Raw genomic sequence first — 72,089 nt, 5'->3', positions numbered from 1 at the left:
GGATCCAGGGGAGCTAGCCAATTGAACACAAAGTTAGCTTGAAAGTAACAGACAGAGGGTGGGGGTAGAGGGTTACATTTCAGGCTGGAGGCCTGTGACCAGTGGTGTACCACAAGGGTCAGTGCTAGGGCCACTGCTTTTCATCTTTTATATCAGTGATTTGGATATGAATAGAGGGGGCAGTGTTAGCAAATTTGCAGATAACATCAAATAGGTAGTGTCATGGACAGTGAAGAAGATTATCTCAGAGTACATTGGGAGCTTGATCAGATCAGCGTATAGGCCAAAGATTAGCAGATAGAATTTAGTTTAGGTGAATGTGAGGTGTTGCATTTTCATAAGGTAAACCAGGGAAGGGCTTATACAGTTAATGGTAGGGCCTTGAGAATTGTTGCCAAATGAAGAAATCTTGGGGTGCAGGTGCAAAATACCTTGAAAGTGGAGTTGTAGATAGACAGGACGGTGAAGAAGGAGGTTGAATGCCTTCATTGGTCAGTGCATTGAGTATAGGAGTTGAAACATCATGTTGCAGCTGTACAGGACATTGGTGAGGCCACTTTTAGAATACTATGTACAATTCTAGTTGCCCTTCTAAAGCAAGGATGATGTTAAACTTGAAAGGGTGCAGAAAAGATTTACAAGTACGTTGCTGGGACTGGAGTGGCTAAATAGGCTGGAGCTTTCTTCACTGGAGTGTTGGAAGCTGAGGGGTGACATTATGGAGGTTTATAAGGAGCATGGATAGAATGAATAGCTAAGGGTGGAGGTGTCCAAAATTAGGGGACATAGGTTTAAGGTGAAAGGAGCAAGATTTAAAAGGCACCTGAGGGGTGACTTTCTCACACAGAGGGTGGTGTATGTATGGAATGAGCTGTCAGAGGAAGTAATGGAGGCAGATGCAATTACAACATTTAGAAGGCATTTGGATAAGTATACGAATAGAAAGGGTTTAGAGGGATATGGGCCAAATGCTGGCAAATGGGACGAGGTCAGATTGGGATGTCTGATCGGCGGGTTGGATCGAAGTGTCTGTTCTGTGCTGTGTGACACCGTGACATTATCTTCTAGGATACGTACATGAAGATCTGTCACTTCATCTACCCTCCTTAATATTCTCCTGTTTGGTGTGCGTTTCCTTAGTTTGTTTGCCCTCCTGAAATGTATTACCTCGCATTGCTGTGAATTGAATCACAGTTACCTTTTTTTTTCTGCCATTTCAACCAAAATCATTCAAATCAAAAGTTATCTTATTCAGTATCAAGTACCCGGCCAATTTTTGCATCATCTGCAAATTTTGGAACTATGTGTCCCACATTTATATCTAAATTATTAATATACTAAAGCAAGAGACCAAACACTGACCCATGTGGAATGCCACCAGAAACTTCCTCATTAGCAAAATTGATCATTACCCTTTATTTCTGTCATTGAGCCAATTTTAGGTCCAACTCACCATATTCCCCCATATCTCATCGGCTTTTACTTTTCTGACCAGTCTACAATGTGGAACCTTGTGGAGGCCTTACTGAAATACATATAAATACTATCCACTTCATTGCTGTTATCAATCCTCATTGTTACTTCCTCAAAAAACTCAGTTGTTAGTAAGACACAACCTTCTCATAGCAAAATCATGCTGACTACCCCGTTAATAATTTCCAAATGACAGTTTATCCTGTCTCAGAATTAATACTACTACTGTAATTTTACCACAACTGAAGTCAGATTGATCAGCCTATTTGACCTTGTAATCTTTTTAAACAATTGTGTAACATTTGCAAACTTTCAATTCCCTGGAATCTCACTTGCATCTAGTGATGATTACAAAATAAATCTCAGACCATCTATTTTTCAGCTCAGGCTTCTTCGAAAAGCCTGTATCCATGCAGCCCAGATGATTTATCCATTTTCAAAGATGTCATTCCCTCCAGTACTTTTTCTTGCATTGTGCTTATTATAGCTCATATTTCACAGTCCACCTGTTTAACTAGAATGTTCGCATAATTGCTCTCCTTTGCGAAGATAGAGACAAAATACTTTTTAAGAACCTGTCCACATCTTCTATATCCATGCATAAGATGCCCTGGATACCTCTGATAGATCGTACCTTTTTTTTCGTTACCCTCTTGCTGCAATGTACTGATAAAACAGCTTTGGGTTTAATTTGATTTTACATGCTAATTTTTTTTCATATATTCTCTTTTCTTTTCAAATTTCCACTTTTATTTAACCCCAGTACTTTCTATAGTCCTTTAGGCTTTCACAGTATTAAGATTTTGTGACAATCATAAAGTTTTATTTTCTGTTTTGTGACATCTTGTATGCTTCTGGATCACCAGGGTGTTCTATATTTGAAAGCACCACCCTATTCCTTTGACGAATGCCTACACTGTATCCAAAGAATCTCCCTTTTGCATACATTTCAGTACTTTGACACTGATTTTCCTTGAAGTAGTTTTATCAAGTCCATTTTTGCCAGATCACCTCTAAACTTCATAAAATTTGTCTTCTCTCAATTTAGAAACTTTTACTCAAATTTCCTCTTTATCTTTTTCCATAAGATCATATCTCCAAATGATCACCTGCAGCCAATTCACCCACTTCATCCAGTTATCCCTCTACAAGGAATAATTCAGGAATATGATGGAATCCCCACTTTCCTGGATGAAAGCATTCAAGAAACTTGATGCTATCCAGGACAAAACTGCCTGCTTGATTTGCACTATATCCATAAACATTTACTCCCTCCACTACCAGCACTCAGTAGCAGCAGTGTGTATCATCTATAAAATGCACTCTAGTAATTCACCTTGGCTCATTAGACAGCTATTGCCAAACTCACAAACACTGCATCTAGAACTGTAATCTCTAAAATATGCATAGTGATCAAATGGTTAATCAAGAGTCTCTACCATTCAATCTCACTGCCTGTTCATTTTCCCTCACTATCAGTGTGTCTCTGGCAGTTGATCCCACTGCTCACTAATGTTGCCTCGGCACGTGAACACCAAGTCATGTCATTGCATGACTTTCACTTCTAGAAGCTGCATGGCAAGAGAAAAGTGTATGCTCTTAATGGACTTTACCAGCTTGTAACATCATGTTTCAGTTTGGTCCAGGTGTACTAACATTGCAGGGTAAAGCAAATTTTATGGTGACAGCGCAAACAATAGAATAAGATATATGCTAGGAACAAATGTGTGACCCTAGTATAGTCCTAGAAACATAGGAGACTTTACACCTCATCAAGTCCATGTGAACTCTGTGCAAGTGCAGTTCAGCTTGTGCCTCTGCCTTTTCACAGGATACCTGCAGTTGTATTTTTATTTCAGCTTCTTATCTTAAGGTCTATCCATAACAAAGTAAAACTAGGGAAATGCTGCTGCACTCCACATCTGATCAACTCAAGCTAACAGGGCCCCAGAAACAAATTGCAACCACAGAAGTGACCTGTGGTGCCGCCATCTTTGAAAGCAGCCATCAACATTCTGGTTGTTCCAGAGGCATAGATCCAAAGCGTACCTGCAACCTGACCAGTGGCTCATCATGAACTACAAGGTGAAGCAATAATAATGAGTGAGGAAACTGGACCATCTAAAAATAAACCAAAAATGTGGAATGGGAAAATTAATTTCTTTCATAATTGTAAAACATAACGGCACTTGCTCTATGTCTTACAAAAATATGCAGGTATATAAAAAGTGGAATTTGATCAACCATATATAAATGCATAGTAAATTGTATAGCAAAGAAAATTCATGAGCTGAATGCTGTTTTGAAAGCTCAAACATTGTTTCTTTTCTAAACCAGCAGCAAAAGGTAAGACCTACATTGAAGCATTTTGTTCTCGCAATATGAAGAGATCATTCAAAGCTGGTGAAGCAATTAAAGAAGCAATGATGATAGTCAATGTCTCTTTATTCAAGGACATTAAGAACAAAGAAGAAATAATAACTGCAATCCAAAGCATGTGATTTGGTGCTTCCACAACAGCAAGACGATTGAAGTCTCTGTTCACAGATATCTTTCAGCAACTAGAGCAGGACCTAAAGGATGAATGCTTTTCACTGCAGTCCTGAATGCATCAATAGGACTGACACAGCCCAACTGATTGTCTTTGTCCATGTGATTTTTAAGGACATAATGACTATAGTCAATCTTGTCATATCCTTGAACAGAGAACATAAGGTGAGGATATCGACAACAAATTTTAAAGTGTCAGAAAATAACATTCTAATCAAGCAATTGGTTTCTATCATAACTGAAGGGGCAACACCATGTTTTGCCTAAATGCAAGCTTTGTTCTATTTCATAGAAATGATCTTGATTTCCTATCTTTTGTCAATTATCATTGCACAATCCAACAGCAAGCATCAATGAGTAAAAGTACAGGTGTTTCTCATGCAATGAAAGTTCTTGCTGAGACTGCAAAGTTGATTCAAATTACTTGTTTAAATCCTTACTTGATTAACTTAATACTACCAATGGTGAACTAATTCTTCATGTTAAGGTGAGGTGGTTAAGTCAAGGAAAGGTCCTGCAAAGATCTTTTGAACTGAAGCGTGAAACTCTCCCTTTCTTAAATCAAGGAAAGAAGTGTACAGTGAACTGTCAGACAACACATAGTTGCTCAACTTGGGGCTCTTTACAATCATAATGTTAAAACTGAATGAGGATGTAATAGCAGCACATTTAGAAAAATCATCAGTTAATCATGCAGAGTCAGCATTGCTTCATGAAAGGGAAATCATATCTGACTAATTTATTAGAGATTTGAGGAAATCTTAACCACACTGGATAATGCGGCACTGGGCAATGCATTGCATTTGGACTTCCAGAAGACGTTCAACATGATATCTCAGAAAAAGTTAAGTCATAAGATCAGAGCCCATGCTGTTGGAGTTGGTATATTACCATAGATAGAGAATTGGTGAATGGGCAGGGAACAGCGAGTGGCTTAATGGATTGTTTTTCAGATTGGCAACCCATGACCAGTGGGGTTCCACAGGGATCAATGCTGGGACAACAACAGTTTACAATATATTGGAGGAAGGAAGTGAATGTCATAGAGTCATAGAGATGTACAGCATGGAAACAGACCCTTCGGTCCAACCCGTCCATGCCGACCAGATATCCCAACCCAATCTAGTCCCACCTGCTAGCACCCCAGCCCATATCCCTCCAAACCCTTCCTATTCATATACCCATCCAAATGCCTCTTAAATGTTGCAATTGTACCAACCTCCACCACTTCCTCTGGCAGCTCATTCCATACACATGCCACCCTCTGCGTGAAAAAGTTGCCCCTTAGGTCTCTTTTACATCTTTCCCCTCTCACCCTAAACCTATGCCTTCTAGTTTTGGACTCCCCGATCCCAGGGAAAAAACTTTGCCTATTTACCCTATCCATGCCCCTCATAATTTTGTAAACCTCTATAAGGTCACCCCTCAGCCTCCAACGCTCCAGGGGAAACAGCCCTAGTCTGTTCAGCCTCTCCCTGTAGCTCAGATCCTCCAACCCTGGCAACATCCTTGTAAATCTTTTTTGAATCCTTTCAAGTTTCACAACATCTTTCCGATAGGAGGGAGACCAGAATTGCATGCAATATTCCAACAGTGGCCTAACCAATGTCCTGTAGAGCTATAACATGATCTCCCAACTCCTGTACTGAAAATGTGTTGCTGGAAAAGCGCAGCAGGTCAGGCAGCATCCAAGGAACAGGAGAATCGACATTTCAGGCATAAGCCCTTCTTCAGGATTCCTGACATAGCTTTAAGTTGAGGGGTGATAGATATAGGACAGATGTCAGGGAACAAACTGTATGCAACACTAGTTGACTCGTCAACTTTAAGGGCATTTAAATGATCATTGGATAGACATTTGGATAGAAATGCAATAGTGTAGGTTAGATATGCTTCAGATTGGTTCCACAGGGTGGCGCAACATCGAGGGCCGAAGGGCCAGTACTGCGCTGTAACATTCTATGTTCTATGTGCTATGTAATCAGGAGCTTGTACAAGGTACTGGTGGGACCATATCTGGATGTACTGTGAGCAGTTTTGGTCCCCTTATTTAAGAGAATGTATTATGTCATTGGAGAATATTATTATTCATTATTATTTCAGAGAAGGTTCATTAGGGTGATCATTGGTGTGGAGGGATTGTCTTTTAAACAAAAGTGAAACAGGTGGGACTTTACTCACTGGAGTATACAAAAATAGAGGTAACGTCATTGAAATATATAGGATTCTTAATAAGCTTGACTGGGTAAATGATGAGAGGATGTTTCCCCTCATAGGAGAGTCTAGGTCCAGAGGACATAGTCTCAGAATTAAGGGCTGCCAATTTAAGACTGTGATGGATTGTGGATGTGTGGAACTTCTTGCCACAGAGAGATATGGGGACAGAGTCCTTGTGTAATCTTAAGGCTGTGATAGATAATTTCTTGATCAGTCGGGGAAGCTGCAGGGAAATTGACGTGAGGAATGTTGGATTGAAAGATCCTGTTGAATGGTGGAGCAGGTTTGAGCAGCTGAAAGGCCTAATCCTGTTCCTATTTCTTATGATTCTATGGTCTTCGGAACTATGAATTGTTGGCAAAAAAACAGCGACTTAGAACATATCAATCAGTGCTGTGAAGCATTCACATTAAAACTGTGTCTGTGGTCCTCCCAAATAAAAATAAAAATCTACAACTCTTCCCAAGTCTGGAGAAATACATAAAAAAGAATCAAAGAGACAAGTAAATGGTTCTACCCAAAAAACATCCGTGACACCTGAGGAATTTATCAGAAACATTTGACAAGCAATTTCACAAATTAAATGTGATGGAACAAATCAAATTTTATCTCAAATGTATTCCTTTAAGTAGATATTGGTAGGTTGGTTACCAAATTCTGTGAAACTTTTGAGTTACAAAGCAGTGGAGTTGGTATGGAGTTAATTATCATGCAAATAATACTGTTATGAGGTTGGAAGAGTGTGTGTTCATTTTAAGATAGAAAGTGTTTTCTGAATTTTTGAAGTGAATTTAAATACAACCACAGCTGCTGAACAGAACAGCTAAGAGATGGGCTGTTCCAAAATAGATACTTGTAACAACTGGCTGTTAAATGGGTACCTGTTTTGACAACAATTCCAATTTTAACAGATTAATGTAACTTATGCCTAGGATACTAAAGCCTGATTGAGTTTGAATTTATTGTATTGATAACATTGGACCAATGACAGGGTGCAATGTTGGGGGATAGAAAACTAGGGCATTTTGAAAATTGGTCAGATCAATTGCCACCGAACAGCGGACCAACTGCAGTAGAAATGGACACTAACTACCCATCTAACTTCTTACTGTCAAAGAAATAAGAAGGCACTCTCTGTCAAAAAGTACCGTATCCTGTAAAAGCAGTGAAAACTGAGAAGATCATCCAGGGAGATCAGCAGATGGAAGACTGAAGACAGTGGAGAAGACAGAGACTGTGTGGACTTAAGATTAAGTTAGTGTACTGTTTAATAATTGTGCTATTGGACCTGCAAGTTAATATAATTATGTTCAGTTAAAGTAAGGAGTATTTGGTTTGTTAATTGTTTTGTTTAATGTTCACTATTAGAGTTGGGAAAATAAATTGTTGTTTTTTTCTTTCAATAGTGAAAATTAGGAGTTCTCTGTCATTCACGTACATTTTAGCATATTACAAGTCAAGGCGATCTTTTCTGGGCATTTGATTTTAATTAGCAGAGGGGTTTGACCTCTGCGTCATAATAATACTGAGCTGAAGGTCACATCAGAAGACAGTGAATTTTGGGGACTTGGAAAATTACCGTCCCCTATCATTCTGTGCTTAAGTAAAAACTTACTTTGACTCCACACACCTCCATGAGACAGTCAAATGAAGATAATCAAGTCCAAATATTGCACCCGCCTCATAGATAACCATTTTAAAAATAGAATCTCTACAGTTTGGAAACAGGCCATTTGGCCCAACAAGTTCACACCGACCCTCCAAAAGCAACCCACCCAGACCCATTCCCCCACCTGTCGCTCTTCACTTACTCCTAACCAATGCATGTAACCTATAATTTAGTATGGCCAATTCACCTAACCTGCACCTCTTTGAAGACTTTGATTGATTATATATGGCCCAGACTCTAAATACAGCCCAGAGTTCAAGGCACTAGCAGATTATTTGGAGTCATAGGTATTGCACTAAAACTTGATGAGTACAAGATAAAATGATTATGTTAGGTTTTAGATTTATAAATCTAATCTGTTCATTCTTTATTTTCTTTGCATAACCAGGCAGGAGTGTTCCCTCCCAGTCAGGGAACACTTCAGCAGTCCGGGCCATTCGGCCTCAGGCTTTCGGGTGACTGTCCTCCAAGGCGGACTTTGGGACAAGCAACACACAGAGTGGCCGAGCAGAGGCTGATAGCCAAGTTCGGTACTCATGGGGATGGCTTCAACCGGGACCTTGGGTTCATGTCACTCTACAGGTGACCCCACTGCACTATACACTCTTTTACACACACACTCCTACATACTCACACACCCATGCAGACCCTGTCTCATACACAAGCTCCCTCTCATACGCACACACATACACCCCCACACTCACACCCATGCACACACCTTCTCACAGATGTATACCCCATCACACTCACACACACTCTTAACCTAGCTTATACACACACATATGCATGCACACTCTATCACATGCACTCACACCCATATGCACACACTCACATTCACACACTCAGTCTGTCTCTCCTACACGTGCACACATATAAGCTTATGGGGTGAATTTGTTTTCGCAGAATTGCATTTTATATTGATCAAACATTTTATAAATTAATGTAAAACTCTGTAAATCTCACTTTTGAAATAGAACCAGTCTAACTCAAATTGAGATACAGACAGACCTCACACCTTATGCATTGTCTGAGCTGAGATGTCACCTATTGTTAGCAAAGCTAGACCTATTTTGAGAATGTAATTTAAAAGAAGTTCTGGGATTTATATATCAAAGAACAGAAACCAGCACATCCCATTGTAAAAGATGAAAGACATGATATAAAATTGGTTATTGTATCATCACATCTCCATGACACTGTACTCATTTGGCCAATAATTCTGAGTTTATGATCTTATGCTCCACAACCACCTGATGAAGAAGCAGCACTTCAAAAATTAATGCTTTCAACTAAACCTGTTGGACTATAACCTGGGGTATTGTGTGATTTTAACATTGTTGACCAGGTAATCATTGGTAAGCACTGAACAGAGTTTAACATGATGCAAAAGGATGGGACCAGATTTTAGTTTTGTTTTTGCATATCATTTATTAATCATAGAATGGCAATTAGCCAGGGCTTGGGAGTTGATAATCTATTATCTTTACTGGCCAGGACAATCATTCATTACAAGGAATTAATACGAAAAAGTTAAAACAGAGGGAAGAGCTGAATTTCTCTGGGGGCTGTCCCAATTTGCTACTGTAATTTTAGCATGTCTAATTAAGTTAAGTCTTGGGACAAAGAGCTAAGCGTGTGGTGCGTATTTTTTCTAATTAAGTTACATAGGCCAATGTATAAATTTGAAGTAATCTTCTAGCCAAAAAGAATTTTTATCAGATAAGCAATGATAAATGATGCATCTCAGCAAAGGATGTTAATGCTTACAGATGGAAAATGCATGAAAATGTTAGCACAGTGCTTATTTTCAGTGGAAAGCATGAAGTCAAGGGTTGTAGTGCACTGTTATCAAAAAGAGATTAGTTTTATTTATGATTTTAGCTACTAGAGATGTTATGTTTAATGACTTATGTAAGAGGAAAGAGATTCAGAGATTTGGATTTTCATCAGCCGATTCGACTTATTTTCTGTTGAATTATTACCTTTGAACCAAAATGTACCACTTCAAACTCATTAAAATGGTATCTCAGCTTCCACTACTTAAACCACTCTATCATTTTATCAATACTTCCTTTAATTTCCCTTTAGCCATTAGACTTGCTTATTTATGCTTGTAATTCTAATATTGTCTGCAAATTTAGGCACCACATGCCTAGCTCTCTATCCCAAGATTTAATTTAATTAGTCATGCTTGGAGAGCATAAAGATGGAAAAAATTGCTGCAATAACTCGATAGCATATTCAAATGTGGAGATGGGAACTGAAAGCGTCAGCTAACCAAATGACAAAGCAGAGTTTAAGCAGCATTCCTGCTTGATAGCTAGTCATTTTGAATAGTGAGCTCAAGAAAATCAACATTTTCAAAATGGAGTTGGAAGCACATTTGAAATACACATCCCTTAAGTAACACTAATTGTTCCTAATGTACAGGTGAACACTAATTGATCACAATGTAAGGTGAGGAGTAGCAAATGATTATGACAGAGTAAGAATTGCAATTTGTTGCAGGTATCTTTGGGAATTGCATACACAAGTCTTGTTGTCATTGTCTGGTCAATATGAAGGAAGGTGGAAGTACTAACATACTGAAGAATACATCGATTCTCCTGCTCCTCGGATGCTGCCTAACCTGCTGTGCCACAGCAGCACCTCCAGCACCACACATTTTGACTCTGATCTCCAGCATCTGCAATCCTCACTTTCTCCATACATCAAATTATTGTTTGACTCAAATGCATGCAGCACACTGACAAAACTGGCGTTGATCTTTATGCCAGTACAAGGGGCAGACAATAACTTTGAGTGAGGAGATTGGCTGGCAGTGCTGCCTAAAGATTTTCTTGCAAGCAAATGACATAGCCTGCAACTGTCTCCCATCCATTGATTTCAGAAATTTGTTCAGCTTGGGAAGTTTGCTATGGTTTGCAGCTAATAGAAAATTGGATTGGTTTAATTGTGCAGCACTGGTGCCTAATTGATTTCCAGAAGACCTTGTTCACTTCCTGTACCACCAGAACTATGTAGTTAAGGAATTTTAAAATTAAGTAGTGTCATTAAATTTAAGTAGACTTTTCAACTACAATGAGATTCTGTACTTTTTACTTAAATGCCTGCTACTTCCTAAGCTCCAATGAACGTTTTATTTCAGAACCTCTTTTTATGTCTGCTTATTTATGATTCTTCCAGATTAACTGAAATTATTTAACTGAGCAGCAGATAAATAATACAATTAAAGAAATACTTGCATTAATATATATATATATATATTTAAATAGAGTATTTGCAGCCAATTGCTTTACTTTAGATCAATGAATACTCTGGAAATGCAGCCAGTAAATTAGAGTACCCAAATATGGGGCTGGGAACTGTAAAAAAGCAATTCACTTACGCTTTTCGTTTTCAATGCAGGCATTATAATAGTGATAAAAAGGAACTATGTACTGAAGGTTTATACCACATTATTGTTATTTGGGAACTTGTGTTCTAACGTGGAGAATAATCTGATTTTGGGTTTCAGTTTTGTGCAGGCTTGGTTTGATTATGTTAAAGATTAGAAAGCCATTTTGAATAGTGAGCTCAAGAAAATCAACATTTTCAAGAAATTCTGACTTCAGATACGTGAACAGCTAGTTAGCTGGGAAATAATTGCTAAGTTTCTGACTTGCATTTTACAATCCATGTAGAGACAGTGTGAAAGTGGTCCAGAAGCAGGTTCATTCAGACAGAAGCAGGATGTTTCAGAGGAAATAGGTTCCTAACAGCAAAGTCCTTTTACTAACAGAGCAAGCCGGGCAACAAATCCTGAGTTGCTGAGAGGAATGCTAGAAACAAGATCATGGAGGTGTCAGAGAGGAAGACATTCTACAAAGCTATTGAAGACATGAGGTTAAGAAATCGATGTTAAGTAGAAATGAGGTGATTAGCAACTTGTTTAAAAGTCTCATTAACAAAAGAAATCAGCACTGAGTCAATACAAAAACCTACCCCTCAAAAAACTTGAGTACAATCATGTTAGCTGAGTAAGGAGCTTCAGCCTGGAGACAGAGAGACATTTCATTAATAGAACAGGACAGCATAGGAACAGGCCCTTCAGCCAACAATGTTGTGTTGAACATGGTGCCAAATGAAACTAATCGCTTTGCCTGCCCTTGGTCCATATCCCTCCATTCCTTACATATTTATCTGCTATCTAAGAGTCCTTTAAATTCCCCTATTGTATCTGCCTCCACCTCTAGCAGTGGGTTCCAGACCCCTGCCACTCTGTAAAAGAACTTGCCCATCACATCTCATTGAACATTCCCCCCTCACCTTAAACACATGCCCTCGAGTACTAGAAATCTCAAAACTGGGAAAAAGATTCTGACCGTCAACTCTATCTATGTATCTCATAATTTTATAGACTTCTATCATGTCTCCAATCATCTTCTGCCACTCAACAGAAAACAATCTGAGTTTTTCTAGCCTCTCCTTATAGCTCATACCCTGTCATCCAGGCAACATCCTGGTAAACCTCCGCTGCACCCTCTCTAAAGCCTCCACATCCTTCCTTAATGTGGCAACCAGAACTGAACACAATACTTTAATGTGGCCTTCTAATCAAAGTCATTTAAAGCTGCAACATGACATCCAGACTCTTGTGCTTAATTCCCTAACCAATAAAGGCAAGCAAGCCATATGCCATCTTTACCACCCTATCTACTTGTGTGGCCATTTTCAGGGAGCTACATACCTGATTTTCAACTACTATAATCAAAGACATTTTGTTATCACAACAATTTTTATTTGAATTCCAGATACCTATTTGAAAGTTAGACTATTAGATAAATTAATACCCATTCCACACCCAAGTTAAATTCATTTTATTTTCCTTTCAATCAGGAACTATTAAGGACCTTAAAGAACACAGGTGGACAAAAAGGCATAACTCAACCAATTTAGACTGCTCTGTTGGCTATTTCAGATCTAGGCCAACCAATCATTTTAATTGTTTCTCAGTCTAAAATTTTATTCTGCTTCCCTAACTAAAACAGGAGCCTATCCTGGCCCCCTGAATATTTACTCAAGTTGGCATATGTTAGACTTTGTTATAGATAATTCCCCAGATTAACAATTCTGAATGTGAAATGGCTGTTAATTTGAATTCAGGTTTACTTTCCAGTTATGCACTTGCCATTTTGATCCTAATTTTCCACAGACATCTTTATCAACTCCAACGAGACCCTTCATTATTCTAAAACTTGGATCATGCAATTGTGAATATAGTATGTAATGACAATAACTTATCTACATAACTCACTGACCTAAAGCTTCAAATCATCTGAATTCTTTGCATTAGGTTCATACTTTTCAACTAATTTCACTCATGCTGTATTTGGGAAAGCAAGGACTGATTAGGGATAATCAATATTGCTTTGTGTATGGGGAATCATGTCTCACAAACTTGATTGAGTTTTTTGAAGAAGTAACAAAGAGGGCAGAGTGGTAGATGTGATCTATATTGACTTCAGTAAGGCGTTCAACAAGGTTCCCCATGGGAGACTGTTTAGCAAGGTTACATCTCATGGAAAATAGGGAGAACTAGCCATTTGGATACAGAACTGGCTCAAAGGTAGAAGACAGAGGGTGATGGTGGAGGTTTGTTTTTCAGACTGGAGGCCTGTGACCAGTGGAGTGTACCAAGGATCAGTGCTGGATCCTGTACTTTTAATCATTTATATAAATGATTTGGATGTGAGCATGAGAGGTATAGTTAGTAAGTTTGCAGATGACACCAAAATTGGAGGTTTAGTGGACAGTGAAGAGGGTTACCTCAGATTACAATAGGATCTGGACCAGATGGGCCAATGGGCTGAGAAGTGGCAGATGGAGTTTAATTCAGATAAATGCGAGATGCTGCATTTTGGGAAAGCAATTCTTAGTAGGACTTATACACTTAATGGTAAGGTCCTAGAGGATGTGTTGCTGAACAAAGAGACCTTGGAGTGCAGGTTCATAGCTCCTTGAAAGTGGAGTCGCAGGTAGATAGGATAGTGAAGAATGCGTTTGGTATGCTTTCCTTTATTGGTCAGAGAATTGAGTACAGGAGTTGGGAGGTCATATTGCGGCTGTACTGGACATTGGTTAGGCTGCCATTGGAATATTTCGTGCAATTCTGGTCTCCTTCCTATCGGAAAGATGTTGTGAAACTTGAAAGGGTTCAGAAAAGATTTATAAGGATGTTGCCAGGGCTGGAGGATTTGAGTTATAGGGAGAGGCTGAACAGGCTGGGGCTGTTTTCCCTGGAGTGTCAGAGGCTGAGGGGTGACCTTATAGAGTTTTACAAAATTATGAGGGGCATGGATAGGGTAAGTAGGCAAAGATTTTTCCCTGGGATCGGGGAGTCCAAAACTAGAAGGCATAGGTTTAGGGTGAGAGGGGAAAGATGTAAAAGAGACCTAAGGGGCAACTTTTTCACGCAGAGGGTGGCATGTGTATGGAATGAGCTGCCAGAGGAAGTGGTGGAGGCTGGTACAATTGCAACATTTAAGAGGCAAATATGAATAGGAAGGGTTTGGAGGGATATGGGCTGGGTGCTGGCAGGTGGGACTAGATTGGGTTGGGATATCTGGTCAGCATGGACAGGTTGGACTGAAGGGTCTGTTTCCATGCTGTACATCTCTATGACTCTGTGAATCTATCCTTCTGTACATCAGTGCTGTTATTAGTCCTGCCATTAATTCTATAACATTTACTTAACATTTTCCTTAACATTTGATCTCCCAATGCACTTCATATTTACCCACATTAAACTCCATTTGCCATTTCCTCGCCCATATCTGCAATTGATCTATATCATGCTATGTCCTTTGACAAGATTCTACACTATTCACAACTCTATCAGTCTTTGTAAGTTCTGCAAATGTATTAACCCACCCATCTGCACTTCCATCTAAGTCATTTTTCTATATCACAAACAGCAGAAATCCCAGTACAGATCCCTGTAGAACACTAGCAATCATGGTCCTCCATTTCATCTTCCACTATTACCCACTGTCTTCTATGGGCAAGCCAATCCTGAATACAGGCAGCAAAGTCATATTGAATCTCATGCATCTTTGTCTTCTGGCTGAGCCTACCATGAGGGACCTTGTCAAAAGCCTTACTAAGATCAATGTAAACAATATTCACATTCACCACCTCCTTGAAAAATTTAGTGAAGTTAGTAAGACATGATCCGCCCTGCACAAAGCCATGCTGACTGTCCCTAATTAGGCCATGCTTTTCCAAATGCACATAAATCCTATCCCTAATAATTCACCCCAATGGTTTCCCAACCACCAATGTGAGACTCACCCATTTATATTTTCCTAGGTAATGCCTATTTCCTTTCTTGAACAGAGGAATGATATGAGCTACTAGCTAGTCTTCCAGCACCTCTCCAGTGGCTAGCGAGAATGTAATGACCTTGCAAGGTCCCCAGCAATTTCCTCTCTTGTCTCTCTCAATAACCTGGGCGGAGATACTATTGGGCCCTGTGTAATTACCCACCTTAATGCTCCTTCAGCGATCCAGCACCACTTCTTTCTTGATCTTGAAATGCCCTAGCATATTATCATGCTCCTAACAAATCTCACTATCCTCCATAACCTTCTCCTGGGTGAATACCAATGCAAAGTACTCATTTAGGATTTCACCCACATCGTTCGCCTTCAAGCACAAGTTCCCTCTGTTATCCTCTCCATAGCTTTCTCGCTTTTAATGTACCTGTAGAACACCTTGGGATTTTCTTTAAACCTACTTGCCAAGGTTTTTCATGGCCCCTTCTTGCTGTCTTAATTCCCTGCTAGAGATCTTTGCTGCTTTTTTTATATTCCTCATTGGCTCTGTCCATGTTTAGCTTCCTAATCCTTACACTTGCTTCTTTTTCCCTTTTGTCAAAATTCACAACCTCCCTTGTTATCCAAGGATCCCTTACCTTGCCATCTCTTGTTCTTCCTCCTTACTAGAACAAGCCAGTCCTGAAGTTACATCAGCAGACCTTTAAACAATTCCCACATGACAAATATGGACTTGGCTGATAACAGCTCCCCTCAATTAACACTCCCTAACTCCTGCCTAATACTGATGTAATTTGCCTTTCCCCACTTTAGAACCTTCCTGCAAGATCCTGACTTACCCTTATTCATGCATATCTTAAAACTTAAATAGTTGTGATTGCTGTTTCCAAAATACTCTCCCAATGAAAGACCTGTCATCTAGCCTAGGAGAAAGTGAGGACTGCAGATGCTGGAGATCAGAGCTGAAAAATGTGTTGCTGAAAAAGCGCAGCAGGTCAGGCAGCATCCAAGGAATAGGAGAATTGACGTTTCGGGCATAAGCTCTTCTTCAGGAATCATCTGGCCTGGCTCATTAGCTAATACTTGGTCTATTCTGGCCCTTCTCTAGTTAGACTATTCACACACTGTTTCAAGGAACTCTCGTGCACCATCTAAGTCTCTTGCTCTAAGGGAGTCCCACTCAATATAGGGAAATTAAAGTCACCTACTATGACAACTGTTTTTGTTAAATATTTTTCCATTAATTGCCTAAGTATATGTTCCTGAATGTCTCAGTGGCTGTTGAGGGGGTTGGTAGTGGGGGCGCTGTAGTATAATTCCATCAGAGTGATTGTACCAATCTTATGTTTGACCTCTACCCATATTGCCTCACTGGATGAGTCCTCCAGCATGTCTTCTCTAAGTACAGATGTAATATTGTCCCTGATTTGTAATGCAATTCCTCCACCTCTTTTACATCAGTCTCTATCTTATCTGAAAGAACGAAACCCTAGAACTTTCAGCAGCTAGTCCTGTACCTCTCTCAACCAAGTCTCTGTAATAGCCACAACATCATAGTCCCATGTACTGATCCAACCTCTAAGCTCATCTGCTTTACCTATAATACTTCTTGCATTGAAATAAACACACATCAGCCCATGACTACCATTGTGTTCATTCGCCTGTCTCTGTCCTTTCTTTCTGATTTACTGGGCTTAATATGTACCTTTCCTTTAATCTATCATCTTGCTCACCTGCTGCTCTGGATCCCAGTACCCTGCCATGCTAGTTTAAACCCTCCAGAGTAGCACTCAAGAACTTCCCTGTGGGGATATTGGTTCCCCTCCAGTTTAGGTGCAACCTGTCTCTCTTGTACAAGTCACCCCTGCCCCAAAAGAGGTCCCAATGATCCAAGAACCTAAAGCCCTGCCCCCTACACCAGCTCCTTAGCCACATATTCACCTTCTTATCTTTGTGTTCCTTGCCTCATTAACTCATGGCACTGGTAGTAACCCAGAGATTATTAAGCTTAAGGTCCTGCTCTTCAGCCTCTTTCCTAATGCCCTGTACTCACTCCGCAGGACCTCATCCCTCTTTCTATCCATGTTGTTGGTACCAATGTGCACAATGACCTCTGGCTGCTCACCCTTCCCCTTTAGAATTTCATGTAACCTCTCAGATACGTTCTTGACCCTGGCACAAGGGAGGCAACACAATATCCTGGAGTCTCGAACTGGGCTACAGAAATGTCTGTGTTTGCCCCTAACCAACAACTCCCTGACCACTATCGCTCACTTGGATCTTGCCCAACCCTGCTCTACAGCTGAGCTAGGCCTGGCTAGCCCCCAACACTATCCAAAGCGGTATACCTGTTGGAGAGGGGCCTGGCAACAGGATACTCCTGCACTACCTACCTGCCTCTGCTAGCGGTCAGTATTGTGACTTTGGGTAGAGTAATTGTAAATGGGAAGACAGGAAGTTAGAATTTCGTGTTTGTAAAATTGTAAAATGGGGAAAGCTTTGCGTGGTCCCTTTAAGAGACACCGCATTTTCTGTGAGCTAAGCTCGAAAGTTTGCAAGTACACAGAGAGCCCAAACTGAAGCATTTGTATCAAAGGGCAGTAATGTTAATAGGCTGAGCAGCAGTTTTTACCAAGACAACAGGTTTTTAAATTTAGCCAATCAATTTGAACCAGGCACTTAGAAACCAAAAACCTACTAATTTAAATCTGGTGGTTTTGACAACATAGGACCAATCCTATTGTAAGAAATATTGATACCAAGGGTATAAAAGAAGGGGATAGTTGGACAAAGACCCCAGAGTAAGCTGTCATCCACAAGAGTTAATGATCCTCAGCTCTCTCTCAAGGATCTCTGGCTCACACAGCCTGAACTACGTATTACAGAGAGCACTATCTAAATAACCAAGGTACCAAAAATGGAGAAGGCATTCCTAACCATAGAATCAACGGAGAGGGCACAAAACTTTCCAGAAGACCCTGTTATATGAGTGGAACTTGTATTTATTGGAACTGCATACCATTAGAATCTCGTTTTATTCATGAATAGTTGTTAGTGAGAAGGGATTTATTCGGTTTGTTAATAATTTAGTTGGTTTGTTTACTGTTAGAGAAATAAATTGTTACTTGTTGATTTAAAAGTGAGCGTCAAGGACTTATTTTATCTAACTACTGGAAGTTGAGGAAAAGCAGATTACACCACTTTTCACACTGTTTTACAGATTATAAGGCAAGGTGCTCCTCTTTGGGTTTTTCAGTTTTAGTTCTCAGAGGGAGGTCAACCTCTGCTTTGTAACAGTCACCCATCTACCTGATTGAACTTGTGGTGTGACCACCTCACTGTTACTAGTGTCTATCACAATCTCTGCCCCTGCACGCTCCTCAGTATGTCCAACTCCAGTTCAAACCGAGCAATGCGATCTGTGACGAGCTGTAGTGACCACACCTCTTGCTGGCATAGTTATCAGGGACACTAGACTGCTCTCTGATCTCCAACATCTGGCAGGAAGAGCACGCCACTGTCCTAACTGCCATTTCTGCCCATTTATACTCAAATGACAAAATAATCTTACTTTGCTTGCCTTACTCACTGAAGCCCAGTAACCTAAACCCACACTTAAATTACAGTGCATCTTTACAATTAGACCAAACACTCTCTAGGCTACAACAATCTACCTAATACTCTTTCACCTCTTTTTTTTTGGTCAGAGAAGGGAAGGATGGAAACACTACAGTAATGTAATGTTTGGAGCTTACCTTTCCTTGATATGGGTTCTTCCTTGCTGCGCTGAACAGTCATGGTGACTGAGCTGACATCTCCCAGAATGTTCCTCAGTGAAGTCTGTCTGCCATTCTCTATTTGATGCTCTTCCTGATTTTCTATTGGACAACAGGCAGACTTCATTGAGGAGCATTCTGCGAAAAGTCAGCGCAGTCACCATGATCAATCAATGGAGTGAGTAGGAACTCTCCCCAGGTGGAATGCTAAGTACCTTTAATTGTTGGGGTAAAAACAATAATTTTTTTTTCTTGTTATTTGATTTGAGACTAATTCAATCATTTTTATGTAATGTAAGTTCGTCTATTTTCTTTTGTTTAATAAGCTTGTATGTTCTTTTGTTAAAAGTTAACTGTCAGCCATTGTGAATGTTTTATGACTGACCTCCACAGTAAATGAAAAAAAATAAAACTTATCGTTTATCAAGCCAGGTGTTATTCTGAGATCTGACTTTCCAATATCATCATCAGCTAAGATCATAACTATCAATATTTGACTTCATCATTTTACTTCTAAAATTTGAAACCTTTTATGGACAGGAATGGCTTTAAAAAGAAAAAAATAAATGACTGCAGGTGCCCATTGTCATCACCTGATCACAAGTTAAGCTAGCTCATGAAACCAACAATAAACAAGAATTTGTCTGAGCCAAAATTAACATCATTATAAAAAGGCCTTGATAATCATATCTTTATCTTCTGTTTTATTTATATCTGTTGTGGTTCTGTTCGCTGAGCTGGGAATTTGTGTTGCAGACGTTTCGTCCCCTGTCTAGGTGACATCCTCAGTGCTTGGGAGCCTCCTGTGAAGCGCTTCTGTGATGTCTATATCTTTTTGGATTAGTTTGACATATTGGACATGAAAATTGAGTCCAGATTCTCCAGCTGGGAAAAAAAACAATGAAGTAAGACATCGGAATAAACAAATGAACTGTATTTCAGTCAACTGCTTTAGGGCTGAGCAGAGAGAAGAATGACGTATTTGTGACACCAGAACTGGAAGGCATATTTTCTCCCTGCTTTTCTCTCAGCCTCTCTGAAAGCAATGTCTATTGGAAAACAAAACATTCATTCATATAGAACTCAAAGATACTTTAAAATTTCACCAGTGTTAAAATTACAAGTAAGCAATTAAACAACTATGGTCTTGGGATTTAAAGTAACACTTCAGGATTCTAAGGATCTTTAAACTACATATTCCTGATCATTTTCTGCTAGACAATTAGTCTTTTTAAAAATATTTATACCAGTGTTTTTGTATGTGAGATTGATGTTGCATTTTATTAGTTTTCTCAGGATTAGTAGGTAATAAAATACCTTTTGTTTACACTCAAGAGAACTTTATAATTGGTTTGGTCATTTTCAAACTAATAAACTACATTTTAATTGAAGAATGTTATCACTGTATGCTAAAAAGAATTAATAATCTTTTCGCAGCTAATCAAGGGGTTAAAAAATAGGTGAACTGATTCACCCTTCCTTACCTGGTCATGACAATAGGTAAATGTTACTTCATGCTGTCTGCTAAATTGCGTGATAACTGCATGTAGGCAATGATGAAGTGTTGTTGAGTTGCTCAGGCAAGGGGTTCAAGTTTGCAGGATAATATTATCACTTAAAGCTAGCCTACTGTACTTAAAACCAATCTGCATGTCTTAAAGAGTGTGTTCTGGCTACAGCAGTATAATTCCTAGCAGGTTAAGTCAATTATGCTACACTAGGGGAGAAAGCATGATTGAAGATTCTCTGATGCTATACGTGATGTCTTTGTGGTCAAGGCAGCAAGGAGGAGAGTTGTCCTCTACTCAAAGGGGGCTGGAGGGTCTTTAGGAGATCTTTACTTGAAGACAATTAAAATTGATTGATGTGATATTTAATGGTAGGATTCTAGCTGCACTGACTGGATGCTGTGCCACATCAAGTTCAGTGACCGTACGTAAATGGTCAAGGTCAATGAATGTGTCTGCAAATTTCATAGTTTGTCCATTGCACCAAAAGTGCCATGCACTACTCATTATGCCACATCCGTTTCATTTATTTAAACTTTGTCAATCACAGCTCACACCTCATGTTCAAAGCTTCATTTCAGCAGACACACTTAGCAAGACTGCAAGCCTCATATCTACATCTCACAATGTGTACCCTTTCACAACCATCACATGAGCAGACATCATGCTTGTTGGATAATCATTTTAGCTGCTTCCTCTGTAGCCACGGGCATGTCTATGGCCTTGATACACTTTGAAACAATCATTTGAGAGTTGGCAGTGCCAGGCTTGCAGCCTTTGAAAGAGATTTTCAAAGGAAGGCTGCAGTAATTACATGGCGTTCTGTTCCTTTGCAGTATCTGTATCCTCACAGATATCCAGTTCTTGCTGCCCCCACCAAGAGAGTTGAGGGTTGTTTCTGACATTTGTGGAATGGTGGGTAACTGATGTGAATGTGGGACTGTCTGTAGCCAAGTTGCCCAGATGACCCAGGGTTGTTGACCTCCTCTATGAACTCTATCCTGGCTTGTTTGATTAAACGGGAAAGTTAACCTCCTATCCCTGAAGAAAAGGACTTCTCATTGTCCCTGTGCAGCCTGAAGTAAAACCTGCAGGGTGTCATAAATGATGCTACAAGGATCTTCCTTCAGCCATAAGGACAAGAATCTGTTTCCTAAGGAGCTGTTCAGAATGATCACCAATTCATGGGTTAAAGGATCACAGATGCTTAATTTGGCTGACGGGTAACAAGCTGATGGAGTTGAAGTATTAATTGAATTCAATTGAATTTATTGTCATGTGTACTGAGGTACAGCGAAAAGCTTTGTCTTGCAAGCAATACAGGTAGATCACGTAGTTAAATAACATAGATAAATAAATAATAGGTAAACAGCGGCAATAACAAAAACACAGGTACAGGCAAATGCTAAGAGTTTGTGAGTCCATTCAGTATTCTAACAACAGTAGGGTAGAAACTTGTTTTGAAACTGGCTGGTGCATGTGTTCAGGCTTCTGTACCTTCTCTCCAATGATAGAGGTTGTAGAAAAGCATTGCCAGGGTGGAATAGATCATTAAGAATGCTGGTGGCCTTTCCTTGGCAGTGGGCCTGATAGATGGATTCTATTGATGGGAGTTGGCCGTTGTGATTGTCTGGGCTGAGTTCACAACTCTCTGTAACCACTTCCGATCTTGAACGCTACAGTTGCCATACCAGGTGGGGATACATCCAGACAGAATGCTCTCGATGGCGCACCTAAAAGAGTATTCGCTTTCATTCCAAATTTTCTCAGCTGCCTGAGGAAGAAGAGATGATGTTGGGTCTTTGTAAGTAGTGCATCCACATGAAGAGTCCAAGAAAGCTTGTGTTGATGACCACTCCCAGGAGCTTGACACTCTCCACTCATTCCACCTCTGTGCTGTTAATGTGTGGGGGGGCATGAATAACATCCTGCTGAAAATCAATAATGAGTCCCTTGACTTTGCCGGCATTGAAAGTTAGGTTGTTCTCAGTGCACCATTTTTCCAGGTCTTCCACCTTCCATCTATAGTCTGTTTCGTCGTCATCTGAGATTTGACCGACTATGGTGGTGTCATCAGCGAACTTGTAAATGACATTAGTCTGGTATTTGGCGACGCAGTCATGGGTATACAGTCAGTCCAGTAGGGGGTCAAGTACATACCCCCGGGGGGCTCCAGTGTTAAGTGTTAGTGAGTTTGAAATATTGTCCCCAGTCTGTAGTCATTAAGTACAGACTTATATAGCTGTTCTTGGTGTCAAGATGTTCTAGGGAGGAGTGAAAGGCAAGCGATATGGCATCTGACGTGGATCTGTTGGTCTGATAGGCAAATTGGAGTGGGTCAAGAGTAGTGGGGAGGCTGGAGTTGATTAATGCCATGTCCAGTCTTTCAAAGCACTTCATGACCACTGAAGTTAGGGCCACTGGGCAGTAGTCATTGACACATGCTGCATGAGTCTTCTTAGGTAAGGGGATGATGTTGGCCCTCTTGAAACAGGCAGTTCGGTGGCCTGCTGCAGGGAGAGGTTGAAGATGTCCGAGAAGACCTCTGCCAATTGATCTGTGCATGCTTTGAGTGCATGGCCTGGTACTCTGTCTGCTCCCATTGCTTTCCTTGGATTCACACGAAAGAAAACTGATCTGATCTCTGATGCAGTGACTGTTGAGATAGGTTTGTCAGGACTTCTCGGAATAGGTGTTACCTCTCCGCCGAAATTCTGTTCAAAGTGAGCATAGAAGGTGTTGAGATGATCTGGGAGGTCTGCTATCTTGCTCTGTCTCTTTTTAGAACCTGTGATGTCATTCAGTCCTTGCCATAGTCGCCGGGTGTCTGTCTGGGTCTCTAGTTTGGATCGGTGTTGGTCCTTGGTTGTCTTAATGGCTCTGAGAATGTCATACTTGGATTCCTTATATTTGAGTGGGTCTCCTTATCTGAAGGCCTCATACTTGGTTTTTAGCCGGTTCTGTATGTCCTGATTCATCCAGGGTTTCCTGTTGGGGAACACCCGGATTGACTTCCTCGGTATGCAGTCCTCCACACATTTGCTGATAAAGTCTGTGATGGTGGTGACATACTCATCCAAGGTACCTGCAGACTGTTTGAACACAGCCGATTCTAGACAGCACCGGAGTTGAACCTCTGCCTCCTCCAAACACCACTGGACTTATATCCGCGAAAGGGGTCTCCTGCTTGAGCCCGGAGTAAAACCTGCAGGGAGGCATTACAGGCTGGCTGTTGGGCTAAATGTTACAATATAGTTGGCTTCAGGTTTCAGGTACTTGTGCTGATGGGACTTGAAAAAAATACATCAGCACATCAACCCATGTAAGGAAATGATGTGGCTGATGCTTCATTCCTGCTTCTGTCATTGTAGTTGTCTATGAAATCCTAGTTGAAAATGTGTTGCTGGAAAAGCGCAGCAGGTCAGGCAGCATCCAAGGAACAGGAGAATCGACATTTCGGGCATCAGCCCTTCTTCCTGAAGAAGGGCTTATGCCCGAAACATCGATTCTCCTGTTCCTTGGATGCTGCCTGACCTGCTGCGCTTTTCCAGCAACACATTTTCAGCTCTGATCTCCAGCATCTGCAGACCTCACTTTCTCCTATGAAATCCTAGTCCATGGCAAGGATCTGGCTGACAAAGATTTTATCTTTACTTTAAAAATATAAGCCCTACAGATTTGAATATTTGTTATTTTTAACTTGGAAGGAGAACAATTGAAAATGAAATAAATTACATTTTAACAAAGCTGCTGAAAGATTGAGTTTATTCCTATTCAATCAAAAGGAGTTGAGGATGATTGATTCAGTGCTTCGATCTTAAGTTCCCATCCAGACATGACCAAACTGTTTTAAGATCTCTCTATAAGAAGATCATTAAAAGTTGTAATAAATGGAAAAGAAACTGCCTTGTGGTAAATAGCAATAAATGTCTATCATATGAGTTTAATTAAGGCTTCAGTAGCACATGCAAAGTCACAACAACACTTACAAGACGCTGTGTTTCAACTTAAAATAAAGCTTAATAGCATACATTTGTAGTTAAATACTATTAATAACTAGGTTTAACTGTCATATAACAAAGATAATGACGATATACTTTTTGAATATTTCTGTTGTAATGTTTTAAGTTTAAATCTATATTTGCTCTTCTCATCTTGTCCTATGTGCATTACCTTAACTTACTAACTTGGTCTTTCTTGATCTTCCCTTTACAGCTGAGAAAGAGTTCTTCTGAAAGACCTGCAAACATGTAGAAAAGTACAAAGAAAACCATTAAACACATTAATTTTTTCATTATATTGTTACTTTTAAAACATTTCACTTTTATTTATATTCTTTTTTTTAATATGTAGCCCTAGTTCTAACCTTTGCATGTGAAAAATATCATTGTGCTTTTTGAGGGAATCCTGGAACACGCAAGAAAGAATTGATAAAATTTTAAACAATGATTCAGTCTCAAATTTGGAGATGAAAGGGTGATTGTAGATGGGGCACCTGAAGTACTGGGTTTAATTTTGGACAATATGCTTTAGGAAGGATATGAAGGCATTACAGAGAGTGCTAAAGTGATTTTCATGGACTGTTTTGTGGGCTGGAGAAACTGGATATTTTCTTCGAATCGAAGACAAGATTGAGAAGAAATTTGATTGACATATTTCAAACCATAATGAGTCTACACAGAGCAAATAGATAGAAATGGCTCCCTTAGGCAGAAGTGTCAAAAATTAGAAGCCGCAGATGTATTAGCAAAAGAACCAAAGGTTACATAAGGAAAAATATTAATGCATAGTAAGTATGCAATATTTGAAATGCACTGTCTGAGAGTGTGGTGGAAGCAAATTCAAACATTGCTTTTGAAAGGAAGTTAGTAATTACCTGAAGACACAGATTTGTATGACTGTGGGGATGAAGTGGACCGAGCTGTAGTGCTCTTGTGTTGTGTCAGCACAACCATAGTAGGTTGAATGACCTCCTTCTGTTTATAACTATTTTGTGATTATATTCTATATTATGATTGTAAATGTACTTGAGGAACTGATTTACAGCAAAGTTCAACTTTTTGGGGCTTTGTCCCAAATACCCATGGCCTACAGATTTCTCTCAGGCATCTGATTGAACCCATCCAAATATTGACATTCCTCAATCTTTCAGTCCACTAAAGAATAGTTTATACATACAAACTTTATTTTGAGACATAGTCTGTTTTGGAATCAATATAAAGAGAACATAAGATATAAAGATAGGAATGACGTCCACCTGAGCTCGCAATTATTGAAACCAGATATGATTTTGGTGAAATCTATTCTTGTGAACAGTCTGGTTCTTTATAAAATGGATGGAATTAACATCCAAAGAGTAGAGATTCTAATGGGATTGAGGAAAATGCCTTCAGTTTTCCCAATATTTAACTGAGGTAAATTTCTGCTAATCTATTTCAGATCACAGAAAGGGTTTAAAAAGTGAGATGGTGAGGTGTCATTGACATATCCCTTGAAATGTTTTGTTTTGTGATATGGCCATCAAACAACAGCAGGGAGCTGAGAAATAGGTGCCATGAAAAAGAGTTTCTTGGTGTGCACTAGATGGATTTGTGCAGAAGTGAATGAGTGATCCTCTGCTGCTGATTAGATTCCATAGAACCCCTACAGTATGGAAGCAGACCATTTGGTCCATTGTGTCCACACTGACCCTCCTATGAGCATCCCACCCAGATCCACCCCATCCTTGTAATCCTGCAATTCCAATGGCTAACCCCACCCCGCCCACCCCAGCATCCCCAAACCTGCCCCACCCCAGCCTGCACACTCTTGGACACTATGGGCAATTTAGCATGGCCAGTCCATCTAGACTGCACATCTTTGGTCTTTGGGAAGAAACTGGAGCACCTGGAGGAAAGCCATGCAGACACAGGGAGAGTGTGCAAACTCCATACAGTCATCCCAGGGTGTAATCAGACCAGGAACCTAACACTGTGAGGCAGCAGTGCCAACTACTGAGCCATTGTGTAGTTACTGTTTTATTATAAAATCCTTCATTTCATACCTGTATCTTTAGAGGTTGTCCTATTCCAGATAGTTCACTGAATGTAAAAGTATTGGTGGAGGGTACTGGTATAATTAAGATATCAATTTCCTTGGATAGATTTAAGTTAAAGTGTGATTGAGTTACTAGTCCTGGTACTTTTGATGTTTTCTTTAATTTATCTCTTGATGGTGTGGACTTTGTTAGGAAATGACTTGGCCTCTCCAGAAATGTTAGGAAAGACTGCTAAAACTGAGATTTTGCAGGGTAAAAATGGGCATTTTGGAAGAACTGACTACATTTCGTGGTCCTGCGCCCCTGAAAATGAGTTACTAACTTATCTTGTTGGTTTAAAAGTGACATTGGAGCATGAAGATAAAGAAGAAAAATTAATAGGTACAGAGATTTTAAAACAGCTTGAACTAAAAATGCATGAGAAAATATCTGTTCTTAGATGCAAATTAGATTTCAAAGAGGAGAAGTGACAGACAGCTGTTGTGAAAGTTGAGTTGGAAAAAGCTTGAGCTGAGTGGGATAAGTAAAACAAGAAGAGATTGCTAACATTTGAGAACTATATAAAAAGGATTATCAAATTTTCTTTGATGAATATCAAAATAACCTCACTGAAGTACAACTCAAGAGGAGAAAGATGAAGAACTTGTGCAAATGGTGCAGAATTAAATCTGTCTCCTTAAAACAAAGTAAACTGGTCAGATCATGAAAAGAATTTGTGGCTGAAAATGTTCCTGAATTTAAACATAAATTGAATTCCATTTTTCTGAAGGTCAATTTGGGTGTGTGGATAGGCTAAAACTTTTCAAAGACTTTGACATTAAAAAGCATGTAGATGAAGAAATTAATGGAGAGCAGGAATCTGAATAGATGGCTCAAAGCATGTTTAAAAAGTTAAACTTCTGAAAATCTGAAAGAGGTAAAGAAAACCGTGATAATAGTCTGCGACCTGCCTCATGCTATGAAGGTGCTTAATTATAATGTTTTCTTCAGGACTTTTGTTTAAAGGATTGTGAAAATTGTTTCATTTGAAACAATTTTCCCGCCTCAGGCGACTGACTGTGTGGAGTTTGCACGTTCTCCCCGTGTCTGCGTGGGTTTCCTCTGGGTGCCCCGGTTTCCTCCCACAGTCCAAAGATGTGCAGGTCAGGTGAATTAGCCATGCTAAATTGCCCCTAGTGTTAGGTAAGGGGTAAATGTAGAGGTATGGGTGGGTTGTGCTTCGGCGGGTCGGTGTGGACTTGTTGGGCTGAAGGGCCTGTTTCCACACTGTAATGTAATCTAATGTAAAAAAAAATCTAAAAAAAATCTAATGAAAGACTGAGGAGATAAAGTCTCTGTTCCTTTTGTCACCTTTTGAAAGAAATTATTGCCCACTGTTTTAAAAACACTTACTCGAGTCACTTGTCTTAGACTAACAGCTTGGAATTGTTTTTGGAAGTCACGTGTCTACATTTATGATCTTCAGGGGTTGTGGCGATTTGACGTCAATTAAAATTCAGCTGAGAGAAGACATGCAGCTCATTTCTTCAACCTGTTTTGAAAAATTTGAAAATCCAATAACAGAGCTTAAAAAAAAACTGTTGCAGCAATTCACCTGAGAAACTTTTGGAAGACTTCCTCTTGATATCTCCTGAACAAACTGTTTCTGGAAAAATCCAAGGGTCAACCACATGTGTCTAGCGATATATGTCAGTATGTGTCAGGAAATAGATCAAAAGCCATCTGGAACATTTCATATTGTATCCATATTTTCGTCACACATTAATAATCATTTGGCCAAAATATTTTCTTTTGTAAAGTTGATTTCTATGGGAAAAAGTCTTTAATTTTTCTGTATGTCTCATGTGTTAGGTTATTTCGAAGGATAGATATTTATACTGACATATTTCAAACTTTACATTAATAAGCTTTGCATCCTTTTTGAATAACTTGGAGACAATAGGGACTTCAGATGCTGAAGGAAATAAGAGTTGATGAAGCATAGCATTGGAAAAGGCCCAAGAGGTCAGACAGCACCCAAGGAGCAAGACAGTTGACATTTCAGGCGGGACCTTTCTTTAGAACTCAGAATTTTTTTGAATAATTCTTGTTTTGCAATAAATCAATTTTTTTTTGCTTATTAAAGAAACCTAGTTGGTGGATTGATATTCTGAAATAGATAAAAGATAAGGAGCGGAAAGTAATCAATCCAAAGGGTAATAACCATAAGACCGGGAATTTCTCCTTAGTTCTCAGATCATCGAGCTAAAATACAGAAACTTGAAGGCTGCCAGCAATCAGAGACATTATTCTTGATCAGGTTAACATAATAGAATAAATTATACAACCTTGGGACTCCTTACAAATGCTAACCTGGGACCCAACTTCAGATCATTCTATGTGCTATTAGAAAGACAACATATGAGGAATTCAAAACTGAAATGCAATATCTAACAGAAAGATATAAAAGAATTATAATAGTTAGACTAAATAATTAAAGGGGATCTTTTGAGAAGTTTGAGGTCAATTCAACAGCAAAAAGTGCACTTTTGCTTGAAAAAGTGGAACTCTTCTGATAAGAGTTCAATCTTATTAGAAATTGGCTGAATGTTATTTTCATTGAGTTTCATGAAGGGTTTCTATCCACACGGCCGAGCAAGTGTCTCATGCTATCATCTTAAATTCTCCTTATTAAGTGCTGACCATGCTTCTTTGGCCAATGCTCGCCCAATTCTCCTACTCGCCATAGGCAAAAATACTTGTAATAGCTTGATATCCTGGGAGAGGATTTTGACCCCTACCAGTGAGGACTAGGACCAAGTCTGTAGCAGTGCTGTCATTTCCAAAACCTCAGTATGCTAGTATGAAGCATTATCATTTGCTGTCTTACTCTCCCATTAACCCCACTGCGAAAATGTTATTAACATGCCTTATGCCTTACTCCTTATGCACAATGCAATCTCAGGTGTAACTGCGTGCAAGGTCCAGTGGCATTGCTATAATCTCCACAGTCAAGAGGGTGGCACTATATCCCACTGACATTCCCTCTTCCACCTGTAAAGAAGAGTGTACCAATGTCTCAGACAATCCATTAGCAAGGCTACCTCCTGCACACTCAACTACCTCAGGTACTGACATCTCAGTGGGTATATTAGCCAGATTGGAATCTTGAGCACATTCTGTCAAGCACATCACTCTATGTCTGGCTGAGGAAGAAATCTCCTAGGAGAAAGTGAGGACTGCAGATGCTGGAGATCAGAGCTGAAAGTTTGTTGCTGGAAAAGCGCAGAAGGTCAGGCAGCATCCAAGGATCAGTAGAATCGACGTTTCGGGCATGAGCTTTTCTTCAGGAATGAGGAAAGTGTGCCAAGCAAGCTAAGATAAAAGGTAGGGAGAAGGGACTTGGGGGAGGGGCATTGGAAATGCAATAGGTGGAAGGAGGTTAAGGTGAGGGTGATAAGGTGAGGGTGATAGGGCGGAGTGGGGGTGGGGGCGGACAGGTCAGGAAGAAGATTGCAGGTTAGGAAGATGGTGCTGAGTTCGAGGGTTGGGACTGAGACAATGGGCACAAGTTTTGCATTTCTTGCAGTTGCAGGGGAAGGTGCCGGGAGCGGAGGTTGGTTTGGTGGGGGGTGTGGACCTGATGAGGGAGTCACGGAGGGAATGTTCTTTTCAGAACGCTGATAGGGGAGGGAAGGGAAATATATCCCTGGTGGTGGGGTCCGTTTGGAGGTGGTGGAAATGACGACGGATGATACGATATATATGGAGGTTGGTGGGGTGGTAGGTGAGGACCAGTGGGGTTCTGTCCTGGTGGCGATTGGAGGGGTGGGACTCAAGGGCGGAGGAGTGGAAAGTGGAGGAGATGTGGTGGAGAGCATCGTTGACCACATCTGGGGGGAAATTGCGGTCTTTGAAGAAGGAGCCCATCTGGGTTGTTCGGTATTGGAACTGGTCCTCCTGGGAACAGATGCGGCGGAGACGAAGGAATTGGAAATATGGGATGGCGTTTTTACAGGGACCAGGGTGGGAGGAGGTGTAGTCTAGGTAGCTGTGGGAGACGGTTGGTTTATAGTAAATGTCCGTGTTGATTCGGTCGTCCGAGATAGAAATGGAGAGGTCTAGGAAGGGGAGGGAGGAGTCTGAGATGGTCCAGGTAAATTTGAGGTCAGGGTGGAAGGTGTTAGTAAAGTGGATGAACTGTTCAACCTCCGATACAGTCATTGATGTAGCAGGGGAAAAGTTGGGGGATGGTGCTAGTGTAGCTGCGGAAGATGGACTGTTCCACATATCCTACGAAGAGGCAGGCATAGTTGGGGCCCATGCGGGTGCCCATGGCTACTCCTTTGGTTTGGAGGAAGTGGGAGGATTGGAAAGAGAAGTTATTCAGAGTGAAGACCAGTTGAGTCACTCAAAGGAGGGTGTCAGTGAAAGGGTACTGGTTGGTACGGTGGGAAAGGAAGGACCAGAGGGCTTTGAGTCCTTCGTGATGGGGGATGGAGGTGTACAGGGACTGGATGTCCATGGTGAAGATAAGGAGTTGGGGACCAGGGAAGCAAAAATCATGGAGGAGGTGGAGGGCGTGGGTGGTGTCCCGAACTTGGGTGGGGAGTTCTTAGACTTAGGGGGACAGGACTGTGTTGAGGTAGGCAGAGATGAGTTCGGTGGGGCAGGAGCAGGCTGAGACAATGGGTCGGCCGGGGCAGTCAGATTTGTGGATTTTTGGCAGGAGGTATAAACGGGCGGTGTGGGGTTGTGGGACTATGAGGTTGGAGGTGGTGGATGGGAGATCCCCCGAGGAGATGAGGTTATGGATGGTCTGGGAGATGATGGTTTGGTGGTGGGAGGTGGGGTCATAGTCAAGGAGGCAGTAGGAGGAGGTGTCCGCGAGCTGGCGTTTAGCCTCAGTGGTGTAAAGATTGGTGCGCCAAACTATCTCCCCAGGTTGCTGCCACTTTGAGGATTGCCAGAATTCAGGCATGTGCTCAGCTCCAGGCAGGGGAAGACATGATGGTGTTGGCAGTACATTCTTGAATAACCAATTAACAAATGCAAGTCTGTTTGAACAATTCTAGACTCTAAGATACTTTAGAAAATCATAATCAAGACAGCAGTTAGTTGTAGAATATTAAATTCCAGAAATGCGTTAGCTTTTAGTCCCTAAAGTTTCTCCACATCTTTTTCTCAGGTGCTTTGATTTACTTTGAGTTACTCACTCTTATTAAATTTTTTGGTTACGCTCTATTTTTAACATAAAGCTTTTATTTTCTATTATGAGGACTAACATAAAATATTTTTTCAATGTCTCTGCCTTTTCCTTGTGGCCCTGTCCTTGCCTCGAAGGGGGCGATGTTTAATTTTACTGTACTCTTTTTATATACTGTAAAATCCCTTACAATTTGTCTTTATATTCTTGGTTGGTTCACTACTATATTTTATCTTTCTGTTTCTTGAAACAATTTTTAGATGATTCTTTGCTGATTTCTGAAACATTCCTACCTTCCCAACATTGACACTTTTATTTTAATTCAATAGCATCCTCAAATTCCTTAGTATACTCGAGATGGATCTTTTTCACTGAAATTTTAGCTTTAGTTCAATATATTTCTGTTGAACATTTGAACTATTTCTTTAAATGTTTTCATTGTTTATTTACTGTGTGGCCTTTAATTCATTAGTGTAATCAATCTTAACCAGCTTTCCCCTCACGCCCATATAATTTTTGTTTGGAACTGGAGTATGTTACTTTCATGTTATCAATTGTTTTAGGTGTCCTGTCTCCAAGAGGATCATTCACTTTGAGATTATTAATTAATGCTGACTCATTGCACAATACACAATACTCAATCCTCAATCCAAACTATCTTTTTCACTAGATGTTTCCAAAAGGATTTGTTCAAGAAAACTATTTAGGAAAACGTTTATGAAAACTTTCCGAAAATTAATCGTTCATTCTAGCTGTGTCAATTTGATTTGTCCAGTGTGTGTATTAAAGTCTCCAACAATTATTACATTGCCTTTATTACAATTTCCAAGTATTAATTGTCTAATGGTGTGACTATTTTTATGGAGCCTATATGTATGGACATTTTCTAACTCTTTTTATTCCTAATATCCATACATGCTGAATATATTAACCGATCTTCTGAAACAAGATGCTTTATCAATATTAACAATAATTTGTCACAAGATACATCATTTCCCCTCTAGCAATGTAAGCTGATGTAAATACCATGTCTTTTTATTTTTGTGCTTTTCAAAATTGTGGGCTAAAATGAGAATTGTTTTAAAACTAATGTTGGAAGGAATTGTTGCAAACTTTGAAAAACAAGTAACCTGACCTTCATAGCACACATTTGTGAACAGTTCTTTGAACAGGTTGTAATTGAAGTTTTTGTTTCTAGATAAACTGGGGTGGAATGGTTGCAGCTGGTAGCTACCAAGAGGTTAATTGATCTATGGATCAGTGACCAGTTATCGATAACAAAGACCCTTTGCCTGTCAATACCATTGATTGGTTCTCAAGTAACTGAACAGCTCAGAAATAGGAGTAAGATAGAGAGAAATATTCTGCTGTCCAACAGCACTGAAACTATCTTTCTGTTCTCTGCAGTTAAAACCCACTTTAATTTAAAGAAAGCCAGTTGATATTACCTTCAACAGTTGTAATCTGTGACATTTAATGATAAATCACAGACCTTTTATAAGTGAACCAACCATCTTGTGCCTCTTAAAAACCAATGGAATCATCCAAAGATAGAGGACTGAAAAGGAACTTTCTGTCCAGTGGAAGAATCATAAGGATCATCTCAGCAAACCGGAACAGAAACCTTGAATTGCTTTCCCGTTTTCTCTGCCATAACCTATTTTTCCCTGTATATTTGTTTGTGCACGTATGTGTAAGGGAGCATTTATAAGGGTTCATACAATCCCTACAGTGTGGAAACAGGCCATTTGGCCCAACAAGTCTCAGAAGAGTAACCCATCCAGACCCATTCCTCTACCCTATTACTCTACGTTTACCCCTGAGTAACGCACCTAACTTACATATCCCTGAACCCTATGGGCAATTTAACATGGTGCATTCACCTAACCTGCACATTTTTGAATTGTGGGAGGAAACCGGAGCGCTCAGAGGAAACCAACGCAGACACGGGGAGAATGTACAAATGCACAGAGGCAGAGGCTGAAAATGAATCTGGGTCCCTGGTGCTATGAGGCTGCAGTGCTAACCACTGAGCCACCGTGCCGCCCTATTAAAATTGATTAAAGTTTTCATTTATAATGTTCTCTGCTAATGGTTTATAATTGCTTAACTGTAGCTATGATTTGGAGATGCCGGTGTTGGACTAGGGTGTACAAATGAAAAATCACACAACACCAGATTATTGTTCAACAGGTGTAATTGGAAGCACTAGCTTTCAGAGTGCTGCTCCTTCATCAGGTGGTTGTCCTGATGAAAGAGCAGCGCTCCAAAAGCTAGTGTTTCCAATTAAACCTGTTGGACTATAACCTAGTGTGTGTGATTTTCAACTTTTTACCTGTAACTAGTATCTAATCACTTGCAATAACTCATTAATTTTTGTTAAGTACTAAACCATGCTTTCTATCAACCTGGATCTGAAAATTAGGGGAAATTGAGGAATTTTGTGTACTTAATTTAAAATCTTCAAATTTGTGATGTCTCTGCGAATAGTGGAGCTTAAATTCCAAATGTTTGACCCCAGTGAATCATGACACAGAATGTATACAGAGAACATGACTTTTCTTTCCAGTATTCTCTCACGGGATGTAGGCATCACTGGCAAAATCGACATTGTTACTGATCCGTAAGTACTCTTGAACTATGGCTTGACTTTGAGAGGGCAATTAAGAGTCCACCACCAGGCATATTGCTTTGGGTCTGGAGTCACATGTGGCTCAGAATAAGAAAGAATAGCAGATTTAGTTCCCTGAAGGACATACGTGACTTCATCAAATGGACTTCGACAACAATTGATGATAATTATCATGGTTACCATTACTCAGACTAGTTTTATATTTCATGCACTTAATGAGACACCACAACACTGGTGAGAATCCTGCATCCAGTGTCAATTCCTCTGTCCCTCAGTGCTGGAGAGCTGTTGGCCTGATTTTTGGAAGTTGTCTGATGTGGCGCATCATGTTGCAGAAGGATGGATGTCCCACTGCTAGCTTATCAATAGCAATTGGCTGTTAAATAGCTGCTGGCAGTTGCTGGCAGCCTTTCTCACCCCACCGTTTTAGCTAGGCATCAAGGAATCCGACACCCTGTATAATTCAGCCCCATATCTCCCCCGTAATGGTAATTAGGTTTGAACAACTTATCTCCTTTTTTTGTGCATGCTTAGCATGTTCAGATAAAAAAATCCCTTTTTTGCTACTATTCCTAACATGTACCTTATTTGCTGATGGTATCATTACCATTAAACGCTCCATCTGATTTGGTGTATCAATTGCGTGTTCCCTTCACTTACTTGTTTGTTTAAATAGCTTTCAATATTTTTGGTACATGATTCACCAGCTCAAGGATCCCAGCTCAGTTTAGTGATGTTCACTCCAACAAATCAGTTCCCTTTTTCCAGTACTGGTTCCAGTGTACATCAATCGAAACCCATTTTCACACACTCTTTGAACCACACATTTGTCTCTCTAGCCAGTTGACCTGATGTCAATTGGCACATGGCTAGGATTACAATCCAGTGATATTTACTTGAATTTTGCCATTTTAATTTAAATCTTGACTTCTCAGATGGAGTTTAATTCAAATAAATGCGAGGTGCTGCATTTTGGGAAAGCAAACCTTAGCAGGACTTATACACTTAATGGTAAGGTCCTAGGGAGTGTTGCTGAACAAAGAGACCTTGGAGTGCACATTCATAGCTCCTTGAAAGTGGAGTCACAGGTAGATAGGATAGTGAAGAATGCGTTTGGTATGCTTTCCTTTATTGGTCAGAGTCGAACGTATGTGGAGAGTTCCTGGACTGGTGGAATAGGAAAGTGTCGAGGTAGGTAGAAATGAGTTCGGTGGGGCAGGAGCCTGCTGAGACAATGAGTCGCCCAGGGTGGTCAAGCTTGTGGATCTTGGGAAGGAGGTAGAACCGGGCAGTGCGGGATTCCTGGACTTTGAGTTTGGAAGCTGTGGGTGGGAGATGATCTGAGGTGATGGGGTTGTGTATGGTTTGGGAGATGATGGTTTGGTGCTGGCAGGTGGGACTAGATTGGGTTGGGATATCTGGTCAGCATGGACGGGTTGGACCGAAGGGTCTGTTTCCATGTTGTACATCTCTATGACTCTATGACTCTATCATCTCAGCAGGACATCATTCCTAGTTCTACCTATATTGTTGGTTCCCTCATAACTTGAAAAATCTAGTTTGAGCTCTAACCACTTCAAGTTTGTCTCAAGTTGTGACCAGACGCAATTAACACTGGTGTTGGTCAGGCAAAGCAAACTGTAGAACTCCCAGTTGCTGCCACAGAGAACAATATATATCTTCTTGATTATGACACCCCCTAGCATCATCACATTCCTTTCTATTTCTCCCATTTGAACAACATCCTGAACAATTATGCTATGGTTAATTTGCCTATTCACCCTGCATTTATTGTTCTGGGTGGTAAATTTCTCATTCCTATTGGTCAAAATCAAGGGCTAAGGCACCTCTTGCACAATGCGCTGGATTCTTATGGTTGCCTGATTCAGAGTTACACCCCCCTGTCCTAACCTTCTGACCAAGTGTTAAATCTATAACTTCAATTAGGTGTGACTCCCTCTTGAAACAAAGTCTCCAGCTACCTTTCCTCTTCCCTAATACCCTGCAATGTCTACAGTTCAGGAATATTGAGCTGAAGTAAGTCAAATTGCATATCGTAAGTGCAGATATGATTGTCCAAAGCTGCAATGCTTTCCACAAATTACTGCTTGACTGGCCCAGCATCTGCCTTACCATATCTGTGTAAATTATATCACTTGATTTCTTTATTAAGTTAGCTACTAGTGTTGTCTGTGCTTTGAACACTTTGACCAATTAATATATTAAAACATTTTACCTAAGCACTCACTTTATCAGTAAGGTTTATGGGAAATGGCAGGAAAGTGGAATAGAAAAACAGGTGGCATAGTGGCTCAGTGGTTAGTACTGCTGCCTCACAGTGTTAGGGACCCAGGTTCCATTCTTTTCTCAGGTGACTGTCTATGTGGAGTTTGTACATTTGCCCCCATGTCTGTATGGGTTTCCTTCAGGTTCTCTGGTTTCCTCTCAAAGTCCAAAGATATGCAGATTAGGTGGATTGCCATGCTAAATTGTCCATAGTGTCCAGGGATGTGTAGACTAGGTGAATTAGCCATGGGAAATGTAGGATTACAGGAATGGGATTGATTTGGGTGGGATGCTCTTTAGAGAGTCGGTTTGACTTATTGGGCCGAATGGCCTGTTTCCACACTGTAGAGATTCTATTTTTTCATTCTGAGACACCCATTTCATTAGGGCAAACAAAGGGACATAGAATTCAATTTATGGTTCAACTCAATTTTACTTACAAAATATCCCTTATTAAAAACACAAGAGAGCATTTTTTAAATGCCCAAAATATTTACTCTCTATTTAGCTCTATTTGTCTGAGAAAAGACATTACCTGCAATGATCCATGTCTCTGAATTGGACCATTGGAATCTCCTTCCTGTCCAATTTGGGCTGACTCTCGTCCTCAGTTCAGGACAGATTTTCCAGGTCTCCTTTGGTTGCCGAACAGTCTTGCTGCATGTCTTCATTGAGGGAATGACTTCCAGGTGTGTGTTTTTATTTCCCTTTGCACTGAACCTTTTTCAAATGTTCTGTAGCCTTTGGCCAATGGGGTCATGAGCAGTGTTCAACGAATCAATGTTGTTACTGGGAGGAGTAAAGTGCGCACTCTCAGGCATTGACCGTATGTCAAGTAAGTCTGATCGATACTTCTGTAATTATGCAACCCTCGGTCTGGTTATAACTGGTTTTCTTGAATATTTATGACGCCTTTGACCTTGGTTTCCAACGTTCTCTATAGTCAAAAACTGGCTGCTGTTTAATTTAGTTTGGCCAATTTTCTGTCAGGCTCAATTTCTCCTGTTGTGAGTCAATTTGGAATGTCTAATTTTGGATCTGTGGTCACTTCAGCACCCTAGTCAACTTAATTGGAAGCTACAGTCCTCCAGCTCGGAGACAATGAAGAGCACTGACTAGCTACAGGACATGCAACAAAAATAAGAAACAGCAACATCTCTTTCATGTTCGACACTGAATTCCCATTTTTAACACTAAGTTAAACATTTAAACATTTTCCTGATCACACTGTATGGTGGCAAACACTTTCTATTTATGTACTTACACTGAGAGCTAATGAGTCACATGAGAGTTACAATTGCTAAGTCAGCATCAGCTACAGTATTTGGATTTGTTACAGTGAGACATCCTCAAACTATTCAGTGTTTTTCAGCCTTTGCCTCTTCTATGTTGATAGTGCAGTGTTGTATACTATGTGTTTGAGGTCTGTTTCATCTGCTGTCATCTTTTGTACACTGTGTTTTAAGGTCTGTTTGTTCAGTAAGTTGAGGAACTGATGGTTCTTCTCTGGGTAAAACATGAAGTGATCTGTTTCACTGTCAGCACTATGGTAGCTGAATGAGTGAATAATGTTGTTCAATTCTTAATGATACAGCGCAAGTGCTGCCAATGTCCTGTTCTTGCATGACTTCAGGACACTTTACGTATTCTGAAAGAAAATATGATACAAAACTAATAAAAGTAGGAAAGCCAAAGTAGTATCCATTTTTCATTTATCTTTTTCTTGCCTTGATGTCACAGTAGGTCAGCCATACTTTATGGTCTATGTCTATTCTGGCATTGAAATATTGTTCTATTTTCTGGTATCAGTAGTGTTCAGCTCCTTATAGGTCTAGTCTTTTGCATATGTAGTGCAGCAAAAGGTGAGAGCATAAGTTTAACTGAACCTGTTTATGTTGAAAGGCAGATAGTGGGAACATATCCAGAAACAATTGTGGGCATTTCTGTTCTTGAGAGCACCAGGTTACTTCCAGTGAAGCACATTTCTGCTCATGTGTTTCCTCCGGACCATTCTCCTGCGAGATGCATGTGCAATAATTTTATTTCAGTGACCTGCTCTCGATATGCTTAGCTTTTTCAAGGAATGCAATATTAATGTTCAGCCTATCAAGTTCCTTATTAGTTTCAGTTGGTCTTCGGTGCATTATTGACCAGCTGCAAATGGTCCTTTAGTTCTATGCGCATAGTCTTGACAGTGTAGACTGCCAATTGAAGAGTACTTTTTTCTTTACTCTTTCACAAAGTTTGTTAATGGCACTTAAGAGTCAACAACATTGCAATGGATCTGGAGTGGCAGGATGGCAGATTTTCTATCCTAAGTAATATTCATGAAGCAGATGGGTTTATGTGCTAATTGATGATAGTCTCAGTATTAGTAACTATGAAAATATCCTTTGATGGCATGTTATGAACCAGATCAGATCCCCTCAAAATATTTTAAGAAGATAACCTAGACCCTAACGTTTTTTTATTTTAAGGCAAATGTAAAGATATAATTCAACTGGTAAAACCACTCGATGTTAAGTAAAACAGAGTAATAGATGCAGTACCTAATGCTAATTAACTGTTCAAATATAGTGACATCCTGTAAACACACCCTTTGGCAAAAAGGCAAATTCAGAAAATCAGGTTTTGTCTCACATGTAAACCAGCAACCTAAGAAAACCACCCCAACTTTTGGCTCAAATCAAGAGTGGGAAGAATAGCTTCCATTTCTTCAAGTCCACAACAGCAAACTGCTGAATCTAAAAGCTAAAAAACTAAAAACTAGGAATCATGGTCTCTGAGAGCTGGCCACACCCAGCCAGGCTGCTTCGGCTGTTCCAACTTGAAAAAAAAACTCCAAGGCCTCACAATCTGTTTACTCTCGTAGTTTTGGTAGATTGATCCCACTTCTGCCTTACATTCTCTCTTCATCATAAACAGGTCAATATAACCTCTTAAAGCCACTTAATTGCCACAATATGAACACGTATCTATCTTGGGCCCCTGCATTACGAGTATAGTGTCACTTTCTTTTTATTTATTTGACTTATTTGATTGCTGCATTGGGTCAGACTACTTGTAGGACCAAGCCCCAAGCACCCATTGAAGCAGATAAGCCATGTTGCGTATGAGAATGTTTGAGCTGGTAACAAGATCAAAAAGAAAATTGGTAATTTCTTTAAAAGAACTGTGAACATTTTAAGAATAGTTGAAAATGGAATTTTAAGAGTTTGAATCAATTGTGAGGGGATCAAATTCATATGGTGGATAGTAAGAAAAGATATCTCATGTGACCTGGTTATCCTTGACCTGGAAGTAATACTAACAAAAGAGAAGTTATGAAAGCAGTTGTATGGCTGACAGTAAAAACAAAATGGCTGACACAATGGAGAGCTGCAAGCCAAGGAGCTGGACAGGAAAGCAATCAGCACATAGGTGCAGACACAAAGGGAGAGTAAACAACCAGAAGGAGGAACACAGAGAATTCCTATAAGAAGGAACAAATTATTCTCAGAAAGAGGTCAATATGTTGCTTTGACAGAATGCAGACAGGGGTTCACAGAGAAATGGTGTGATTTAGTTAAAATTATCTAAAATCTGAAAACCCTATGAAGTTTGGCATGGTGGCTCAGTGGTTAGCATTGCAGCCTCACAGCACCAGGGGCCTGGGTTCAATTCCAGCCATAGGCAATTGTTTGTGTGGAGTTTGCACATTCTCCCTGTATCTGCGTGGGTTTCGTTCGGGTGCTCTAGTTTCTTCCCACAATCCAAAGACGTGCAGGTCAGGTGAATTGCTCATGCTAAATTGTCCATAGTGTTAGGTGCATTATTCAGGGGAAATATAAAGAAATAAGGGGCTGGGTTACTCTTTGGAAGGTCGGTGTGGACTTGCTAGGGTGAAGGGCCTGTTTTCACACTGTAGGGATTTTAAATTCTAAGTGGCCAAACCGTGAAGTCTTATCTGTTGAAGAGTTGCCTTGGAAAATCGTATGATTAAGGCTGTTAGGACAAGATGATATCTGCTGCAGTCAGAAGCCCTGCGGCTGAGCAGCCTCAGCAACATTATTTCTATTGGTGGCCATTACTGTGCTTACAGCCAGACAATGAGTAATCATCGATGGCCATGCAGCAAAGTGAGGCAAGTGCTTAAAGACTGGGGATGCCAGGGTTAATCATAGTGGTCATAGCTGGTGTGTTCCACAAGTCAGGCAACACCATTGGTATAGAAGCTGGGGAGACCCTCCATACTCCAAAGATTGCTCATAAAGGAGCCCTCACAACCTCAGAGGCAATTGGAAGACAATGTGGATTTATCTGGTGCTTTTCCCATGTGGCACTCTGTCATTGGCAAACTACCATATGGAGGTGGGAAGGGTCTTTAATTGAGCATGTAAATAATTCAGTTGGGGACCTGGTGGGCATTTCATTTACCACAATACCTGCTGCTTGCAAAATGGCATGGCAATGGGAAGATGCCAAGGATCCTTCTGTTGGTCTTTCCATGCTAATTTGACTGCATTCCTGACACCTATCCCCTTGGCAATAAAATTGGAAAAGTTGAGCAATTTGTTTCCATTTATGAGAGTGTCTTAACACAAGAGCCATCAAAACATAAACTAGCTGATGAAAAATGAAAAGGAGATTCAAGTCAAATTTATTTAGCTAGAGAGTAGATGGAGGTGAATAGCATAGATATATTTAATAGCAAACTGGATAAGAAAGGAGTAGTCAAATATGTAAATTGGATAAGATAAGATAGGAAGAAGGTTGTGTGGCACAAATTGTCAAGTTCTGTGATGTAAATAGCTGTGTCAAATGCCACATGCCTTTCTGGATTCTTTCAGGAAGAAATAGATGTCATCAAATCCAATTTTCAGGACTTTGCCTATAAGTATGTCATTTTGTATGTATTTACTCTTTTTATGTGTGTTCAAAAGCTTTCATTGAATTAGTAATACATGCAAATTCCAAAAATAACAAAGCAAATTCAAGCATTTGCAACTTTTAAAAACAAAATTGAGGTGGAAATTATTTGAATTAATTGTCATTTCAACAAATACTTAAGGTTGATATTTGCCTGACAAAGAGGCAATAAATCCAACAACCATTTAATTTTCTGAGTATTATTGATTTTTTTCCGAAAACTTAGGCAGAAGAGATGCACGATATTTCAGATCATCTTCTACCATCAGTGGAAACATTTGCCTCAATTCACCATCTACTCAGATGTTTTGTCTAACTGTTCAATGTCCAAAAAACTGTGAAAACAAGCTAATCTGCTTGTTTCTATAATAAATTTGGACATACTTGATTTTTTTTTGTATAAATATCATTACACCATATTGGGATAAACATCATCCCAATAAGAAATGAATAAATATAATGTGATGCAATATTGAGACATATTGAACAGAGGTGTCCCAGTTTGATCTTTCATGTGAGCTTGGCCTATAATGGCACCAAAGTTCATTGTAGATTTGAGGAGAGTGATGAAAATGGGTCAGCATTTTCACAACTGCAATAACTAACATTTGATGACTTCCTCTGCTCATCTAAAATGTTATGCTTTTGAATAAATAAAGATCAAATTTGTTTGTGATGTTCCCTGTAATTGAAAACTAGCCAGCAACTAACTGTCATGGCTCACATATGAAAAATGACAATGTACACTACTTGGGAGCTGGAGGTATCTTTTTCTTTTAGACTGAAGTCTGTATTAGATACATAGACAATGGGGTCATCAACCTCACCACCATATTCCTGTGTTATCCTCATATCTCTGGATATCATTAATAATGAAAAATCCACTAATCTCTTGAAATTACTTAATTACTGAGCTACCACAGCCAATTGGGTAGGGAATTCCAAAGATTCACCACTTGTTGAGTGAAGAGGTTCCTCCTCATCTTAGTCCTTGCCTTTTATTCTGAGACCGTGCATCTGGTTCTAGACACCACAGCCACAGGAAATGTGCTTTCTGCAACTATTCAACCTACCCCTTTAAGAATTTTGCAAGTTTCAATGGCATGATCTATTATTCATTTAAACTCAAAAAAGTATAGTAAAATGAAACAAAGAACTGCAGATGCTGGAATCCGAAAAGAAAACAAAGAGTTCTGGAGCAGCTCAGCAGATCTGGCAGCATCTGTGGACAAACAAATAGAGTTAACACTTCGAATCCAGTGACTCTGAAAGCAGCTTGGAAATGGTGGTATTTCTGCTGATGATGGGTTGGGGGAAGAAGTGGGTGAGATGGTGAGAGAAAAAGAAAAAGAAAAGAAGACAAGCAGATTGATAGTCATATGATAGAACATAGACCATAGAACATTACAGCGCAGTACAGGCCCTTCGACCCTTGACGTTGCGCCGACCCGTCATACCAACCTGAAGCCCATCTAACCTACACTATTCCATGTGCATCCATATGCTTGTCCAGTGACAACTTAAATGCACTTAAAGTTGGCGAATCTACCACCGTTGCAGGCAAAGCATTCCATACCCTTACTACTCTCTGAGTAAAGAAACTACCTCTGACATCTGTCCTATATCTATCACCCCTCAATTTAAAGCTATGCCCCCTTGTGCTCGCTGTCACCATACTAGGAAAAAGACTCTCCCTGTCCACCCTATCTAATCCTCTGATTATCTTATATGTCTCTATTAAGTGACCTCTCAACTTTCTTCTCTCCAACAAAAACAGCCTCAAGTCCCTTAGCCTTTTCTCGTAAGACCTTCTCTCTATACCAGGCAACATTCTAGTAAATCTCCTCTGCACCCTTTCCAAAGCTTCCACATCCTTCTTATAATGCGGTGACCAGAACTGTACACAATACTCCAAGTGCGGCCGCACCAGAGTTTTGTACAGCCGTGGCATAACCTCAAGGTTCCGGAACTCGATCCCTCTATCAATAAAAGCTAAAACACTGTTTGCCTTCTTAACAACCCTGTCAACCTGGGTGGCACCTTTCAAGGATCTGTGTACCTGGACACAGATCTCTCTGCTCATCTACACTACCAAGAATCTTACCATTAGCCCAGTACTTTGCATTCCGGTTACTCCGACCAAAGTGAATCACCTCACACTTGTCCGCATTAAACTCCATTTGCCACCTCTCAGCCCAACTCTGCAGCTTATCTATGTCTCTCTGTAATCTACAACATCCTTCGTCACTATCCACAACTCCACCGACCTTAGTGTCATCTGCAAATTTACTCATCCAGGTAGTTTATAAAAATGATGAACAGCAGTGGACCCAACACTGACCCTTGCGGTACACCACTAGTAACTGGATTCCAGGATGAACATTCCCCATCAACCACCACCCTCTGTCTTCTTTCAGCAAGCCAATTACTGATCCAAACTGCTATATCTCCCACAATCCCATTCCTCCACATTTTGTACAATAGCCTACTGTGGGGAACCTCATCGAACACCTTGCTGAAATCCATGTACACCACATCAACAGGTTTACTCTCATCTGCCTGTTTGGTCACCTTCTCAAAGAACTCAATACAGTTTGTGAGGCACGACCTATCCTTCACAAAATCGTGCTGACTATCCCTAATCAAATTATTCTTTTCTAGATGATTATAAATCCTATCCCTTATAACCTTTTCCAACACTTTACCAACAACTGAAGTAAGGCTCACTGGTCTACAATTACCAGGGTTGTCTCTACTCCCCTTCTTGAACAGGGAAACCACATTTGCTATCCTCCAATCTGCTGGCACTATTCCTGTAGACAATGACGATTTAAAGATCAAGGCCAAAGGCTCGGCAATCTCCTCCCTGGCTTCCCAGAGGATCCTAGGATAAATCTCATCTGGCCCAGGGGACCTATCTATTTTCACACTCTGCAGGATTTCTAATACCTCTTCCTTGTGAACCTCAATCCCTCCTAGTCTAGTAGCCTGTATCCCGGTATTCTCCTCGACTACATTGTCATTTTCTAGAGTGAATACTGGCAAAAAATATTCATTTAGTGCTTCCCCTATCTTCTCTGACTCCACACATAACTTCCCACTACTATCGTTGATTGGTCGTAATCTTACTCTTGTCATTCTTTTATTCCTAAAACCCAATAGAAAGCCTTAGGGTTTACCTTGATCCTATCCGCCAACAACTTCTCATGCATCCTCCTGGCTCTTCTGAGCTCTCTCTTTGCATCTTTCCTGGCTACCTTGTAACCCTCAAGTGCCCTAACTGAGCCTTCACATCTCATCCTAACATAAGATTTCTTCTTCCTCTTGTCCAGAGATTCCACTTCCTTCGAAAACCATGGCTCCCGCGCTGTACAGCTTCCTCCCTGCCTGACAGGTACATACTTATCTAGGACACTCGGGAGCTTTTCCCCGAATAGACTCCATATTTCTAATATGCCCATTCTGCAGTTTCCTTCCCCATCCTATGCTTCCTAAATCTTGCCTAATCGTATCGTAATTGCCTTTCCCCCAGCTCTTGCTCAGTTCTATCACTAAAGTAAACATAACAGAACTGTGATCGCTATCACCAAAGTTTTCACCTACTTCCAAGTCTAACACCTGGCCGGGCTCATTACCCAGTACCAAATCTAATGTGGCTTCGCCCCTTGTTGGCCTGTCTACATACTGTCAGGAAGCCCTCCTGCACACACTGGACAAAAACTGACCCATCTAGAGTACTCGTACTATAGTGTTCCCAGTCAATATTTGGAAAGTTGAAGTCCCCCATGACCACCACCCAGTCTCTCTCACTCCTATCGAGAATCATCTTTGCTATCCTTTCCTCTACATCTCTGGAACTATTCGGAGGCCTATAGAAAACTCCCAACAGGGTGACCTCTCTTTTCCTGTTTCTAACCTCAGCCCATACTACCTCAGTTGACAAGTCCCCAAACATCCTTTCTGCAACTGTAATACTGTCCTTGACCAACAATGCCATACCTCCCCCTCTTTTACCATCTTCTCTGTTCTCACTGAAACATCTAAATCCTGAAACCTGCAACAACCATTCCTGCTCTATCCATGTCTCCGAAATGGCCACAACATCGAAGTTCCAGGTACCAACCCATGATGTAAGTTCACCCACCTTATTCCGGATGCTCCTGGCATTGAAGTAGACAAACTTCAAACCGACTTCTTGCCTGCCGGTGCCAACTTGCATCCCTGAAACTTGATTTTGGACCTCCCTACTCTCAAACTTTTCTATACTCGAACTACAATTTTCGTTCTCATCCCCCTGCTGGATTAGTTTAAACCCACCCCAATAGCCTTAGCGAATTTCGCCCCCCCAGGATATTGGTACCCCTCTGGTTCAGATGAAGGCCATCCTGCTTGTAGAGGTCCCATCTACCCCAGAAAGAGCCCCAATTATCCAAGAATCCAAAACCCTCCCTCCTGCACCATCCCTGTGGCCGTGTGTTCAACTCCTCTCTCTCCCTATTCCTCGCCTCACTAGCACATGGCACGGACAACAAACCAAAGACAACTCTGTTCGTCCTAGCTCTAAGCTTCCATCCTAGCTCCCTGAATTTCTGCCTTAAATCCCCATCACTCTTCCTACCTATGTCATTGATGCCTATGTATTGCCTAATCATCGGCAATACGTATGATTGCCTACCTAGGAAAGTTCCATGCCACTGGTCATAGGTTCTGTGGGTGCCTGTATGGCAGATGAGCCCAATCCTAGAGCCACATTGTAACCACACATGTAGAAGGTATTTGTGAGAGATGAAAGTGGTCCTTGACCTTGAGGTTGTTGGTATTCCTTTCTCTAGCACTCTTTGCATACTCCTCTTGAATAAGATGAGTCCTTCATACAGTTGTTTCCTCCAAATCAGTTATTTCTGAACAAGTAGTCTCCCATCCGTTGCCATCTCGAATCCCTATAATGAAGAAAGAGGCTATTGAGTCTGCACCAACCCTCCAAAGAGCATCCCTCCTACACCCACTCCTCAAACTATCCCGTAACACTGCATTTATCATGGCTAATTTACTTAGCCTGCTCATCTTTGGAGGAAGCCAATTCAGACTGTTAAGACGGACCCGCGGGGTCCCGTCTTTGCGTATTCTTTCGGAAGGAGAGACTCACACTGGCAACTATGGTTAGATGCAGACAGCCGTTTATTCACAGAATCTTAACTGGTACAACGAATCTACAAGCATGCATTCGTTGGAGAAAGCGTTCTCCCTTCCCGTTCAAACTTGACACAATTATACTTCGCGCTGCCTGGAGTCCCCGGTCAGTTCGCCTTCCCCATTGGTCCATTCATCTGCGCGCACTGGGGATCCGTCCTCCTATTGGCCGCATCGAAGTGCCAGTCCAGCTCCTGCTGTGCTTGACAATGGCTCAGCCATCCCCGGGAGCGGTTCCGATCCCGTATTCAATAGTTCATTGTTTCAAGGAATTACTATGCGTCTGACAAGCTAGCCATTTTCAATAGTTTCAGTTTAACTAAATTGACAATTACACTTATCAACTTTAGACTTAAATAGAGCCATTCACACTTAACAGTTACAGGTTCCGATAGAGCAATTCACACTTGTCTAACAGTTACAGATTCCGATCGGTTTCTTTATTAATCCCGAGTTTCAATGGGGCAATTGATACTGGCTGGTATTTACAGGCTCCAAGATTTAATTAACATTATGCATATCCCTTACAAGCTCCAGCCAGGTAGTCATGCAGTCGCCAGCAGCAGCTCGCTTGGCTGTTGTTAACCATTTCAGGGCTGGAACTAGAAGTGTCTGTTGCAGAACTAGTGTCACCCTCCCTAGCCCTACATTAAACACCCCAGTGAAATCTCCCCAACAAGACGTAGGGAGAATGTGCAAACTCTACAGAGTCAGCCACCCAAAGCTGGATTCGAACATGGGTCCCTGGTGCTGTGAGACAGCAGTGTTAACCACTGAGTCACACTTACATTGCAGTTCTTGACAGAAGCCTTCAAGGAGTCTTTGAATTTTTTTCTTTGTCCTCCTCTTGTTTGAGTGCCTTCCTTAAGCTGGGCAAAGAAGTCTTGCTTTGATGGTTGGAACTCAAGCACCTTAAGCATGTGGGCAGTGGTTTTGGATGATCATGGGCTCAATGCAGGTGCTATTAGCTGGTTCAAGGATACTGATGTTGATGCCCCTGTCCTCCCACTTGACGAGAGATCCATCTCAACAGTGTTGATACTTCCCAAAGATTATGAGGTGGTGTCTGTATGTAGTACAAGCTTCAGAACAGTTAGAAGGATAACTGCCTTATACACAAGGATCTTGGTATCAGCAAGAATATTGTGGTCATCGAAGACTCTCATTTTAAACATCTGAAGTTGATGCTTGCAGATTGGATGCAATATTGAATCTCTGCATCAATATCAGTCTAAGATGAGAGATAAATTCCCAGGTTGGGGAAAGGTTCCACACTTGGAAGGATTTCACATTGATCTTAACAGAGGGGATGGACTGGAACTTGACCTGGGATAAGTTGATAAAGCATTTGATTAGTCTTCTGGAGATTGAGGTTGAGACCAATTCTTTGGACTGCTTCTGTGAAGAGTTTCTCTTCCAAGGGAGCAGAAATAACATGGTCATCTGCATATTGGTTCCACAAGCGAGGTTGATGTTGTTTTCTTCTTGGATTTCAACTGGTTGTCGTTCACCTTTCATCAAGTTTTCTGTCCAACTTGTAGACAGTGTCCACATCACTATGAAAACTGTTTTTGACAAGATGGTGGAGAATCCTGTTTTGATCTCAAAAGATTCTGTCATATTATTGTCAATGAGGACTTTCAGTAAAGATCATCACCTTGACAGTGGCATTACTGATCAAGCTGGTCATTTCCTAAAGGTCATGCTGCTAGACTGAATCTGTGCTAGGCAACGAGGGAACCAAGAAGACGGAAGAGCACACTTGATCTCATCCTTACCAATCCACGAGCTGCAGATGTATCTGTCCATGATGGTATCAGTGAGAGTGACCACAACACATTCCTTGTGGAGACCAAGTCCCGCCTTCACATTGAGATTACTTCCATTGTTTTGTGTGCACTATCACTGATGTTGCACTATCATTGTGCTAAGTGGGGCAGACATCGAACAGATCTAGTAATTCAAGACTGGCCATCTATGAGGCTCTGTGGGTGATAAACAGCAGTAAAATCATACTCCAACACAATCTCTAAATTTATGGCATAACATATCCGCCACTCAGCCACTACCATCAAGCCAAGGGATCAATTCTGATAATATAGAGAGCAGCAGAGCATGCCAGGAGCAGCACCAGGCATACCTATCTGGTGAGTCTACCAAAATGGACTACTTCCATTCCAAAACAATATAAGGCAGAGTTAAGCAGTCCCATACCAATGGATCAGATGTAAGCTCTTGCAGTCCTGCTATGTCTAGTTGTGAATGGCGGTGGATAATTGAAATTACTGGATCCATAAATATGGCTATCTTCAAAGATAGCAGAACCTAGCATATCAGTATATAAAAACATTTGTAACAGCTAGAAGTGCCCAGTGGATGATCCAGCTTGGCTTCCTCCAGTGCTCCTTAGCATGACCAATGTTTCAGCCAACTTGAATCACTCCATGTGATTTCAAGAAACAGTTGGATACCGCAAAGGTTATGGACCTTGACAATAGTACTGAAGACTTGTGCTCGTGAACCTAGCCAGGCTGTTCTAGTACAGCTACAATACTGCATCTATCCTGCAATTGCCCAGGGGTGTCCTATACATGTAATGCAGGACAAATCTAACTGAGCCAATGACTGCCCAATCAGTCTACTCTTAATCACTAGTAAAGTGATGTAAGGTGTCAACATGAGTGCTATCAAGCAACACTTGCTCAGCAATAACCTGCTCACTGACCGCCAGTATGGCATCTGCCAAGGCCACTTAGCCTCTGCATGGACATAAGAGCTGAGTTGAGAATGACAGTCCTTGACATCAAGGCCACATTTGACTGAGTGTGGGATCAAGGAACCCTGTCAAAACTGGAGTCAATGGGAATCAGAGACAAACTGTCTGTTGGTTGGAGTCATACCTGCCACATAGGAAGGTGTCTGTGATTGTTGGAGGTCAGTCACCTCAGCTCTAGGACATCTCTGCAGGAGTTCCTCAGAGTCATTTCCTAAGCCAACCATCTTCAGTTGTTTCATCAATCACCTTTTCTCCAACTTAAGGTCAGAAATGGGGATGTTTGCCAACAATTGCACCATGTTGAGTACCATTTATGACCCATCAGAGAGTGGAGCAGTCCATGTGCAAATGTACCAGGACTTGGACAATATATAGTTTGGGCTGACAAATGGCAAATAACATTAGTGCAACAATTCACTCCTTAATGGCATTGTAGATGAATTAGAGGGAGACTGAGAATTTTGGAATCTTTTGAAAGTCTGTTGCTCAGCTGGGTGTACCTAGTTGTGTGAATATCACGACATGGGAAGGAGAAGGTGTCATCAGGTTGTCAGAATGGAGCTACTATTTTACTGCTGTTAAAATACCATTGTCAATCCTCATAAGTAATGGCTTCCAGAATGAAGACAAAAAACAGAAACCGGGCCAGTAACTGTGCTGATTGTTTGTTTACATAAACTGAGAGAAAGTGAGGACTGCAGATGCTGGAGAGTCAGAGTTGAAAAGTATGGCACTGGAAAAGCAAGTCAGGCAGCATCTGAGGAGCAGGAGGGTCGATGTTTTGGGCATAAGCCAAAGCATTTATGCCCGAAATGTTGACTCTCCTGCTCCTCGGATGCTGCCCTGTTGTATTTTTTTTCCAGCGCCACACTTTTCGGTTCTGTTTACATAAACTGCCCAGTGTATTGATTGATTTCCTGTTCTATTTGTATATTACAGCAAATGTAGCAATGTTCATGATACTATACTATTTTACGTTCTGAGTTTATGGAATGCTGATACACTCACCAGTGGCATTGCTCATTGGAGCAAAGCCCATATGAAACCAAGCAGATTGTCAACAAAAAGACGGACAGAAAGACTGGCACAATAATATTTGCAATCAGCAGGCTAGATTGAGGAGGCTGCACTTATAAGGAATCCATGGTTTTCCAAACAGATTCAGGGTACAATAACAAGAGAATGATTGCTAATCTTTCATAAATCTCTAGTTAGGATGCAGCTGGAGTATTGTTTCAATGTTGTGAAGAGGGAGCAGAGCAGATTTATAGAAAGAGAGATGACGTTTAGCAATCTGGAAAAATTGGACACGCTCAAATTCTTTTCCTTGGAGCAGATGACATGAAGGGCTGACTTGGTTGTGGTGTTCAAATACAAAATGATTCTGATAGAGTAAGGTAGAGAAATTTAGTCCTCTTGGAGGAGAGTCAGGAAGCAAAGAATAGCGTGATGTAATTGACAAGTAAAGCAGAGGTGCTGCATTTTGGAGAGGCAAATCAGGACAGGACTTATACACTTTATGGCAGGATCCTGGGGAATGTTATACGAACATAGCGACCTTGGGGTGCAGGTTCATAGCTCCTTGGAAGTGGAGTCACAGGTAGTCAGGGTAGTGAAGAAGGCGCTTTATCGGTTACTGCATTGAGAATAAGAGTTTGTATGGCCCTGTTGCAGCTGTACAGGTCATTGGTTAGGCCACTTTTGGAATACTGCATGCAATTCTGCTCTGCCTGCTGTAGGAAAGATGTGTAAACTTGAAAGGGATCAGAGAAGGTCGTTGCCAATGTAGGAGAGTTTGAGTAACAGGGGAAGGCTGAATAGGCTGGTGCTGTTTTCCCTGGAGTGTCAGAGACTGAGGGGTTACCTTATAGAGCTTTATAAATTTAAAAGTGGCATGGATAGGGTAAATAGATAAGGTCTTTTCCAGGGTTGGGGGAGTCGAAAACTAGACAGCACAGGTTTAAGTTGAGGGTGGAAAGATTTAAAAGGGACCAAAGGGGCAACTTCTTTACGCAAAGGGCTGTGTGTATATTGAATGAGCTGTCAGAGAAGGTGGTGGAGGCTGATACAATAACAGCATTTAAAGGCATCTGGATGGGTGCATGAATGGAAAAGGTTTAAACAGATATGGGCCAAATGCTGGCAAATGGGACTAAGTTAATGTAGGATATCTGGTTGGCACAGACAAGTTGGACTGAAGGATTTGTTTCCATGCTGTATATCTCTATGACTATGATTATGACTACATAAATGCCAGGCTATGACCATCTCCAATAAGACACAATCTAACCATGGCCGTTGACATTTAATGGCAGTAATGGAATTATCATCATTGAATCCACAGTCCTACCTCCTGACCCCCACTGTCATCCTGGTGGTTATCACTGACCAGAAATTCAACTGGGCTCAACACATAAATATAGTGGCTACAAGAGGTGGTTGCAGGCTAGGAGTATTGCAGCAAGTAACTTACCTCCTGATTCCCCAAAGCCTGACCACCATATGGAAGGCCCAAGTCAGGAGTATGAGAGAATACTCACCACTTGTGTGAATGAGCTTCAAACAACACTGAGGAAACTTGACATCATTTAGGATGAAACAGACTGCTTGATTGGTACCACATCCACAAGCATCCATGCCCTCCATCACTGACATTTAATACATATACAAGGTGTATGCAGAAATTTACCAAAAATCCTAACACAACACTTTCTATACCGACGACCACTTCCATCTGGAAGGACAAGAGCAGTAGATAAAATACATCCCATTTCAGCAAGCTTTGTCCTGAAATCGTGTTCTTAATAGAATGTTCTGGGAACCTGATAACGTTTCCAAATAACATTTTCTGTCTACCTAGTAACATATGAAGTGTGTCACTGAAACTAATTTTCAGAGATTAAATCCAATTTTGTGGATCCTGATTTGGCTATTTAATGTTAATCCATGCCTATCATCAATTCAACTTCATACAGAAAATTCAGCTTAAGTGACACATCTTCATATTTTGTTATTTATTTCCAGATCCTTGGCACACAGAAATTGTTTTTCTGTTTTCTGTCTCCTTTTAAAACATTTCTCTACATAAAAGTATCGTTTTGTTTTGTGCTGTGTGTCTGACTGTGTGTGAGATTAAAGGAATATGGTTTTAAATCTAGATCATAGTTTAGGAATTCATCAACAGCTGCATGTGTTTTAAGAATAAGTTTTCTTTATAATTAATGGATTATTACAAGTTCATTAAAGAAGCCTGGATGTTTCTTTTACTCTCAATAATAGTCCAAAAGAGTGGAATGATTTAATTTTGAAACTGAGTTAACACTTTATACTAATGTGCAATTGTTGGAATAGTGAATCTTAATTATTAGCGCACTCCTCCCATAATGTTATACCACCTATGCTGGAAATAGTTAAAATTTGAGGTGATGAATAGTCTGCCAATGATGCAGACTGTTTTGTCCTAGATGGTATCAAGCTTCTTGAGTATTGTTGGAGTTCCATTCATCCAGGCAGGTGGAGAGAATTCCTTCACACACCTGACTCATGTCTAGTAGATGGTGGACAATATTTGGAAGGAGAGTCACACACCACAGTATACCTACTTTTTAATCTGGTTTTGTGGTTACCATATCTATGTGACTGGTCAAGTTGAATTCTAGTAATTAGTGATGATAGAGATGTTCACGGTGGGAGATTCATTGGTAGTAATGCCATTGATGACAAGGGGAAGTGGTTAGACTTTATTTGTTGGAAACCATCATTTCTTGGTGTTTGTATTGTATGAATATTACTTGCCATTTATCAGCCTAATTCAGAATGTCATCCAGATTTTGTTGCGAGTAGATGCTGTTGCCTCATGATGAGAGCTTGTGAAGCAGCTGTACAATTATTAAGGAACATCCCATTACCTGATGATGAAAAGATGTCTTGGGATTGATTGAACCCTGATTTTTTGAGGATAGGACACAATTGGGAATTTTTCCGCTTAGTCGGTTACTGCTAGTGTTATAGCTATGCTAGAATAATTTGGAGAGACATTGATAATTATGTAGCATAATTCTTCAGCAATGCAGCCAGAAAGTTGTGACAACCATAGCCTTTGCTGTATCCGATGCATTCAGCCATTTCCAGTCACACAGTGGCTCAGAGCACCAGCCTTGGATGACTGTCTGTGCAGAGTTTGCACATTCTCCATTGTCTGTGTGGGTTTCCTCCAGGTGCTCCAGTTTTGTCCCTCAGTGCAAAGATGTGCAGGTTGGGTGGATTGGCTATGTTGCATTGCCCATAGTATCCAGGGATGTGTAGGCTGGGTGGATGAGGCAGGGTAAAAGGCATAAGGTTGGGTCTGGGTTAAATGCTCCTTGGAGGGTCAGTGTGGACTTGATTGGCCAAATGGGAATTCTATGATTTCTTGACATGATGTGGAATGAATTGGTAGTTGAAGACTGGAATCTGCAATGTTGAGGACTTTAGAAAGTTTAGTGCAATTTTTAAGCTCTATCTGTTCAGAAATAAATTAGTGTTTTATTTTCTTGGCCTTACTTAACTGTATTACTGCTATTTAGTTATTGTGTATTCATGCTCCGGGATCCCTTTGCTCTTCGAATCCAGTTTTTAAAGGATAACGATAGTAGCCCAGTTGAAGTGCAAGGTTTCTATCTTGTCTAGATCCTTGCTGGCCTAGGGTTGGTCCGGTCAACTGAATGTGGGGGAAATGAAATCCTTTGTGATTCGTGTTGACATTGTGGCTTTGTAAGGATAATTAAAAACTATGTTTTTGAGAATCACCACTACTGCATAATATTGCAGAGTTGTCTCATGAGAACCATCCATACGATGCTCAATCAGAAATTGTATTTGTGACTTATCTCACACATCCACACACAGCTGGTTGGGACATTGATTCACACTGACATTGAAAAAAAGTCTGGAGGTATAAATGCTGTGATGATTTTCACAGCAGCAAACTCTGCTGTGCCAGTGTTGGAGTTAGTTGCAGCTCTGCATAGAGCAAGTGACATAATTTCATCATGAACACACTGATGAATGAAAGCCTCTAAACACACAGCTCCTTGAACAAGTGAAATATACAAGTCTTTGTGTATTTGGTGTGTTGTTGCCGGTTGATGGGTGCCCTAGTGCCTCAACTGCAGACTGTTCTGCCTATCTTTCTGCAAGGATTGTTGTGAGGTCAGCCAGGTGGACCTCATTGAATATGAGTTCCCTGATTGGGGCTGTTAATCTGGCTAACAGATTAAAAAAAAGACATTCTGTTCACTCTGAGAACTGGCTCTGAGGAAGCTGAATCAGTGTTACGGTCTTTCCACATATAAATGAAAGGTAACTTGATGACGGACACCAGCCTCTTTGGTGTTTTTTTCAGTGGTGACGAGAGTAAAATGATGAAATTCATTCACAATAGTCGTCTTTGAGTTGGGGTAAGCATTTCTGGTATTATGTTGCTTTTGGGAAGCTAATTCATTCAAACATGCCATTGAAGACTGGGCCCGTTATGCAGAAAGAATGCATTTTTTTCTAGGCAGATGACTTTGGGGCTGATGAAAAGCAATGAGTATTTCTCCTGACAGCTTGTGATAGTGCAGCTATTTCAGTTATTAGGAGCCCAACTTCCCCTGATGTACCAAATACCAGAACCTTTCAAGGGTTGATGGATTTAGTTAAGGAAAATTATGACCCCAAGTGTTCTCTAATTCTGAGATTCTATCATTTTTTCTTAGTAATTCAAGAACCAGGAGAATTTGTATCAGGACTTTTGGTGAAGTTAATATGATTGGCAGAAGCATATAGAATGTAGAGAATCCCTACAGTGTTGAAACAGGCCATTCAGCCCACCAAGTCCACACCGACTCCCCGAAGAGCATCCCACAAAGACCCAACCCCTAAAGTATGCCCGTAATCCTGCATTTCCCATGGCTAATTCACCTAAACTAGGCACCCCGATCACTACAGGCCATTTAGCATGGTCAATCCACCTAACCTGCACATATTTGGACTATGGGAAGAAACTGGAGTAAAGGAAACCCATTCAATACATGGAGAATGTGCACACTCTACACAGTCACTTGAGGCTGGAATTTAACTCAGATCCCTGGCTCTGTGAGGCAACAGTGCTAACTACTGAGTCACTGTGCTGCCCCTGGCTTTGGTTTAACCTTTAATGAGTTGCTGAGAGACCATTTGATATGTGGGATTAATAATGTAACTACGCAAAAGTGCCTAGTAACTAGACTTCAAATGAGCACTACAACTGATTTTATCATTTGCAAATGCAGCAAGTGAAGCATTCAAATTGCTGGGCTTTCTGATGGAAGTGGAAGCCCTTAATAGTCTGACTGAGCATGGGACACAACACTTGAATGAAGGCAATTGCGTAGCCTCACTCAGGACATAGCCTGAACAGAGGACTTCAGGTCAACCCACAGCAAACCAGTACAACAAAGCCAAGCCTCAGCCAAACAGTTGAAATCTTCTTGGGCTGGTAAGCCATTATAGTTGCTGCTGGTATGTGGACTAGAGGCTGCAGATGAGTCCCACTAAACTTAAATTGAATAAGAGAACTCATAGGCCAGTATCCAGGAGATTGTACACCTGGAAAGAGCAACTATATCTGGTTTGGAACAGTTGAATTACATAGCAACATCCAAATCAGAACTAATCAAGATATATGTCTGATTAAATGGTCATCTAGTTCGAATGGAGGTTGATACCGAGATCACCAAGTTTAGTAATCAGTCTTGAGGGGACAATAGAGTTGAAGGCTGGACTGTAGTCAATGAGTAGGTTTCTTACATAGCTGTTCTTGGTGTCAAGATGTTCTAGGGAGGAGTGAAGGACAGGTGATAATGCATCTGCTGTGGATCAATTGGTCCGATAGGCAAATTGGAGTGGGTCAAGAGTAGTGGGGGTGCTGGAGTTGATTAAAGCCATGGTCAGCCTTTCTAAGCACTTCATGATCATTGAAGTCACCACCAAAGGTCTACCTCAGGTTGCCATTTATCTACCTGACATGCTAATAACATGGAAGATCAACAGGTAGCACTTAGATAAATTGGACATCGTTCTTAGACATTTCTCCAAAGTATGGAGGTATGATTTAGAAGGGAAAAATGTGTGTGTTAGGCACCCCTAGTGACTTATTTGGGTTAGAGAGTCAACAAGACTGGTTTACACCCATTGGAAGATAAAGTGAGGGCAATCAAATTTGCCCTGGTTTCCATGTCTGTACTGGAGCTTAGGTATTTCCTTGGGCTGGAGAATTATTTCAAAACGTTCATCATAATCTGGCCTCTGTCTTGGCCCTTTGCATCAACACCTAAAAAAGGGGCCAGCCTTGGAAATGGTCGCATAGACAAGTCATAACTTTCAGTGAAGTGAAGAAACAGCTATCATCCTCTAAGGTGTTGACACACTATCATCCTAAGCAAGATTTGGTATTGACATGTGATGTTTCCCTGTACTACATTGGAGTATTGTTTGTTCAAAGGTGGTCCATTGGAGAAGAATGCTCAATAGCGTAAGAATCCAGGACTTTGGCTAATGCAGTGCATAAATAGGCCCAGTTAGAGAAGGAAGCTTTTGTGGTCATATTTGGAGACAGGAAGTTCCACAAACATGTTTACAGACATAAATTTATAATAATAACAGATCACAAGCCCTGCTAGGTCTACTTAAAGAGGACAAGGTGAACACAGATGCATTGAGCACCTCCTGCTGATTGGTGGTACAACTAATGGAAGATCCATAATGATTTTAAATTTTCTGGATACACTTCCAGTCACAGCTGACAATATCACACTTTGGACACAGAAAGGTCTGGTCCTGGCAAAACTGAAACAGCTGGTGGTGGGAGGGGAAACCAAAGGGCTGTCTCAACCAGAACTGAAACAATTTTGGGCCCTGAGAAACCAGATGACTGTAGAGGGTGGCATATTGAGAGTAAGAGAGATTGTCCCGAGCAAAGGCCAGATGCTGGTTAAACTCCACCAGGGTCATTATGGGTTTCCAAAATGAAAATGTTGATGAGGGGCTATGTGTGGTGGCCAGGACTGGATGCAGACAGAGCTGCGCTGATAGACCAATACTTACTGTGCCAACATGGACAACATTTATCAACAGCACTCACCCACATTCATAGGAATGGCCGGGTAAACCCTGGACTCAGTTACACATCGACTATGTAGGTCCTTTCATGGGCTCCATGTTCTCAATCATTGTGAATGCCCACTCTAAGTAGGTGGATCTGCATAGAATTCATTCATCAAACATGGGGACAATGATAGAAAAACTGTGTGCATCATTTGCAAAACATGGACCACATGAAAGCTGCAAACTCACAAATTGGGGAGAAGCAAAACGTGCCCAGCTCCTCAGAACAGTCGGAAGGACAGACAGAATCAATGGGTTCTCCCTCTCCGTCAAACGTTGAAGACACCTCGGAATCGGAGATGGACATGGTGGATGTCATCACATCAATGCCTTTGCCACCAGAAGAGAATTAATTTCTTCCAAGATGCTCCATATGCATGAGGTGAGCTACTGTGCAATGTACATCATCCGTATCCAAGGCAGCGTTGGAGGAATGCTAAAACGCCCTATGAGGAGTTCCAAAAAAGGACCAGCCTATGTCTTCCAACTCAAAGGGAAAAGGGTGTAGTGATTGTAATAAGGTCAGGTGGACCTCATGGAATATCAATTCCGTAATTGGATTGTTAATCTAGTGCAATCAGGAACCCTGGCTGACAAATGCAAACAGCAGTCCGGTGAGGTTTGGGGCCTGGTCTTGCTGCCTCTTTCCCCCTGTACAGTGCCAGTATCAAGGACTTTCCATGCATAAATAAACAATGACTTGGTGATGGTATACCATCCGCTGTGACATTATTTCACTTCTGTTGCTGATTATCTTCCTCCAAAACATAAAAAAAATCAGGGAATATCAATCAGGAAGAATATTATGGAGCTTTTGTCTCAGATTAAGAAATGTTTAATACTGTAGCAATAGCCACAGGCTCATTGAAGCATCATCAACAAAAGGAAAATTATCAAGAGAAAGACATCAGTAATAGCAAAACACGTTGCATTTTCAGTGATAGTAACAATTTCTGTACAATGTACAGAACGTGATGCCTTACCTCGTGCTGTATGGCAGTACTGCTACCTGCATGTTAAGGTATTGGTCTGGAGTATCTGCACTGTGGGTGTCTGTATAAACACTGTCCCTGAGGCTGTTTGCTCATTATCTGTAAAATAAGACTCTTTTGCTCCCAATGGTATGTAACACTCCTTTATTTCATTCTGTATATTGCAGAATACTAAATATAACTCTTTATGAGTAATGTTTAAGACCTGTCTCTTCAGTTGCTCATTCTCTCTGATATTTTCTTTCCTGCTAATGTCAGAGTCATGTCATCTGTCACATCATTGTCATTTACAGACATCTCTGCTACACCTCAGCTTTGAGACGCAGCTAAAGGATTGAAAGTGAAATGAGTGGAATTCACAGAAAATCAAGTCATGTTATTTGGTATGAATTTATATGAACCTTCTCATTAACTGGGAGCTGTTTCTGGCACCACACTACCATGGAACATCTCCAAACTATTTACAATAGGATTCTGCATTTCAATGTTGCATTCGGAGTGTACCAGCATCTTTTATGTGTTTGCTGCTTCAAAGACATTTGTGTACATAGACAGGCACTCATTTCATGGATTGGACCAGGGTGCATCTCAGGGCTGATTGCTTGCTCTTTTAGTGCACATTTATATTCAAGCAGGAAGGCTTGGATGTTTAAGGAGTCCCTGCTATGCCTTGACTTTTTGCACTTTGGCACCTCAGCCAGAATGTAAAGATTCCTGGTACTTTTTTCTTAACTCACTGGTTAGTACAGACACAAAATTGGCAGCTGTCATGCTTGTGAGCAGTCACCGGTCAAGGATGTGCATATGTTACTCTATGTCAGAATGCTATATTGTTCTCACACCTGCACCACTTACCAGAGCATAAGTGGTAAACATGAAGTGCCCTGTACACAAAGTGATGGGGTTAATGGGGAGAGATACCAAGAAGTGAATGTGCACATTTTGGGTGTTTACCAAGGGTGAGAGGCTGAGTCCGAGGCTCATTGCATGAAGCATGAACACTGTTTCCTTCTATTCTGCAAATAACAAGTTAGTGATGGAAATAAAACTGGCTGCCTCCATACCCATTGAGCAGAGTAAGTGTTTCATTCTGAGGAGGCTTCACTTTTAATCATTCTGAGGCCCTTCAAAGTCAACAGCATTACATAGGCACCCATAAATTAAAGCTAAACCTGCAAACACTTCACGCCATGTTTACAAATCCTGGCCAAAGCCCTGTTGATCACAAGCAATGTACAGTTGTGTGGGAAGATTCCCCCTATTTGCTGAAGTAGCAATCACTGTCCAAGGTTGCATGGCCTCCACAGTGTATAAACTACTCACTTCACACCTTGAAACATAAAACATCATATAACACTGAGGACAGTTTTCCTCTGTATTTTCATTCTTGTAGTTGTGGCTAGATAGATATTCACTCACCCAGCTGGTGATGGAATCTGAACATACATTTACAAATGTGAGGATGCATTTCCAATTATGTGTCACTCAAGTCACTGAGCCCTCAGAAGGCCTTCTGTTCCTTTCTCTCCCACTACGTCTTGGTATCATCCTATAGCTGGGGTGGAGGGAATGTGCCATACAATAGTGTTCTTTGCTCTTGGAAGTTTGGTCGGGCAAAGCCAGTGGCATTTTGAACTAAAGAGCCCAGATATAGTGTGTTCAGAGGCAGCTGGACCCTTCTTGGATTGAACTCCCAAAGGCCTGAGTATGTCATGTGGAAGGCTGGCCATCTTCAGGGTGAGAGGAGACTTTTACAGGGCCTGTATATGGTTCTTCAATCAGCTGTGTGGCGTTTTGGCACTGACCTGACTCATTGTGAAGAAGGGGCACTCGGAGTGAGGTCAAGGTCCCTCTTTCCTATTCCTCCTTGTTGGTGATGAGCCCCAATTGCTACAGCAATGAATTGCAGTAGAGTCATAGAGTCAAAGAATTGTACAGGATGGAAACAGTCCCTTCTGTCTAACTCATCCATGCTGACCAGATATCCTAAATCTTTGAGGGCGGCATGGTGGCACAGTGCTGCCTCACAGCGCCTGAGACCCGGGTTCAATTCCCGCCTCAGGCGACTGACTGTGTGGAGTTTGCACATTCTCCCCGTGTTCTGCGTGGGATTCCTCCGGGTGCTCCGGTTTCCTCCCACAGTCCAAAGATGTGCAAGTCAGGTGAATTGGCCATGCTAAATTGCCTGTAGTGTTAGGTAAGGGGTAAATGTAGAGGTATGGGTGGGTTGCGCTTCGGCGGGGCGGTGTGGACTTGTTGGGCCGAAGGGCCTGTTTCCACGCTGTAATGTAATCTAATCTAATCTAAATTAATTTAGTCCCATTTGCTAGCATTTGGCCCATATTCTTCTAAACCCTTTCTATTCATATGTCCATCCCGATGTTTTTTAAATGTTGTAATTGTACCAGCCTTCACAACTTCATCTGGCAGCTCATTCCATCTTCTGCATGAAAAGGTTGCCTCTTAGGTCCCTTATATACCTTTCATGTTTCACCTTAAACCTATGCACTCCTTTGGGAAAAAGACGTTGGCTATTCACCCTAGCCTGTAGGTGTGCTGGACCTGGCTCTCCAAAGCAGCGTACCCACAGAGGCATCTGAATGCCTGATTGCCAAAGATATCATGGTGCACACAGCATTGGTGGAATCCTCCTCAAACCTTTGAGTTCATTTGCCGTATGCCTCTGACAAAACTGCCAGCTACTCCAGTGTTTGCTTGCCGATTTCAATGAAGTCACAAACAGTTTACATCATGGGACTGTCTCCTGCCAGTAACTGAGCAAGTTCCTAGTCTATAGCAGGCTTCTGAGTGCCAATGACCTCAGGTGTTTCTTCCTTGGTTAGCTGTGCAGATAGGGGAGTGATATGTTCACTAGGAAGTGCTCTTGACTCTAATCCAGATAATGTACTCACTGGAATGCCAGTGTCTGAGCTGGTGCGGGGAACTGGAGAGAGCCTTGCCAGTGTGTCCTCCAAGGAGTCTGCGAGCTTTTGCTCAGACGTGGAAGAGGAGATGTCTCTGGGTCTGGCTACTAGGATGCTGTAACCATGCTAATGCTGCTCATGCCTGCTGAAGAAAAAAAACAATGCATTACAAGAGATAGATGCTGTGTCGTGTTAACAATATATTCACATTGGAGGGTAATGCTGGCACATGGATGTTCTGACATCACAGCGAATGGTCTCGGTCCTCACGAGCTAACACCAGGACCCTCTCCTTGTAGGGAATGAAGAACCAAATTTTGGGTGCCCCACCAATCATCTTGGCACTCTCAGCCCTACTGTTGGCAGATTTCTCCTGGAATGAAAGAAAGAAAGGGAATGAGTAAGATGAAAGTGCATGGCATAGGTGTTAGTGATGGTACAGATGGGGAATGGTGATTTGTTGTCCTGAGAGAAGAGTAGACAATGCAGAGGCCGTGCAGGGTTAGTATTCTGGGGTGTTGGGGTATCTGAAAGATGTAGAGATTAAGTTGAAGAATTAGAACTGCCAATTGACATTGAAAATGTTTCAACATATGCCAATTTCTGGAAAAAACTATCTACTAACTTGCCAATGGTCAATCTCTGTTGCTTGCCATTCCCTAAAGCCTCCATTGTAAAAAGATAGGTGGGCTCCAATGCTGCATAGAGGAAGTGGAGCCATACACCTCCCCCCGACCCCAATCCCCACTCATTATGCTGGAGAATCTAGGAAAGACACTTAAAGGACAACATCATACAGTAAAGAAATTTAAAATTTTAATATTATTGAGTAACTGCAAATGTAAATTTTAAACATTTAATGACATTATTATTTAATTTTTCTGAGCATATTTAAATTATCTTATTTAACTTTCAAAGTAATTTAGTAATTATGAATATTTGGTGGCGTGTGAGGTAAGTGGTTAAAGGGGTAGGAGGACAAGTGTACGCAGTGACAGATGTTGGATGTGAATGTGGTCTAGGCAATAAGTGCTTGTGTAAAAGGATGGCAGAGATATTGGGGGAAGGTGGATGAGGAGGTAGAGTGAGGGTGGTGGGTGTAGAGGTCAGGTCTGGTTGAGGGCTATTTTGGCGAGAAGATGTGTTGGGGGATGGGAGGAATTTGGAGTGTTGTGATGGGGGGTGGCATGTGTCCTAGAGGCTGGATTGGGTTGAAAGAGGGGTATTAAGTAGGAATTGAATAGTATTGCTGGGTTGGACAGGAGTGGTGGTTAGTGGGAATTGGGGTGGAAGCCAGGCACAGGAGTTGGATTGGGTCAGGTCAAGAATTCAGTTCAGGTAGGGGGTGGGTGTCGGGGGGTATAGATGCAGAGTGCTGGGTTGGAGCTTGGGGGAGTTGACTATTTGGATGGGTAGTTTCAGGATAGGATTTCAGGAATGAGGAGAGTCAGGGCAGGGGAGATACGTCAGGGGCCAGTGGCTAGTCAATGGAGTCAGACTTACAGTAGTTTATATGTTAAAGTACACTTTAAATTCTGGTTTTACTTATTCTTGTGGGTGAATCAGAAATCAGAAATCAGAAATCTGAGTCGAGCTCAGAGTTGGAGAATGATTTTGTGGTTTCCTAGACTATTCAGTACCTCGAGCCTGTTTCACCATTCAATTATGGCTGATCCAACAATCCTCAAATCCATTTTCCTGCCTTTTCCCCATAATCTTTGATTGCTCGACTGAAGAACCTATCATTAGAATCCTCATTGGAGGTCGCTGTAGCTGAACATATCTGTGTTCTTCCACTCCATTAAGTTGGCATACAAACTGTCTATTTTCCCTGGTTTGACTGTAGCCCACTCAGGCCCAGTGACGCACTATGTGCATATCCTGACTCGATTTTATCCTCTAAGAGCGCGCAGTGCCAGTATCTAAACAGATAGTGGATTGTCAGGTTAATTGTTGGTGCTTCTTCCTCAGAGGCCTAACCCTTGTCCAAAGTTTCATTTGTTTGCTTTCGTAGCTTTTGGTTACCTGAAAGCAAAAGGGGAAGATTGGGATGAGTCAGTGGGATGAGACGTTATAAAGATCCATGGTCATACCACATGGTTGCATCATGCCACATAGCAAGATCGAGATAGGATTAGGAAAGGAGCATAAATAAAAAAAAACCATAATCCCAGGTGCTGTCATTGAAGATTAACTGACTTTGTCACAACCATCTTCATGATTCAAAGTAATGTTTTTACGATAGAATTCAAGTGACACAGGCATTTCTGTTCCCCTTTGGTTCTGACCTGCTTCTTTATGTTCTGGACCATCTGTAAGAGTGAGAAAAAAAGTATTAGTGATTGTCATGTGATATTTGAGTGAGATGCTTTTTATAAACAAGAGGACAGGCCATACTTGACATGATATTCTGCAACAAGAAAGGATTAATTCATGATCTCAAAGTGAAGGCAACTCGAGGTAGCAGCAACCATAATATTGGGCTTTTCATGCAGTTTGATTGGGAGAAGAGTGGATCTGATCTGAGATTTTTTTTTAATTTTAAGAGGAATTATGAGGGCATGAAAGCAGAACTGGCCAAAGTGAAAATTAAGTTAAAGGACAAGTCAATAGAAATGCAGTGCAGACATTTAAGGAGCTACTTCAGAATACACCATGTAGATACATACCACGTAGTCATGGTTGTGGAGAAGGCATTTAGCACGCTTGCCTTCACTGGTCAGAACGCTGAGTATGGGATGTCATGTTGCGCTTGTACAGAACATTGGTAAGGCCACTTTTGAAATACTGCGCACAAATCTGGTCATCCTTCTAAAGGAAGGACATTAAACTTGAGAGGTTTCAGAAAACAAATTACAAAGATGTTGCCAGGACAAGAGGATGAGAGTTATAGGGAAAGGCTGAATAGGCTGGGGCTTTCTTTTACCCCTTGAGCATCGGAGGATGAGAGGTGACCTTTTAGAGTAGAGTGGTGGCAGCATTTTCAGAGACAGCGTGACTGCTGGATTGGCCAGCCTGGAAAGCCGGGCTCTCGCTTTCACGTGGAGTGGGTTTAAAGTGAGAAGGGAAGATTCAAAATGACCCGAGGAGCAACATTTTCATGCAGAGCGTGGTGCGTGTATGGAATGAGCTGCCAGAGGAAGTGGTAGAGGCAGCTACAAATACAACATTTAGAAGGCATCTGGATGGCTATATGAATAGGAAGTTTTAGAGGGATTTGGACCAAATGATGGCAAATGGATCTTGGTCTGGTTGGGATGTCTGGTCAGCATGGACAAGTTAGATCTATTTCTGTCCTGCATGGCTCTTTCAATAATGGGAACAGCAAAAGGAGACGGTAACGCTGCCTGCATCTTTTACACTTCCTGTGCTAAAGTATACAGTGCCACAATGGAACGTCTGGGTGCCCTCTCTACAAGAGACTCTCAGCAGTTCCTACATAATGAGCGTGACTCCCCTTTAAGAGGAACATGCTGGTTTTAAGATGTACGTGCATACTGGCTGAAATACGTAGTAACTACTCTCTGACAAGCATACAGCTGGCCAGCAGTGCATTCAGCATAGGACTGCATGCTGTAATCATTAAAATGAGAAGGAGGCACAATGTTTGTGTGTTGCCTGTGTAAGCAGAACCGAGTGTCAGCCTTTGTCAAAAATCTTCACAGCCTTCCCAAAATGTTTTGTTCACAATTGGCCACAATGGTCCAGTTGAGATTGAACCAATATATTATAAATGATTAGCAGCATTTCCTTTCTTTTGTTCTCTTTTTTCAGGTTCCTGTAATTCTTTTGAAAATTTTCTCAACTCACTTTACCAAATTCCAATTGTTCATATATGCCTCATAACTCTTTGCACCCCTGCTAAGATTTGTATCCTTCATTTTTAATTGCCTCTCTCCAAGTAGAAATGCATCAGCTCACACTGTTTTGCATGAAATTTCATCTGTCCCCCATTCTGCTAATCTGCCTATGACCTCTTGAATTCAATCCTGACAGTTTGCAAAACTAGAGAGAATTATCTCTTTGTAAATTTAGATATTATGCACTGCACACCCAAGTCTATTTCATTAATATTTATATGAAGAAAAGCTGTGGCACATCACCAACCCTGGTAACTGTGCTATATAACTTTCTCTAGTCTGAAAAATAATCATTCACTTTTACTCCATTTCCTATCACTCAGCTGAATTTGAATCCACTGTCTCTTTTATTCCACAGGCTGCAACTTTGCTGATAATTTTATAACCCTGTACTAAATAGCTTTCAAATATCAGTGCACAGAGTCATACAGCATGGAAACAGACCCTTCAGTCCAACCAGTCCACGCTGAACATAATCCCAAACTAAACTAGTCCCACCTGCTGGCTCCTGGTCCATATCCACCCCCCAAACTTTTCCTATTCATGTAGTTGTCCAAATGTCTTTTAAAAGTTGTAATTGTACCCACATCCACATGTGAACCATCCTCTGTGTAAAAGAATTGTCCCTTTTTTAAATCTTTCTCCTCTCACCTTAAAAATGTGCTCTTTAGTCTTGAAATCCGCCATCCTAGGAAAAAGACAACAACTACCATTAAATGTATCTATACTCCTCATTATTTTATAAACTTCTATAAGGTCACCTTTCAACATCCTATATCCAGTGGAAAAATGTTCCAGCCAATCCAAAGTTAAAAATCACATAACACCAGGTTATAGTCCAACAGGCTTAATTGGAAGCACTAGCTTTCAGAGCGCCGCTCCTTAATCTGGTGGTTGTCTCAGGTGGCGCTCCAAAAGCTAGTGCTTCCAATTAAGCCTGTTGGACTATAACCTGGTGTTGTGTGATTTTTAATTTTGTACATCCCAGTCCAACATCGGCATCTCCAAATCCAGTCTTTCTTTATAACTCAAACCTTCCATTCCTGGCAACATCCTGGTCAATCTCTTCTGAAACCTCTCCAGCTTAATAATATCCTTCCTAATTGGCAACTAGAACTGGACACAGTATTTCAGAAGCTGCCTCACTAATGCCTTGTACAACCTCAACATGACTTCCCAACTTCTATACTCAAAGGACTGAGCAGTGAAGGCAAGCATGCCAAGTCACATCAATGCTAACATTCTTATCAACTCTCTCTGTTTTCTAATCAAAAAATTTAACCATGTTAGTTAAGCACAATTTGCCTTTAACAATTCTGTGCTGGCTTTCTTAATTAAATCACACATGCAAATGACTTCTAATTTCATCCTTGGTTATGTTTCTAAAGGCTTTCTCACCACTGACATTAAACTAACTGGCCTATGCTCTTCTTCAGAACTTACTCAGGTGATTATGCCTGGTACGTCCAAAATTCAGATTCTTACTTTCTTTAATATCTTTGGACGCACCTCATCCTGATGATTTATCAACTTTAAATACAGCAGTCTTTGTAATATCCTCTCTTTATCAATTTTTATTTCTTCTAATATTATAACCATAATTTCTTTTCATTATGCTTCCAAGTGTCTCAATTGTACCCTTTCTCTCTTGCCCTTTTTCATATGCTTATAGCAGAGGTTTGTTTTACTCTTATGTTAGCTGCCAATCTCTCCTCAGATTATCTCTTTGCTTCTCATTTCATTTTTCAGTTGCCCTTTCAAATTCTTATAGTCAGTCTGGTTCTCAGTCATATTATCAATCTGACATCTGATATATGCACCTTTCAACACCAACTAGGGGACTCATACTTTGATTTGCTTTTCGACCTTGAGGGAAAGCATCCTGAAACACTTTCTCTTTAAAGGCAACCTTTCTTCTGATACAGTTTAATTTGCCAATCCTTGATTCTGAGCCAAAACCTAACTGGTGATATCAAGTGGCCTTCAAAGAACAAATGGGCTTCCATTAAACCACACCTCCCCCCTCCCCACCCCTCCTCCAACCCACACCAACTCTCCAGAGCTGTAGTATCACTTATTCACACCTGAAGGTACTGACAATTTTGTGGAAGGGTTCCTATTCATGATGATGGCCCAGAAGGTGTAGGGGCAATTTATTTTACTCTTTTGTTTACACCCTTAACAGTGCTTCCTCCTTGAGGCTTTCTCATAGTTCCCCTATCTACAGTGGCATTGCAGAGGTAGAAATGCCAGCCACCCGGAGTGTCAGGCTCTACATTTGGCCCACTGCTTGTGCAAATCTTTATTGGACAATGTTCCTGTCAGTGGCTTCTTAGTTGACCAGTTCTACATGTGTAGGTGGGGCAACTTATAGATCATTTTCTGTAAGAACCCAATGATGGTCCTGATGAAAAATTAAAACACTAAGATTCACCCAAGGCATTTGCAGAGCAATATAGACTGATGAAATGAATGGGCAAGAAAATGTCAAATGGTGTACAGCATGGGGAAATGTGATATTGTTCAATTTAATGTAGGAGTAATAGAAAAACAAAATTTTGCTTCAACACTTGAGAGATTATTAAATGTTGTTTGAGAAACAAAAGTTCATCTGCAGATACAAAAAATCCTGATTAATGTTGTAATTATATTCCTGAAAAGTACAACTTTAAATGAAATAATATTAAGAAAATCAGATTTTCTTATTGTACCGAATGTAAAATCTGTGGTTAGATTCTGTAAGAAAAACATTAAAACGTTATATCCTGTAAGTTGAAATACTTCATTGTGATAAATTCCAATACTTGTAAATGAAACTGCTTTAAAAGTAAAATCAAACTAAAATACAAAGAAATTTCTGAGTCTTCTTACTTACCTCTGGCTCAGCTGACATTGTGCTCTCCATTTCTCCCGCTTTCAGCTTTCGAGCATTCTATCTCTCTTGTTCTTGAGTCCTTTGGCTTGCCACCTCTCATAATCCCAGACCTTCCAGTTTCCCACCTCGCCTGTTCACAAACCCTCTGGCTGGTCACCTCAGCTGCTTCAGGACCCTTCCATGTGCAGACAATTGTGCTCAATGTACTTTCCTCTCACTGATTCTCTCTTTTGCATAATGTCTTTTTCTCTTAACCTCCTTCTTGCCAAACATCTCTGGCCTCACTCTGAACACGAGCTCATAAGATAAGTGTTGAGGCAGGAACAGCAGCTTGAGTTGCAGATGTAAATCAGAAGCTGGTGAGGCAGCAAAAGGGAGGGTCAACAGTGACAGGAAGGTCAGTGAGATAGAGGGACAACAGTAAGTAGGTGGTCATTATCAACAGGCAGGATTAGACAGCAGAAAAGCCAGCTCCAACATCAATCAAGTCACACAACCCTACGTCAGATCCAGCACAAGACCATGTTAAAAATAAACTCCTGATGTTGGGTGTGAATATGAGGAAGGTTAATTAACAGAAGTTAAACGGAATGACTTAAAATGGAGCAACCTAACATGGAGATTTACTCAGCAAGCAAGGCTTAGAGAATCAATTCTCAGATACTGTTTATTGAAGGGGCTTAGAACATAAAAATGTGGATGCTGCAATTTTAGAGATGACTGCTAAATCACTGTGTTTTAGTTCCTGTTTCGAGATGTACATGTATTTTAATATCATTATTTTAAAGTTTGGATTTTGACATGTAGGTTTTTGTTTGCTTGTATGAGGTCTGAGTGTGAGTACTTCTGCAACTATATATTTTTCAAGTCAGTATAAGAAAAAAGAGTTTCTGAAGTGATGATGGGAATTTGTTTGCATTTTGTGAATTATATGATCAGACAGAACAAACATTGAAAAGTATTTGGTTGCTTTTGGTTTAGACAACTCAGGAATTGATTTTCTTTTGCTTAGGGAGAAACCAGCAGCTTGGATAGCCTTTAGTTTTAGCTTCCTGAAGACCTGGTTGAAGTTAGATATAAAAACACAATTTATAACACTGGAGATAGCTTAGAACAGCTGAGAAATGGTGTACCTCAGTGCAAGGATTTTACTTTGAAAGTTACAGATCACAAATGCTTGATAAGAATCCTGAAGGGGTTATTTAAAGCTGAAAAAGTCTAAACTCAGTTGTGTGAATAATCAAGAAACAGGCTATTGAATTCTAAAGGCTGGGAATTGAAAGAATTAGTTAAGTCAACCCTGTTAATGTGATAGAGAAGGCGATTCTCTCTTGTGTTGGAGTACATAACATGATGGTATTGGGCTAGATGGAATTATATTTTTGCATGTTGAAATCTTTGACATGATGTCAAAATAAATATCTATTTTATTTTATTTTCTTTTGCAATGATACTATCCTTGGGTTTTTTTTAAAAGAGAGTTTGTAAAGACAGAAGTACCAAACTGACTGCTGAATACGGCTTAAGTAACAATGTGTGAGACCTTTAGGTTTTTTTTCACAATGTTGGAACAATGGAAACAGCTTGATTGGGAATGGCCAACTCTCACAGATCAGGCTTTCCAGTTTTTTTTTAGCTTTTGCAACCAGAAGCTGTTTGAGGTCTCAGAAGAGTTGGAAGCTTCAGTGAATGATTCCTGGGCGCCATTTTCTCTAAAATCTTTCTTGATGTTTTTGCCTCCTGGATTGGAGAACTGCATGTAAGAATCTGTGTCTGAATTTGCCTTTTTGTTAAGGTATGTGTTTACATGATGTTACCATATTAGAATGTAGATTTCCACTAGTTAAGTTAGTCTAAATTTCTCTTTGTTTGTATTTTAACTACAGCGTTTAAATAAATTATGTTTTGCTTAATGTTGTGTAGTTTGACCAGTTGTGTCTCGTCTAGAACATGCACTTCACATCTACCTTGAAAAAGTTAGGGTCTGGGCTGCTTTCTTAACATTTTGAGGGGGGTCTGGTCTTGGTCTTCAATAACAGTTAGAATAAGCTGCTGTTTTCTTGCAAAAACCAAATCTGCAGCATTGCATATTTGTATTGAATTGAAAAAAAAGCACCTCATAAAGTAAAAGCAAAATAAATACAATCAAGCCAGATTTTAGTCTATGACCTGGTAATAACAATATTTAAATAAATGTTTTATTGCCTTGGAGTGGTTGCAATTGAGACTCACTAGATTGATTCCTAGGATGGAATGATTGTTCTAAGATGTAATAATGAGGAGCAGTGCTCAATATATGTGGGGGAAGTGGGCAAATTCACCTTTGAAAGCCTTAAGAATGCTCTGGGAAATTTCACTGTGAGCTTAAAACAGACATCAGAGAAGTGTTGCACCCTATGAATGGAGGAGCACAGAGAAAGCAAGTGGCCTTAGTGAGCAACATACAGTAAAGGGGAAAAGGAGATGCAAAGAGCGAGGGGATTTCAAGGGAAAAAGGGTCAGCAAAGAGGATGGAGCTGCAAAATGAGGAAGTGGGCTGCAAAAGTAAGAGGTAGCAATGGATCAAAGGGAGCTGCAGAGGGGAGGGAGAGGCTGGAACAAGGGGAATGAAGGGCTATAAAAAAAAGAATGCCTCTCTGGCTGTCCTCCAGCACCTCTCCTATGGCCAATGTGGTACTGTTGCTGAAGTAGGGAGCAAGGGAACTAGGAAACTACAGACTGAGGGACAGAATTGATATGCGTTTGAAGTGGCAGAGATTAATCAAGAACAGTAAGCATGGTTTTTAAAGGATGTCATGTCTGACCAAACTGATTGAACTTTTAGAAGACATGACCGGGTATGCAAGTAAATTTGGCAAATTGGATCCCAAATTGGCTGAGTAGCAGGGGTATTGGTTGAAGTTTATTTTTCTGAATAGAAGTCGATGTTCAGTGGGGTGTCACAGGTGTCAATGTTGGGATACTTGCTGTCTGTGGCTTATATAAATGATTTAGACTTGAATGTAGATGGGTTGATCAATAGGTTTGCAGATGATACGAAAATTATGGGGTGGTAAATAATGACAATAGCCTTAGACTACAAGAGGCTACAGACAGTGGTCAGATTGGCTTATTTAGTGACAAATGGAATTCAATCTGGATAAATGTTAGGTGATGCACTTGGACAGAACAAACAAGGAAATAGAAGGGATGCATTCCTATTAGACCCTGGGAAGCACTGAGGATCCGAGGGATTTTGTTGTGCATGTACACTGGTCACTTAAGATATTAAGATATTTGCTGTGTCTCCTAAATTACTCCCAGGAACTCCTGCTGTTCCACTGTCTTTGCTGCTAGGCTCCTCTCCCAGTCAATTCTGCCCAGCTCCCCTCTCATGCCTCTGTAGTTGCCTTCATTCAGTTGAAATACTATTACTTATGATTCTATCTTCTCTCTCTCAAATTGCAATGTAAATTTGATCATGCTATGTTCTCTGTTTCCTCAGAATTCCTTCCCCTTAAGCTCCCTGATCAACTCTGCCTCATAGCACAACACTAAATCCAGTATTCCCTGTTCTCTGGTGGGCTTGACTACAATCTGCTCCAAAAAGCCATCGCTTAGACATTCCACAAATTCTTTTTCTTGCAATCCACTGCCAACCTGATTTTCCTGGTCCACCTTTCTTGCACACCTTTTCTATCTCCTGATGTATCTTGCACCCCAGCTCCTGGCTACTGTCTGGAAGCCTGCACATAATAACATATGGTTGT

The sequence above is a fragment of the Chiloscyllium plagiosum genome, chromosome 2 (genome assembly GCF_004010195.1).
Source record: "Chiloscyllium plagiosum isolate BGI_BamShark_2017 chromosome 2, ASM401019v2, whole genome shotgun sequence".
Classification (NCBI taxonomy): Eukaryota; Metazoa; Chordata; class Chondrichthyes; order Orectolobiformes; family Hemiscylliidae; genus Chiloscyllium; species Chiloscyllium plagiosum.
Note: the sequence above shows the minus strand (reverse complement) of the source record.